We start from the raw sequence: 72,089 nt of genomic DNA on the forward strand, positions 1-72,089 counted from the left end.
CTGTTGCCTGTGCCATTGAAATCATATCCAAGAAATCACTGCCAATTTCAATGTTGTGAGGTTTTATGACCCAGATTTTCTTCTAAAAGTTTATAGTCTTAAGATTTATATTTAGGTCTTTTATCTATTTTGAGTTAATATTTGTATATGGGATTAGGTAAGGGTCCAATTTTATTCTTTTCCATGTAAGTATTATTTTTCAACAATATTTAGTTAAAAGATTATTATTTCCACCACCAAATGTTCGTGGAAACCTTGTCAAAAATAAATTGACAATATAGGGAAGAATTTAGCTCTAGGCTTTTATTTAACTCCAATGGTTTATATATCTGCCTTTAGAACAGTACTACACTGTTTCAATTATTGTAGCTTTATATGGTTTGAAATCAGAAAATATATATCTTCTAGCTTTGTTCTTTTTCAAGATCGTTTTGGGTATCTAGACTCCATATTCCATATTAGGATAGAGTTTTTTTCTGAAAAATAAATATATAAATATATGATAGTTTCACCTAAAAAAAATAGAAAAAAAATTTTCTGGTAAGAAAGAAAGCAAAAAGAAATATTGAAATGTTATCTTTAAGTCATCAAAAGCTTGGTATCAGACAAATAAAACTGTTATGTGAGATTATCATTTTTAATTTTGGATAAATTGCTATAATATTAGATGTCAACGACTAAGCCAAGCATGGGAAGGAGGGATGGGGAGAGAATGGGGTGGGGATCGGGTGGGGGCTGACTGGGCGATGTGTGCATGTATGTCTACAAAAGTTTGTATCCCACTATGATGTATGAATACAATGCACCAATAAAAAAAAAGATTCTCTGCTTGGCTTCCACATTGGTCATTTTGATAATTATGTGGCGTGGGGATCCTCTTCTCTGATCCTGTCTAAAGGGAGTTCTATAAGTTTCCTGGACCTGTGTATCGACCTCTTGCTCTACGTTTGGAAACTTTTCTGCTATTACTTCCTTGAAGAGATTGTTGATCCCTTTAGTTTCACCTTCTTTTCCCTCCTCTATTCCAATTATTCTTAGGTTAGCTCTCTTAAAATGGGCCCATATTTCTTCAATGTCAGATTCCTGCTGTCGGATTTTTTTTTCTAAATTAGAAACTATGCGTTCATTTTTTGAATGATCATCTTCTAAGAGCGAGATTCTATTCTCCATGTGGTCTAATTGGTTGTTTGTACTTTGAATTGAGGCCTTTACTTCATTGATTACATCTTTTATCTCTTTTTGGCTCTCTCTGATTTCTTTTCGAAACACTTCTATTATTTCTACAGTTATTTTCCTGATTTGATCTTCTAGAAATCTCTGAATTTCTGTTTTATCAGGTTCTGATGTTGTGGGGTTGTGGGCATTCACTGATCTATTGTTATTCCTATTTCCCATGATTTTGGAAGTTTGTGCCTTCTCTGGGTTCTTCCCTGGGTCACTACGACTTCACTTAAGGTGCTCTGGATCTCGAGTCTGTGGTATCTCAGTCACCACTACTCCTTTACTGGGTTGTATCGTAGAGTCTCAGACCCTGGGCGTCAATCAAAGCTGCTTTACACCATGGGGGGATGCCAGGTTGGGCATTCTCCTATGGTGTGATATCCCTTCTACCACCACTCCCCCACTGGGTCAAGTCCCTGGGAGTACAGTACTGGGATTTCTCCTCTAGGGGCCGCAATTTGACTCACTGTTGTTGAGTGCGCAGATGGAGCTGTAGTGGACTTGGTGAATTCGCTGCTGCCGCCATCGGTGGCAATATGGCCCCGCTGCCACGCCCTCGGCCATGAGGCTGGAGTATTTCTTCTCTGGTTTTGAGCTCTGCTCTGAGTCCCTGCAGGGTGTGCTGAGCCCAGCCTCTGGGAGCTTTAGATGCTCCCTGCACCGAGAAATCTGTCGAATTCCACCCGGCTGTTCCACAGTGGCTCACCTCATCTCGCTGTCCGCCGCTTCTCTCTGGAGCCTGGTGGGCTGTTGAGTTCGTTGGTCTGGTGCCGTCTAGTGAGCTAGCCGCTGCCACCAGCAGTAGGGTGCTGCTGCCACGTCCTCAGGCATGAGGTTGGCGTATCTCCTCTGTGGCTCTGAGCTCTGTTCTGAGTTCTCCTCCTCTCTGGAGCCTGGTGCTGCGAGGGAAAATGGCACCCGCTGCTTCGCGCCACGGCTCCGGCTGCAGCACTGTGGTCTGGTTTCTTTCTAGTGTCTCGATTTTCTAGCCCTCTTTTTTCTGTCCCTTGTAATTACATTTTTTTGTTTCTCTGCTGATCGTGTTTTCTGGCTATGAAAGGCGCTGATTTTGTGGTAATAGAGATTGGTTGTTAGCAGGGCTTGTAATCCCGCGTTTCTCTGTTGCCATCTTCTTGGAAGTCAAGAAACACATTTCTAAGTTTTATTACTTTCTGGATTCCCCAAGGTTGACCCAGCATGAGTCCTGGAGAAACATGGATGAGAGGGTAAAGTGTTCTATCCCCAGTCTCTGTGCTCTGAGCAGCAGCTCCAGCATTAGCCATGTGGCCTTGACACCCCTAATCAGTGTGTTTCCCTTTTTTCTGAGCTCCATGGGCAGCCCCTCCTATGGTTTTATCTGTTGCTATATGCTCTCAGATTTGATCTGGACTCTGTAAAGATGATTTCCTCCACAGTCCTCCAGCTTAGATTTGGTACAACTTCCTCTGATCCTTTTTTTTTTCTGTTTATTTCTTCAGCTCTTCTATCAGATATGGAGCCAGTTCTCTGAATTACATATCCTTTGAGATAGCTAGGCTGGTAGCTGTTTTCCTTACTGGAATCTTGACTGATATAAATATATATTTCCAAAATGTTGCTGTTGCTCAAAATGTTTTAGGACTCTTTTTTAAGGTAATCAAACATTACTTATGAACTATTCTTTCTTGATGATGATATAACCAAATATCACAGCTTAGGTAATTTATGAATGAAATAAATTTATTTCATATTCTGGAGGCAGAAAGCCCAAGATCAAGGCATTGGTGGGCTTGATGTCTGCTGAGGGCCTGGTCTCTGCTCCCAAGATCTTGCCTAGTTTTTTGTGTCCCTCCCATAGCAGAAGGCAGAGGGCCAGACAAAAAAGTTCCAAGTCTATTTCCCTTTCTTTTATAAAGCATGAATCAATTTCTGAGGGTCTAGTCCCCATAATTTGATCACTCCTCCACAAGACCACCGCAAAAGGGATTAAATTTCAGTATGAGCCGGGCGTGGTGGCGCACGCTTGTAATCCCCGCGCTTGGGAGGCAGAAACAGGAGGATCGCGCAGGTTCTAAGCCAGCCGCGAGTGCTGGATTAGGAGACCCTGTTTCCAAATAAAAAAAAATGTAAAAATAGGTCTGGGAGTGTAGCCCGGAGGTAGAAGGGCTTCCAGGAACCCCAGTACCACCAAAAAAAAAAAAAAAAAAATTCAGTATGAATTTTGGAGGACATAGAATATTCAAAACAATATCTAAATAAACTTTCAGTACAAGTCTAAACGTGACATTTGGCTATTTCAAATACCAAAAAGAAACTTAAATTAAAACATAGTTTTATATGTGCTAAAGTTCCTGAATGAAATTTTAAAATGGATGTCCTAAGTTGTTGTGTTATTAAATGAGAAATAAAATTATTGTTGATATAAGCATAATACAAATAACTTTTCCTTTCTTTTCTTTGTGGAATTACATTAAGATTGTAAAAAATCATTTTTTCTCAATGATCCAAAAAATTAATCTGCAATTATATATTGGCATATATATGATATAAAATGTCAATTTAGCAGTAATTTTAGCAGGAAGGAAGATAGGAAATATTGATATCACCCTATAAAATCTCCATAGTCAGCTCGGTGTGGTGGTGCATGCTTGAAATCCCAGTATTTTGAAGGCTGAGACAGGAGGATGGAGATTTTTGGAGAGTCTTAGCTACTTAGTAAGGCTCTTTGTAACTCAGTGAGACCATGTTTTAAAATAAAGAATTTTTAAAAATAGGGCTGGGGGTATAGCTTGGAGGTTGAATGCCCTTGGGTTTCATTCCCAGTATCGCAAAAACAAAACAAACAAAAAACTCCATACTCACCATATTTTTACTTGTCAGAATCCAACTTCGTATCTTTTTTTTTTATTCTGTCATATGGAATTAATTATGTACAAGACAATATCTTCTCCAAAACAAGCAAAAGTTTTAGAAGTTTTGCATTTTTAAAGGGAAATCTAAAATTAATCCGTAACTAAATGTATTTTTCTGCCAGGAAGAAAAGATAAGAGATAAGAAATTTTTGCTTATGCTGGGTGTAGTGGAGCATGTCTGTAATCCCAGTACATGGGAAGCTGAAACATGAGGATTGCAGGTTCAAGGACATCCTCAGCAAGCTAGCAAGATTCTCAGAAAATTAGAACTTGTTTCAAAACAAAAATGAAAAAGGACTGGTACTATAACTTGGAGGTAAAAGGTAAAATGCACCTGTATCCAATCCCCAATACAAGAAGCAAAGAACGATAAAAGTCATTTGAATCCCCAAAGGTACTGGTGCCAGTTTCTGTATCCAAGCCTTCTTCAAGGAAATGTGTGTTTCATCACAGAGAATTTTGGAGGGAAAGGGAAGTCCTACTGAAACACTTGTTGAAAATATTACTTTATAGGCCTTACAATTAGATTTAAATTTGGGTGTAACAGAATAGTTCCTTACACACACACACACACACACACACACACACACACACACACCAGTTTAGACATCAGACCAAAATTCAAAGTAGTAGTTATAATTTCTACAAAAATGTAAAGCAAGCAATTGCTGATTTGGCTTCTTACCTATCCATTCAGCATATGATGCAATCAAGCTAAACACCATTTGTTGTCTTCTGAGGTAAAAGATGCTATTATGTGGAGGAAGTCCTGGATTTTTATCTTAAATTTTTTTTCAAATTCTGTCATCTGGGAAAGTTAAAAAATAGCACTATTCATCTTATCACAGGAGCAAATACATATTTTCTTAACAAGATGACTAATATAATTGTATCCTATTGAAATTATGAATATAACCACTTCAGCTTTATAAATATCACTGTAGACTGTATTGTGTTGAATTCTTATGTTGAGATCCCAGCCCTCAGTATGACTGTATTCAGAGACAGGATCTCTGTCAGGGTAATTAAAAATAAATAGGGTCATAAGAGTGGTGTAGTAATCCAATAAGACTGTGGTCCTAAGAAAAAAGGGAAGAGATACCAGAGCTCCCTCTCTTCACACACACAAGAAAAGGCCATACAAGTATACAGTGAGAAGGTGATCAACTGAGAACAAGGGAGAAATGCCACACCAGAACGGTCATGCTGCCACCTTGATCTTGGACTTCCAGACTCCACAACTGGAAGAAAATAAATATCTTTTTAAAGCTACCTGGTCTATGACACTTTGCTATGATAGCTTAAGCAGACAAATATAAGCAGAAACATTATAAATATCAGAAGCACTAAAAAAAATGAAGAAAAGATAGCAGCTGTAATGAAAGGTTATAATATAAAGCCAAACAAAAATCCTACAAAACCCAAATAACTGAATTCTAAATAATAGAATAAATCCAAGTGTATCTGTGAAAGCAATAAATGAAAATGGGCTTAATTCACCTATGAATGGAAAAATATTTTCAAATTGAGTTAAAGAGAAAATCTCAGTTCTGTGCTATCTATAAAATATTGCTAAATTTATTCAGAAAAGTTGCAAACAGCATGCAGAAGAATTACACTAGAATGTAAACAAAAAGAAAAAAGGTACAGTGATATTCCTACATGTGAAAAATTGAACTGTTAAATCAGTTTCATAAATCAGTCTACCCAGTATCAGACTTTAGCAGTAACTTCCAAATGGAAGGTACAATGGAGAGGTATCTAAGACATTCAGCACAGTCCTCAGGTAGCTTCTTCTTGCACTGGATATGTCCTCTGTCCTAACTCATAAGATAGTATTTCTATGTGGGTGTGTGGTAATCTTACTTTAAGTTATGAAACACTTCAATTTTACCTGAAATTTATATAATTTATGTGCTATATTTCAGGAATATATGATTCACATATCCAGAGATTCTCTAGTGTCTATCACAAACAATAATAGTGTAGGAATATCCTGATAAAACCATTCAGTAGATAGAGACTCTCCTCCCGCCTATCCATTCATTATTTGTCTGAGACATCTGTTACAGCAGTTTAGAAAGTGATTAGACTGAGTCACATGACTCTTCTATTTTCCAGGAGTATCCTTCAAGACGGATAGGTAACTTGTGATTGAACCCAGGAGTATTCTACCTTTGAGCACTTCAAGCCTTTTTTATTTTTTCTTTTGAAAAATTTCTAACTACATTGCTGAGGGTGACATTAAGTTGCTGAGGCTGGCCTTGAACCTGTGATCCTCCTGTCTCAACCTCCCAAGTTCTTGGATTACAGGTGTGTGCCACCATGACCAGCTCTTCAACCCTTATAATTGAAGAGACATGAACTTCAGGCCCACTGCTTAACTCCTAATCCTCAGATTCTAAAATCTGACAAGATGGAATATAGGCCAAAAAGAGATTAGTGTTAATAAGTAAAATTTGCAAAAAACATTTCACCTATGAATAGCAATGCATTAAAATATGGCAGTAACATTCATGAGACAGAAATTACAGAGAACACACAAAAAGAAACCCATTTGTGATAAGGAAATTTAATTCACTTTTTTCTAATATAATATATCATATGAACAGTAAGTAAGGATATAAAAACTAAAATGAAATGAGTAATGAAGTGCATTGCATGGACATTACCAAACTGTCTTTAAATTGGAGAAAATACCTTCTTGTTTAAAAGCTCACAGAGGCCAAGCATGGTGGTGCCTGCTTATAATCCCAGCATTTGGGAGGTTAGACTTGAGGATGACATTTCGCAGGCAGCCTTAGATAATATTTAGTGAGGCCCTCTGCAACTCAGTGAGACCCTGTTTCAAAATAAAGAATAAAAAATAGGGCTGAGGGTGTAACTTGGAGGTAGTATGCCCCTTGGTTCCATCCCCAGTGTCGCAAAAAACTAAACAAAAAACAAAAATAAGCTCACGGGATATCCATATTTAGTAAGCCACAGAGGTAAGTTTAAGATACTTTAAAGTTTAACATAGTTCAAAAAAGGAGAAATAGAAAAAAGCAAAAATTTGTGTATTTGATCACACCATAGGAGCAGAAATGTTTTAAAATCAAGAAAACATAAAGATTCTTCTTACAGACATTTGTAAAAAGAATCTAATTTAAACAGCATTTGAACCAGGAGCCCCCACTTTTCCTCTTTCTGTAAGTGGCCTGAGGTGATCTGTTAAAATGGTTCACTACTCTCTTGACCCAAAAAACCCCACAAAATCATGCAAATCTACAAGTTCTTTTTTTTTTTTTTTTTTTCAGTACTGAGGATGGAAGCCAGGGACATTCTACCTCTGAGCTACATCCCCAGTCTCACTGAGTTGCCAAGGGCCTAAGTAGCTGAGGATGCCTGCAAACCACAATCCTCCTGTCTCAGCCTCCCAAATGCTGGGTTTACAAGCCTGGGCCACCACGCCTGGCTTTACATGTTAATTTTAAGAACACCCGTGAAACTGCCCAGGCCATCAAGGGCATGTATATCCAAAAGCTACCGAGTATGTGAAAGATGTTACTTTAAAAATCAGTGTGTGCTATTCTGGCATTACAACGATAGAGTTGGTAGGTATACCCAGGCCAAAGAGTAGGGTTGGACATGAGGTCTGTGGCCCAAAAGAGTGCTAAATTTTTGCTGCACATGCTTAAAAACACAGAAAGCAGTGTTGAACTTAGGGGCTTACATGTTGATTCTCTGGTCATCAAACACATCCTGGTAAACAAAGCCCCTAAGATGCACCACCATACGTACAGAGCTCATGATTAAATTAACGCATACATGATCTCCCCCTGCCACATTGAGACGATCCTCACTGAGAAGGAGCAAATTGTTCCTAAACAAGAAAAGGAGGTTTCACAGAAGATAAGGATATCCCAGAAAAAACTGAAGAAACAAAAACTCATGGCAGGGAAATAAATTCAGCATAAAATAAATGCAATAAAAGTACAAAAACAGTATTTGGATCAAAGATTAGAGAATCTACTAAAAGCAAGATAATGAAAATATTGTGTGTTAAGAAGCTGTGGAATAAAATAAAATGAGAACTCAGAAGGAAAATTTATAATTGTAAATACTTTTATCTATTTTAAAAGAATAAGCAAGCCAGCCATAGTGGTGTACATCTGTAATCCCAGAAGCTGGGAGGCTGAGACAGGAGGACCACAGGTAGAAGATTAGCTTCAGCAATTTGGCAAGACCCTATTTCGAAACAAAAAATAAACAGGGCTGGCTGGCTGTGTATCTTAGATGTAGAGTGAGCCTAGGTTCAATTCCTAGTACTACAAAAAACAAAAAAGAGAGAAAAACTTAACTTTTCCTACAAATGGAAAATTTGGAAGAAAACCAAAAGATTACCCCTCTCCAAAAAAAATTAAATGTTTCTAAAATAACAAGAATAAATAATTCAATAGGCAAAACACTAGCTAACTTATTTTCCGATAGGGAAAATTAAATATAAAAATTTAATAGTCATTAAAAATGGAACATGAAATTACAGAAAGGTATAGTTTACTAAAACCAACACTAGAAAATGTTTTCAAATTTTCCATTTTTCTTTTCTTGATTTTTCCCAATTTTGTTCTGGTTAGAATGAAAGATTCTAAAAATCCCTCCAACTCCATGCAGAGGGCATGAGCTCCAAGACATGGATTACAGTTAAACAAAGTAAAATAATAGGAATTCTCTGATTTGAGTATGTATTACCTTTACTTATCATTTTTTCAATTAAATTTTATATAAATGTAAATGTTAGTAGTATTTATTTATTTATTTATTTATTTATTTATTTATTTGGTGGTATTGGGGTTTCTGAAAACCCTTCTACCTCCGGGCTACACTCCCAGACCAATTTAATACTTTTATTTGGAAACAGGATCTCGTAAGCCAGCATGGCTGGCTTCGAACCTGCGCGATCCTCCTGTCTCTGCCTCCCAAGCGCGGGGATTACAAGCGTGCGCCACCATGCCCGGCCATGTAGTGTCCATTTTTAACAACTAGGTCAAAGGATACTCCAAAGTTTAACATCTAATTCCAGAACACCTCTTTCTCTACTTTTTGTTCAATCAGCCCACCTCTGGAAATTTATTTTAAAAGACAGGTTTGCACTTGTGCACAATGACATAGTCACACAACTGCAGCGTTTTTTGTGATAGCAGGAGACAGAAACAATGCAAGTCTTTATTTGTGAAGGACTAGTCATATAGTATGGTATATCTACATAAGGAAAGGCTCTGATAAAGTTAAAATTTAAAAAATGGAATGGCATGAAAAAACGGCACCATGTTGTAGAAATATCTCCATTCTATACAACTAGCTACATGTAAACCATATTATGTGGAACAATGGATACTTTTTTATATGTGCAGAAAGTAAATTGATAATATTTTATAAAGAAGCATATTATACATAAAACTCAAAAAGTAGTCCACTTACATGGGATGGGAGTGCAATAGGAGTCTGAGTATAAAATACTAGGACAAAACCTCTCAATACTTTTGCATGCAGTGTAACTTGTGGTTCATGGGAGGATACTACCAAAACAAATTGACAACCTTTGTGTGTGTGTGTGTGGTACTGGGGATAGAACCCAGGGGCATTCTACCTCCAAGCTACACCCACTGCCCTTTTTATTCTTTTATTTTGAAACAGGGTCTCACTAAGTTGTGGAGGACCTCACTAAATTGCTGTAGCTGTCTTTGAACTGTGATCTTTCTGTCTCAGCCTCCCAAGTACTGGGATTACAAGTGTGTGCCACCACTCTTGGATTAAAAGAAATATTTTTAAACCAATAAAAAGAAAACATTGCTTATTTTGGACTAGCAATGACATTTTCTTAATATTTACTATCTAAACATGTATTATGTGAAATATATGTACTTCAAAATGTTTGTATTTGTACAAATCAATGTTAAATCAGTAAATTGTACTATAAATTGATAAATGGTACTATATTTGATAAATTGTATTATTAATAAATTGTACTATATTTATAATTTTAAGTGTGACATTCACATGTGCCATATGATCTTGTCCATATCAATTATTATTATTGTTGCAGACCATTAAGGGTTTCTTTGTTAATCAGGGACTATCTTAGCAGAGCACAGGGTGAACTGTTGGGAGAAGCATGTTTGCATGCAAACATGTCGCTAAGGTCCTGTGATACTGGATAATAAGAAATGAGCCTAGATGGAACCTTCTCCTTGTTATGGTGAAATATGTTTGGTGTTCCCATCCTTGAGGCAGTTTGTCTCTCTTTAGAAATGTAAAAAGGCCCTTTTCCCTGGCTCCTGACTTTCTTTACTTCTCTCCAAAAATGTAAAAAGGCCCTTCTCCTGACACTCCTGGCTTTCTTTATTACAAACGATATGTTTTCAAAATTGGAAATCTTTCCCAATACTGGTACATTAATACATTTTGAAACCTCTTCCCAATACTAGTACACTCCTCTTACTGCTTTTTGTCCTTTATGTATGCTGAGAATTGCCCTTTGCTCTAGATTACAGTTTCTATGTATCCTGGGTTTAGCATTAACAGATGTTTTGTTTAAACTTTTCAATAAAAAAGGATTCTGAGAGGATACTTGCAGAAGAAGATCTCTGCTCTTCTCCCCAGCTGTCCCTAAAGGATTTCAGTTGTTGACTGTGAGTCTTTCATGCCAGGACACAATAAAGCCTGAAGTATTTATGGCAAAAAGTGTCTGCAACGTTGTTATGGTTGTTGTTACTGTTGTTGTTGTTGTTAAGATTAAGTACAGGAACATTCTACCACAGTGCTATGGCTCCAGCCCTTTTTTATTTTTTATTTTGAAACAGAATCTCACTAGGTTACTGAGAATCTCACTAAGTTGCTAAGGCTGGTCTTGAACTTGAAATTCTCCTGTCTCAGCCACCCAAGGACTGGTTTTATTAAGTGTACACCACTAGACCTGCTAATTATTTTTCCCAAATAACATATTTACAGTATTTACTTATTCAGTGTCTTTCTTTTAATTGTCTGAAATTGATGAGTCATCTCTTTTACTTAAATTGTCTAAATATACCCTTTTATTGAGAAGCTTAACGTACCCTGCTAAAATCAATGCAGTTTTTCAAAATAATTTTCATTATTGTGACCATTTGTCTCTGTTTCATAAAATACATTAGCTGACTCTTGCATGAGGAAGATAATGAGTCCATAGTTCATGCTTCAGCATTAAAATGAATACCTGGCATTCTTCTTACATTTTAATTTTACTTTTATGACTCATCTCTACTTTCATTTAAATTTTAAAAATTGTGCAATTGGGAAGGTGAAAAGATCACAAGACAGCGGGCGTGGTGGCGCAAGCTTGTAATCCCTGCACTGGTTCGAAGTCAGCCTTGCTGGCTTAAGAGACCCTGTTTCCAATTTAAAAATATAAAAACTGGGTCTGGGAGTGTAGCCCAGAGGTAGAAGGGTTTCCAGGAACCCCAGTACCACCAAAAAATGAAAAAAAAATTAACATGACATATTTAAAAGAATGATTTAACTCCTACTTCCTCAGTATATGTGTGTGTGTTTGTGTGTGTTCAGTCATTCATTTTTTGCTTACTTATTTATTTATTCAAACATTCAATATTTTTGTGGTACTGAGGAGAGCCCAGGGACTTTCTACCTCTGAGATATACCTTCTGGCCCTTTTATATATATTGTTTGCTAGGTTGCTGAGTCTTGCTGTGTTGTGATGGCTGTCCTTGAATCCTACTGTCTTCCTCCATTTATTAAACTGTCATGGTTAGGAGGCTTTACTTCTTTATAAAACAGAGATATGTAAGATTTTTCTGTGTAAAGTTTTTAGTATTACTGAAAGTACTTATATCATTTCTATTTTTGTTTACTTTTATCTCTTTACTGAAATTATTATTTTATGGAATCTACTCCCTCTACTGTTCATAGGTCCTTCTTTTTACATTCTGTTAAACTGGGATAAAAAAAAAACAGAAATAAAATCAAACAGAATTCATGTCTGTGTCACCTGAAATATGCATGCAATTATCTTTTTCTTAGGGCAGAGTATTAAAACATTCTTTATTTTTTTCTAGTAGTTTTTTAAACTATGCTTTGATCTTTTAAGGTATCACTCTTAGGTGCAGTCTGAAGATTTTAATTTTAATGGCACATTGGCAAATGCTAGCTGTTGGAGGAGACTTTCTTTTTCTCATAAGACAAAGGAGTCACTGGAGATAGTAACATTGCACAGTCTTAAGGAACTGTAATTCCCCTGTCAAAGATTTCCAGACCCTGAAGGCTAACTGAATGATTGTGCAATTTATTGCAAAATACATAATATTTTGGGCAAGCACTGCCTTTAGATACAGAGCTTTCTTTGAGTCTGATACCTCTGGAGTCCTGAGCTCCTAAGTTTTGTTAAGCTCAGTGAATCTATTGATCTTAATAAAGGTGCACAGTGCTCTATAGGACTCAAAGTAATTTACCAACTTGTTTTCTCTAGACTTACTATCCCTTGAGTTCTGTCACTTTGGTCATAATTTGGCTTTAATATGCATGTAAGAAAAAGAAAGAAAACTCAGTCAAAGTTAATAAATCAAATGTGAGCACTGTCTCAGTGTCACGGCATATTTCAAACACATGCTGGCCCTCTATCAGCATGGTTTCTGGGCCCAGGCCCAGACACCCTTTTGCATCTTCTCTGTGAAATGTGACTAATAATTTGACATTCTCAATTCACTCAGCCAATATATGCTTATAGATGTCAGAGAGTGCATTGGGGATGTAAATAATCATATTGGCATGAATATGGATGAAGTAAAAAGGCTTTTCTTAGTCTTTGCATACGAGTCATGTCTGAGCCTTGTCTGAGTACTGAGTGGGGAGGGCGGCTTGGTGCCTGTGGGCTGCCCAGGGTATCCTCTTGTCCTCTTGGGGTTCTGCACGGCCTCTCTGAGCTATTTAAGGCCAAGATAGAAAGCGTCACTCAGAGACTGAGGAGTTCCTCAGTTCTAGGTAAAACAGTTATCCTTCCAACCAGCAGTCAGTCACACCCTCAATTGGCAATACTTCTGTCTGGCTTCCCCCAAATGACCTTTCTTGGTGCACTGTGCATTAGTAATTATGGCATTTCTTAAAGAATAAAAGCTTCTGTTCTTGTTGTCCTCTGGCATTCATGGCTTGATACATAAAATGACATCCTATGATGTTTATATGAAGAATGAGCAACACTTTAAAACATATGGTTGTGCATTTTAAATGTCTTCTTTTTTGTACTTTTATTGGTGCATTAAAGTCTCCCATCATAATGCAGTTCACAGTGGTAGTGAAACACATGTACACAGCACTTAGTGGGCTCCCTCCTCACTCTCCCCTCACATAGGGTATTGATATTGACATTGGTATTTCATGTATGTATATAATGTGGATGGAAATGCCTTTTCTGATTCAGTTTTGAGAGCCTGAGGAACTGAAAGATTTGTAGCTATGCTCCAATATTTTCAATGAGTGAGGGCAGCAGTACAGGTTGTGGTGGAAGGTTACCTACCTGTCCGCTAGAGCCATTTGGAGTTGGTTACATCAGGACTGGACAATGTCTTCAGACAACGTGTGTGAAAAAGACTCCAAGAGGGTCCCCTTCTTCCTATATTGCCTCTTCTAAGGCAAACAAAAAGCATGCACACTGGGAAAGAATTCAGAATTCTCAGAAACACCCTTAGTAGTAATTAACATAAGGTATTATTTGAGGTTTAGGATAGTGCCAGAGAGAAAAAATGGTGAAAGAATCCCTTGGAGATCTACTATGTCTTTATAAAAAATGTCAATAAGTAAAATGATTTGAAATATGATATCACTGGGAAACTCACGAAAAATTTCAACTTTCTGCAAACAATGCCCATAAAGTCTAATCATCTGCCGGGCGTGGTGGGACATGCTTGTAATCCCCGGGCTTGGGAGCAGAGACAGGAGCATTGAACAGGTTCAAAGCCAGCTGCCCGTGCTGGCTTAGGAGACCCTGTTTCCAAATAAAAATGTAAAAATAGGTCTGGTAGTGTAGCCCGGAGGTAGAAGGGCTTTCAGGAACCCCAGTACCACCAAAAAAAAAAAAAAAAAAAAAAAAAAAAAAAAAAAAACTCTAATCATCTGAGAATCAAAGGTTGACATGTATAAGCCCATGGCATGGTGGCATTGGATCAGCTGACAATCAGGAAACTTCTCTCCTCACAGTAGCAGGTGAGGTTGCCTTTTGGTTGATGTCCAGTCTAATGGTGACCCATGGAATGTAAAGCTGACTGTTTTAACCTCAAGAGAAGCACATTGAACTTTGATGATCAAAGGGAATAGTGAGCTTTTGCTTGGTGCTCTTCTGTACTGATGCTGTTCTTTTGTCACTAATAAATTATTTCATCAATTACAAGATAACTCAGAGACAAACTCTTCCCTAGAAAATGAATGCCTGACATGATACATGATAGCATCTCTTTTGGTTCAATCAAGGAATCTTGGAAGACATGGGATAAAGCCTGAAAATTTCTCTTTTGAAATGAGCTTAGAGAAAACCTCCATCAATTTCCAAGTCTACAAACATGGGTTAATGCTGCCCAGAGCATATATGAGTTGCAATCCTGTCACCTCTCTCTGTGAAGCAAGGTGAGTACAGGACACAGATTTCAGGTGATCCAGAAAACACAAGTGCTGGGGAGACACAGGAGAGATCACCACCTAATGAAGCCCAGTAATTGAGGAAGTTTTAATGAAGAGACTCTAAGGCATGAGAAGAGCTTGGAGGAAATCAGGAAAGGATGAATTCAGTACTCCAGAGAGCGTAGGAGGGAGTTTTTACCACTCCTTGGCCTAAAGCAAAGACAAGAGAGGAATTCTTGGAGTTCTGAGAGAATAATAATACAAAGAGGGCAGGAGCTGAACCCTTCAGAGGATACAGAAGGTCTATCAAAGAGCCCTGGCAAGAGGGCACTGAGAGAAAAACACAACTTCTTTTTCCACTTGTCCTCTGATCTCTTACAGATTCCGCTTACTGCCTATAATTAACTAGAACCTTTCTGGTAAGCAGAAAATTATGGTTATTATGAGACAGGAAAAATGGTGCCCTCATGTGCTGGTGTTGATTCCTGGATGGCCAAATAGCATAGAAGTTGAGTCTGGAACTTGTGTGACAGAAGGGCATTCCCCTGCACTCCAGGGTGTGCAGATCTTCTGTGCTATGGCTGGCCTGGTGGATGAACTTCTGTCCTCATGGTTGTGGTATCAAGTCAAGAATGGACTCTGATCAAGATGGGGAGAGGCAGGTGTCTTCTCCACTGGCCACTGGGCACAGAGAACATGAAAGTTAAGGGGTTTCTTAACTTTCCATTCTGTCTTATTGTCTATTTATTTGTAGTCTAATGGTCATATACAAAACCTAATTTCAATTGTATATAGTGCTGAGGCCCTCAGAGACTTCTCTTTGTCAAATATCTTCTTTATCCTCTCTGTCCTTGAGACTCTGTTGATCACTCCATCCTTCATGAAATTCTCTCTTCTTTTGGCTCCTCTGACTCTGCTTCTTCCTCCTCCTTCAATTAAACCTCTTATTTTTTTATCTGTCTTCTTGGCTAGATCTTTGTGAACAGATGTGGTTTTCTAGCATCTTTTCCTCAGTGTGATGATCTTGCCATGCTCATTTTGGATGCCCTTATTCACTTCCATGGCTACACTTAATCTCCCTAATTTGAAGCTCCTACATCATGCACACACATAAACGCCTCCTCCTACCTCAAACTCAGCCTTCCAAAAGCAGAACTTATTATGTTCCACCAAAAGCTCACTGTGATTTCCCTGAGTTTTCTATTTCAGTTAATGATACTGTTGCTCACTTGGTCACCCAAGCATAATCCTAAAGCAATATCGGGTTCTTCCTCCTCTCTAACTTCCAAATTCATTCAAACTACAAGTCTTGCCAATTTAATTTCCTAAATGGTTCTCAAAACTATCAGCTCCCTGTTGTCTCAGCCATCAAGTTGTTGTAGTGTTGAGTCATCTCTACATAGACCATTAGGAAAGCGTTTTTAAGCTTTTGCCCTCTGTCCGTGCATTGGCCTTGCCTTTCCAAGGGTTGTCTACTCACTACCCATTGCAGCCTGCTGTTGCCACTAAGTCTGAGCATTCTGGTTCTTCTATTGCCCACTGCCCACTTCCAGTACCCCACTTCAGTCTCCCCCCAGCCCCCATCCCCGTGCTCACCTGGAGGGCCTGTGACACAAGCTGACTACAGCATGTCAGGCTCTCGTACCTCTGCACCTGTGATGCTCTGGTTTTGTTTCCCTGCTGATTTCTTGCTCATGTTTCTGTCCCCATCTCTGTGATCTCTTTTCTCCACTACTAGGTAATCCTGGCCATCCGTCCACTAATTTTGCGCAGATGTCTGACACGCCGTTCATTGCTTTGTGTTGCAGAGTTTTTCTCCCTCCTCCCTTGTGCCTGGCATGTGACTTTCAAGGAATTTTCACATTGGTGAAATTCAGTCAAGAATTTCAGATGAGAAGTTTCAGGTCTAAGTCAATGACCATAAGAAAGTTCATAAGAAAAGATGGCTTTTAGCCATGACACTGACCAATGCTGGTTCAATATGAAACCTCTACATCTCTAGCCCCTTCCAGTATATTCTCTAAGCTAAAAAAAAAAAAAAGAGATATTTAAAAATTCCAAAGCTGAGCATGTGCCTCTCTTGTCTGAGCTTCCTCAGTGCTTCTATGTTACTCTTTGACTACAGTTCAAAGGAGATGGTGAGCCAACAGGATCTGCCATTTCCCCCTATACCACAATGATCTTCACCGAGGCTGGGGCACCTTGGCCACAGTGCCACAGACATACCCCTCCTGCCCATGTAGCTCCTTCACATGTGCTGTTACCTGCTTAAAATGGTCCCTTATTCCTCTTCATTTAGGTAATGGCCACTATGTGTCAGCTGCCATGCTACTTCTTGAGAAGGGACAGCCTTGATGAGCTCTTACCAAGTATGGCTTCCTGGCCTCCTCTCTACATATGCAAGACTGTACACTAGCCAAGTTTGCATTAGCTCACAGAGAATGCTTTCACTTTAAATATTATATACTTGCAGTACTAGGGACTGAACATGGAGGCATTCTACCTCTGAGCAACACCCTCAGCCCTATTTTTTATTCTTTATTTTGAAACAGGGTCTCACTGAGTTGCAGAGGGCCTCACTAAGTAGCTGAGGTTGTCGGTGAACCATGATCCTCTGGTCTCAGCCTCCCAAATGCTGAGATTACAAGTGTAAGTTGTTTTTTTTTTTAAATTTAGTTTGTGGCTATTATAGCAAAGTGTACGTCCCCTAGAAAAAAGTGTCTTTGTTTTGGTTCTTGTTACACCTTCACGTGGGACCACTAGGGGAGAGTTAGCAATATGTATTGAGGGAAGCAAGCTAGGACTGACTGTCTCCTGGCTTAGTGGACTGTGGTAGCTGCACCGGGGTCTTAGGCAGAGCTGCCTCTTTCAGCCCACACATTGCTGGTTTATATCTGTTGTTAAAGTCACAATCAAGCAACTTAGCACAGTTGGATGGTAGGTTATCTAGTCTATCTGGCAGATATTTCAAAAATACTCACCACCCAATATACTTTCCTGAAATAACTAATAATAAAAAAACCTCAATGCTTTCTTCTTTACAAATGTTTCCTAATGGTTTTAAGTATATGCATGTTGAGTAGAATGCCAAATAGAAATACAATACTAGTAAGTTTAATCACATGGGCTTTATAAGAGTGTGTGATAGTGTACCACATTCTAGCAGTTTATTTTTCTGTCTATTTTGTGAGGTTTTAGCCAATATTATGATAAAATCATATACTCCTGAGAGCCTGACTCCACAGAAACAGCCACATTCAGCGAATTCAAGGACGGGCAGGTTCCCCTGGCAACCAGAGTCGCTGGAAAGCATATCAATGCTCTCCCCATCTCGACTTCATTTTATTTTGACCATTAATTTGGTTTAAAAAGAGGGTAATGGAGCTATGCAAATGAAACAGAATGACTTCTATTATAAATTGTATTATTTTTTGCTTCAGAAGACTACCTCAACTAGTAGAAGTTTCTCCTCACTGATTAAAATGAGAACATCATACTAACAGTTTAGATGTCTGGGGCGAGCTCTGCATTCTATTTTAATTATAGGAGTATATCCCAGAGAAACTCTGTCATACCCACTGCACAAAGTCTACCTTCTGCAGGGACGGGGCTCTGGATCAATAGGTGCAACTAACCATAAATTGAAAATACACATTTTTTAAAAACTGCATTTGTACTGAACATGAACAAACTTTTTTCTTGTCATTATCCTCTAAACAATAAAGTCCAAAAACCATGTTCATATAATCTGAATTATGCACAGTATTACAAATCATCTAGTGATGATTTAAAGTGTACAGGAGAACTCATAGTGTATACACAAATATTGCATCCCTTGATATATAAGACTTGTGCATTTGCAGAATTTGAGAGCCATGGAGATTTTGAAACCAATTTCTGGAAGATACAGAGGGATGACTATGTATCTGAGAAAGAGAGATCAAAAGTTTGAATTGTTGGAATTGTATCAACTTGTGCTTTTCTTTAGAACTTTTATGCCTTTAAATTTTTTCCTAATTTTTTTCAAGGAATACGTTTCCCTTTCTTCTTTTCTTGGCTAAATACCTCCCTCTTAAATTTGTTGTATGTTGGTGGGGGGGCACAGAGGAGTGGTCCTTTCTATATTTGTCTTCTTACATGGAATAGTTCTGTTCAACAGGTATATAACAAGAGCCACAATCACCTGTGTTTGAATCTAGATCTAGTTGCATAAACTACCTACATGCTAAATAAAGAAAACAACCAATGTGGAAAATGACCACAAAAGGAGGCTAGATAATATGGGTACACTTAGAGAGTGTGTAGCAAAAAAAGGCAAGCATATCTTTAACACACGAGGACATAGATAAGTAATAAATATATAAAAAAGATGAGGGTAATTTTGGACTTTCTCTTATTTTTGACAAAACTACTTTTACTTTCTATTCAACTTCAGTACTGCTCAGTTTTTGTAAATTTTAAGCAAAATATCTTTGTTGGGCTATTTGGTGGCGGCATGGAATCACCGTGGCAGGAAGTAAGACTCTAACCTCCTGGGGAAGATTCTGTTTTTCAGTTTCCTTATGAAGACAGCTGGTAGAAACACTGAGGTCCCAGCAGGGCCGATATTTTGCAAAAGCAGATACTACTTTCCAATAAGAATTCACTATCAGATTTAAAAGAGATGCGATTTGATAATTTTCAAAAGTCAGTGTTGAAGTGAACTGTTTGCCAAAAGGAAGCTTTTATTTTGCTGTTTGGATCACACTGCTGAAAAGAGTTGCACATTTCTAAGCCACAGGGAGACTTCAGTGGCCAAATTTCTTTTGGGGTCAAGATGTCTTGAAAGAATCAGGGACCTTCTTCTACCATCAGCAGATGGATGGAAGAGTTGTAACAGCCCTTACGGTGCTCAGGTATGGTCCTGAACATAAGCACTGGGGACTTGTGTTTGTCACTGAGACAAAAAAAACCTACTGGAGAAATTTGGTTTTCCTCCAGCCCTGCCTCCAGAACCCAATAAGAAAACAGGACTTTCCTACTTTCTTTTCAGATCTTTTCTTCAGTGAATGAGCCCTGGGACCCCACCTTTGTGCCTTTGTTCCTTTGTCCAAAAACCCCTTTCACCCAGCAGAACTTGACAACCATCCTGGACTGGCAAAGATTTGCAAAGAAATTGTGATGACTCGGTTTCTCCACAGAGGTTTGGATCCCCAGTGGTATGGTTCCAGAGGGGACTGTAAGACAGAAGAGAGGAGAATGTAATGCATGCTGGGACCCTTGTGAGGTAGAGATACTGTCACTCTCCTGTACCAGCAGTGAGCCTTGAGTAAGAGGAGTGCTTTGTCTTTGCAGGTAGTACCACACAACAGAGGCACTACCCATAAGGTGCTGTTTACGTGCAGCCTGCCATCCAGTTAGATCAGACTGAAAATAGCAAAATGCACAGAAATAGTCTACTTCTGCATCCTAAGTTCTTCATGTTTTATGACCTGGTCTTTTTCTAACTAGTTCATTTTGATGTTTTGTTGTTGTTTTATTTTTGTCCTGAGGTTTGAACCCAGCTACCTAGGAGTTATGCCTCCAGCCCTTTTTATTTCATTTTATTTTGAAACAGCGTCTCTCTAAGCTGCTGCTGGTCTGGCTAGGTTTCTGAGTCTGGCCTTGAACTTGTGATCCTCTTGCTTCAGCCTCCCAAGGACTAGGATTATAGGTGTGCATCACCACACCCGGCTCATTTTGCTACTTTATATGGATGACTCAAATGCATAAAACTCTAAGAAAATTACAGTGGCTTTTCTCTCCAACTGAAAAAAAAACTATGCAAGTAAGTTCTAAGGAATGGTCCAGATTCATAATAGCACTAAATCCACACGCCTTTTCCAATTACTAAATGCAAATTGCCCCATTAGGCCACTGGGAAGGCTGGGGGTCCTGGGGAACCCAGCGAGGTGCGGCTCTGGGCGTGGAGTCGCTGGCCCGGTGGGGGCTCAGCTCTGGAGGGCGGGGCGGGGCGGGGCACCGATGGGTGGGTCTTGCCAGCCCAGCTTTTAGCCTGGCAGTGCCCTGTGCCCCTGCCGCCTCCTACCTGCTCCCCGCCCGGTGGAGCCACCTCCAGTAGTGGGAGCTGTGCACTGAGCAGTGGGAAGAGTGCGGAGCAGTCGTCTGAGCGCCAGAGAGGCGGGTGGCAGGTGCGCTGCGACATTGAAAGCTGAGCAGGACCCTGGAGCGCGGGGCTCAGCAGCGACCACTTCGGCTATTTCCAGGAACCAGAGGTGAGCCTTGAGCTTTCCAGTCCTAGCTAGGGCTCTGTGCTCCGGATGGGTTTTTTATCCTTGGACGCTCAGATCAGCAGTCTGAGACAATTCCACTAGTGGACAGTGCCGAGGAATGGCGGGGGAGGGGGTTATGCATCTGAGAGCTGGGGCGGGGGTTCTCTCCACCCCTGCTCCGCACCCAGACAGGGATAAGCTGACCGGGAATGGCAAGGAAGGTCCGGGAATGTGCGGCGGACGGGGTGTCCAGGGCCGTAGCTCTTCAGCAAAGGCAAACTGCGCGCCGCCGGGCCCCATGCGGGCAAAGTTTGTCTCTCCAGGTCCAGCCTGTCCTTTTGCGCCCGCAGTCCCCCAGGTGCAGCTTCTCCTCGCCCTCTGGCTGCAGCCGCCGGGCCATGGAGCCCCCGGTCCAGATCTTCCGCGGAGAACCAGGCCCCACCTGCGCCCCGAGCGCCTGCCTGCGCCCCAACAGCAGCGCCTGGCTCTCCGGCAGGGCCGAGTCGGACAGCAACCGCAGCGCGGGCTCCGAGGACTTGCAGCTGGAGCCCGCGCACATCTCCCCCGCGATCCCGGTCATCATCACCGCGGTCTACTCCGTGGTGTTCGTCGTGGGCCTGGTGGGAAACTCGCTGGTCATGTTCGTGATCATCCGGTGAGCGCGGGGTCGCGGCTGGAGGCGGGGGCGGGCTGGGGAGGAAAGCAGCGCCCAGCCGGGGAGCAGCCCACCCACGTGGTGGGGGCTCCAGTTTTGAGGGTTCTGGAAATCCTCGCAGGGTGGCTTCTAAAAAGAGGTGAGGATTTCCTGGGAGAGCTTTTTGTGGGGGGTCGCACAAGAAGAATCTGAGAACTGGGGCCCCAGGAGATATTAAGAAGGCCCTGGGCCTCCTCAACCCCCTGCTGAAAACTATACTTGAAAATACCAGAGTTGCAACCACAAGGTCAGCTTCTCATGGTGAAGAAATTCACTCATTTGCCCGCCTCTTGCTCACCGCCTGCTCCAGTTTGGAGCACTTTCTTTTTTGACCTTTGTAAATATTTCTTCAGATAAATTTCAGGCCCACCGAATGTACTGAAAAACAGTTCAGAACTTTCTGTGAATCATCAGACTGGTGTAATAGCTTATGAAACAAATACCAGTATAGTATTTAGGGCTGTTGGTATCCATATAAAATGTCTTTTCATTTTTTTTTTTAGAGTATCAATGACTTTTGTAAATTAGCCAGCTAGTATTTACCCTCTGAACAGTGGGCTGTGGAGATGTTTTAAAAATTGCTTTGCTATTTTTGCTATTTTACCCCACCCAAACATTCCAAAATGGAAGGTTTTATTTTATTGTTTTTTAGGGCTTTTTTTCTCTTGAAATCAACTTCCAATAAGTTTCTAAATGTCCACATGTATGCTAACTTTCTGATAAGTAAAGAGATTCTTAATTTTTAAAAGACAGAAATAAAAGGAAGAAAACCCAACGTGGTTCCATATGCCACATACATTACTCTTTCTGGGAGACCTAATACTAAAGAAAATAGACCTTTGAGAATGAAAAAGAAGCTCATATTTCTTTGAGAAGTCCCTAAAAATAAAGATACAAGGTGCTGTGATTAGGGGACACTGAAAGAATAATTATTTCTTCTTTGTCATCATTGTCATTTTTCTTTTCTATCATCATCATTATAACTTTAGTTTTAAAACAAATCCTTAAGAATAAAAGTAATACACTAATTACACATTCAAATAATATATTTATATATTATATATATTGGCATAAGTTTTTCTCCTAGGAAGTAATAATTAAAAACACCTCTTTTTATTATTTTGGCTTTGAAATGTCAAGTCATTTATCTGTACTCTGAAGTTAAAAACTATCATTTAAGCCGGGCGTGGTGGCACACACTTGTAATCCCTACATTGGGGAGGCTGAGACAGGAGACCCAGTGAGACCCTGTTTCAAAATAAAGAATAAAAATTAGGACTGGGGTGTAGCTCGGAGGTAGAATGCCCCTGGGTTCCATGCCCAATGCTGCAAAACAAACAAACAAGCAAACAAAACAAAACAAAAAAACCTATCATTTAAGCCTTTGCATAAATATTATTAAGCTTATTTCACCGAGTGTCATAATTTTGCACTCTTGTTTTAATAAATGCATATTGTATTTCACAGTAATCTTCTTAGTAATAAATAAAGGCTACAGAAAGGGGAGCATGTTGAAGGCAAATTTTTTGTCCAAGTCATTAGTAATCTCAAGACTAGTCTCCATTAGATAGAAGATCAGACAAAATAAGGACATCTGTGTTCTAAATTGTAATGAAATTTTTAGAATATATTGATACAAAGGGCATTTAGGGTAATACAACATTATTATACAAAAAGAGAACTCTAACTTAAAAGATCAGGTCTTTTCCTACCCATGTCATATTCAGTGCCTAAGAAAAACAAATTTTCTTGCTGGTATTTGGATAAGCACCTGAAGTCTTGAATTTGAAAAGAGCTTCCTAGTTGCTCGGCTACTTAGTAAATGACTCTGCAGACTAGGATTGAAAAGAATGAAGAATTCCAAAATTATGTGCAAAGATAGACCCGTCAGATGGAAAAAAGAATTATTGTAGATAAACTAAGACTTTTAATGTTTATGTTTCCCAAAGATATCCAGAACTAACATGTGGGAAAAATCCAGCTAACAGTATTTTAAAAATTAAACATTTCACATAACAACATCATCTAGTTTACCTAAATCAATGGCTAAGACAGTAAAGGAGTGTTTAGAATTTGTTCACACTGAGAGATGGTTAAAGAATCGAAAAATAAAACCTCTGAAGAAGAGTTGGTGGGTTGGGCTTATTTATCTCAATACAATAGAATAAATATTCCAGAGAGGGCAGCAAGAAGAGTGTTAGGATATGCTTGTCAGAACTGGGGAAGCTCAGTGTGGAATTCACATGCAGCTCTTCTAAGGGAAGTTGGAGGGCTGGTCAACTTTGCTTGAAAAGATGGAGGATTTCTTTTAAGAAGGACACTATTTAAAAAAATTATACATGTAGCCAGGCAAGGTGGCGCATGCTTCTAATCCCAGTACTTGGGAGGCTGCAGCCAGCCTCAGCTACTTAGTATCTCCACAACTTAAAAGGACCCTGTTTCAAAATAAAGAATAAAAAAAATGGGGCTGGGGGTGTAGCTTGGAGGTAGAATGTCCCTGGATTCTATACCCAGTACCACAAAAATAAATAAATAAAATATTATACATAAAAAAGTCCTAGCAAAGTTCAATCTTTTATAGGACATCATTCTAGAGATGGCAAATAGATGCTCACATGGTGGGCAGGTGCAGTTCTAGGATTGCTAGTTCTTCTGGTTTGGAGAGAAAATTAGAGATGTGGAACAGAGCTATGAAAAGTAGAGGTGGTTGACTTTTTTTAGACTTGCCTTACGAATTTCTTTTCCTGTGGAGCCTTGTGGTACACACCTGTAATCCCAGTACTTGGTAGACTGAGAAAGGAAGATCACAGGTTTGAGGCCAGCCTCTGTACCTTAGCAAGACCCTGAGCATCTTGGCAAGACCCTGTTTTAATTAAAATTTTTTTAAGGAGCTGGGGGGTGTATCTGGAAGGTCGAATATTCCTGGGCTCAACCTTCAGCACCAAAACAAATACACATACACACACACACACACACACACACACACACACACACACACACACATCAAATATCTTTTCTCACTTTGAGCTCCTGACAATGTTGCCTAGAATCTTCTGAAGCTATGTAAAGTTTCAAGGGTTCTTATCATTTTTTATCTACCAGCTCTCATAGCCCTGTAATATGAGGTCATATCAATATTTCACTCTGAAGACCTTAAAATCCATGCATTCTAGCCTCCCTTCTACCTAATTTTGGGGATATGGGGGTCCTTGTGGTCACAGGTATGATGCTTAGAATCCTAATCCCATAGTCTCTTGACTTCCTCCTTTGCAGGTCACCCTAAATGAACAACATGACACACATCACATCTGTACCCTGGACCTTGACAGGCAGCTCCATGTCTGAGAGATTGAGTATCAACCTTCATGCTCCTACCACAACTGCCCACACTTACAGCTGTTTACTTCCTTAACAAGGATGCTTAAAAGTTAGCAAATGATTATTAATTGCCCCAAGGGAAAAGCTACCTACTTTGTGGAAATTATTTAATTTTAATAGCCATAGATGGGTTAAGATTAAAAAATGCCACTCTTTGCTTCCTCAGGAAGCTAGAATGATTCCCACACCCTGACTAGAGCCTATGCTTTTATCCACTGTGCTACTAATATTTCACCTGACCCCTTCTGCAAACATTTGGTACCTACATCCCAGGAGGATCTACATTTTGTTTTTAAAGGATCTTCGTTTTTATCTTGCTTTCTCTTTTTCTTTTACCCAGCCTAGATTTTTACAATACACTCTGCTGTCCTGCTGTTTGGTCCTACTGCCACTCTCTTGCACCAAGGCCTAATGCCCACTAAGCCTGCACTCTTCCTTCCTTGTTCCTATTCACAATTAGATGAAGACAGATGGATAAAAGCCACTTTATTTCTGTCAAGGCAAAGTCAATGCCTCTGAGTGTACCTGACCTCTGTACTGCCTGGAGGCTTCTCTGCATCCCTCTCCTATTTTCCAGCAAGAGTCAATTCCTTCTTCTACTTCCCATAAAAAATTCAAATCTGTACTGGTTCCAAAACTTTCCACCTGACCCCTTTTCACAAGCATGGTGACAGTGGCCTCCTTCATTCTGTTCCATCTCAGGGGAAGAGTCTCTATCCTCTTATTCCAGCTCCTGTCATCTCCTGGGATTTTGCTGTATCAGTTATTTCTTTTGCACTCTATCCAGAATCTCTTTTTGTCCACCACCACTGGCTTTGTCTATTCAGCAGTTCTACATGCTCACGTGCCTGACATCTTCTTCAGCAACTCAGTATCTACTACCTTTCCATTTTTCCTGAGTTCCCTTCACTAATATCTTTTTACTATGCTGTCCATTGCAGTTGGCTAAGATTCTTGGAGGAATTGTCCTTTCTCTTTGTTTCTCTTTCTCCCATTCCACCTAGGGGCTTTTAATCAAGTTCCTTGACCAAAGCCCTAATTCTTACATTTCAGAGTCTCATTAGAGGATGGCTATTGCCTGACTTCTGTGGAGGGTCTGGCATCCTTTGACCAGTCTGAAGTTCCACACTCACTAGACAGCACTCTGTCCTTGGTTTCCCTACACATCCTCTGAGCTCCTCTTCCTCTGATATTTCCTAAATGGTCCTGTTCTCCGGGGTCTTCTCAGCTCTCTTTTATCCTCACTTGACATGTTCTCTGTTAGTCAAGGTTGGAGAAGCAACAAAGAAACAGTAATAGAGGTACATGCTAAGAGATTTCTTGCAAGAAATTGGCTTATGTGGTTGTGAAAACAGCATGGGAAGTCTGAAACCCACAGTGCTGGGCAAGCTATTGGCCTCAAGTGGAAACTTTCCTTTCTGAGAAGTCTCAACTCTGTTCTTATAGCCTTTCCACTGATCAGTCAAGTCCACCTAGATAACCTAGAAGTATCTCCCTTGCTTAAAGTCAGCTGATGATGGCCTTAAGACATATCCACAAAACAGTTTCACAGCAACAGTTACATGAGAGTTTGAAGACCTGAGAGCTATAGCCTGGCCAGGTGACACATTGAACTGACCACTATACTCTTCCTTTCAGTGGCTTTATCTGTTCTCCTGGCCATGCCTGTCAGGTACATTCTGACAAATCCTAAATCTATACCTCTATCTCTCAGTTATCTATCCCTTTCTACAGACTCAACTACCTTTGTTCCTTCTGGATGGCTCTAAGTGCCTCAGGTTTCTGCAGCATCTGTGTGCGTTAGTCTGCTAGGAATGCCATGCATAACAAAGTTACCACAGATGGAGCAGCATAAACAATATAAGGGTAATTATCTCACATTTTTGGATGCCACAGTCTAAAGCTGGGCATGGTGGTGCACACTTGTAATCCCAGTGCTTGGGAGGCTGAGACAGGAGGATCGCACAGGTTCAAGCAAGTCTCAGCTACTTAGTGAGGCTCTCAGCAACTTAGTAAGACCCTGTTTCCAAATAAAGTATAAAATAGGTTTGTGAGTATAGCCTGGAGGTAGAAAAGCCCCTGGGTTCCACTCCCAGTAACACACACACACACACACACACACACACACACACACACACACACATAGAGAATAAAATCAAGGCGTCAGCTGGGTTGAACTTCTCTCAGGTCTCTCTCTCTCTCTCTCTCTCTCTCTCTCTCTCTCTCTCTCTCTCTCTCTTGCCTATAGATTTTTTTCTTCTCTCTGTCTCCTCTTTATGTATATAACATGTCCTAATCCTTTTTACCCAGATGACCTCATTTGACCTTAACTATCTCTTTGAAAGCCATCTCCAAATATAGTCACATTCTGGGGCTCTGGGGATTAGGACTTCAACACAGGAATTTGGGGAGTACACAGCTTGGCTCAAACACTACCCACCCACCCATCCTCTTCCTCTTCTTCAGAGAACACTGGTCAGGCATCAAATTTCATAATAATTATGTTTATATTTTCTTTTGCATAAATTAGAGAAACGATATACTTCTGCAAAGGTATAAATTAATTATAAGTAAAAATAAATTTAACTAAGAAAAAATTGTAAGGTTCTAAAAATTCCATTGGTTCTTAGTCTTTGAGTTTTTCCTTCTTCATTAGTTTTTAGTGGTTGCTTGCTGGGGTTCTTCTCCTGCCTTGTCTTGAAAGTAGAATTGTCTTTTCTTTCAGACTCATCATGTTGACATTTCTGTAAAGGAGTAATTTTATAAGAAGCTGAGAAGAAAAGTAAGCCACAAAAAATAAAATGAAAATTGATACATTTCCTAAATTCAAGTTTTTTCCTCCAAAAAAAGCTAATGCACCCAAGTTTGCTGGGCATGGAGCTTATCGCATGAAGAAATCCATGTTCTTACTAACAAATAGGAGGAAAGAATATGTTTTCCTCTTCTGGGGAAAGAAGTTAATGCTTCCCTCTGCTAATACCACCTTAAGTTTGCTGGAATGTACAGATTCACTCAGGTCAACACTGAGCTCCTTTGAGCACTGTGGTTGAACTGTGTCCAATGGTGTGACTGTCCTAGTGTTGGAGAAATGTGGGAAGAAATGGGGTGGGGACCAGCCTGAGTATCTGTCATGGTGACCACTTCTTCCATTCCAGGCTTCACATTTCCTGCCTTGAAATACTTGTAATCACTGCCATTGTTTGTACACACATTTCTCAGAGTCTCACATATATCAACATGTCCCACCTTAGATAACATTTCCAAAGCACAGGTAGAGATGTGTCACATACAGGTAAAGCTCTATAATTCACCATTAATTGCCCCCTAGTCAACATAAGCCTTGTCTTGAATTTTGGTTAAAATCGTATGTTCTGGGTTTTTTCTGAATCCTGTCTTGGAAGCAACATGAAACATTTTCTTTAACGTAAATGTGACAAAAATAACTTCAGAAATTAAGAGCCTGTCTTTCATTTCTCAAGGTGATTTGTATGTGTTTGACAACCTATTAAAATAGGGAATTATTTTCACCAAAAGTGCTTATTTGGATTATCTAAAATTGTTTTCTTTTTTTGTGGGTATATGATCACAGGTGAAGTCCAAAGCCTTGTGCAACCATTTCAATGATCATATACTGAACAGGTGAAGAGAAAGAGAGGGAAGAGGGGAGAGAGGAGAGGGGAGAGGGGAGAGGGGAAAGGGTAGAGAGAGAGAGAGAGAGAGAAAGAGAGAGAGAGAGAGAGAGAGAGAGAGAGAGAGAGAGAGAGAGAGAGAGAGAGAGAGGGAGAGGGGAGAGGGGAGAGGTGAGAGGAGAGAGGAGAGAGGAGAGAGGAGAGAGGAGAGAGGAGAGAAAAGAGAGAGAAAAGGGAAGAAAGGCAGACAGGCAGGTAGACCAGCCATTGGGATACTTAATATGGAGCTCTAAGCTTTAACAAACACAAACAAAATAGTAACTTTTAAAATTATTTCTTGAAGCCGGGCATGGTGGTACATGCTTGTAAGTCCAGCACTTGGGAGGCTGAGACAGAAGGATCACAGGCATTCAAAGCTAGCCTCAGCTACTTTTCCCAAATAGGTCTTGGAGTATAGCTCAGAGGGAGAAAATCCACTGGGTTCCACCCCCAGTACCATCAAAATAAATAAATAAATAAATAAATAAATAAATAAATAAATAAATAAAATTATTTTTGATTATGTTGACTTTACAGTTTTTCCTGGTGACTATCCTTCTGTTCATTAAGTGAGGAATTTATTTCTCTATAGAAGAGTTCCTCCCCATTAATCACAGCACTTGTAGCTCCTGAACAGCAATATCTTTCTGTGACTTATATGGCTGTCATCTTCATTCCAGGTTATCATTCAGATGTACTCAATTTTTGTTACAATGGGAGGCTCTGTGTTCTGTGAGGCAGCAGGGCAGTTTCCTTTCTAAGGTCTGGCTTATGTGGTTTCAGTGGACCAAGTTAGTACAGGCTTAGAAATTTGTTACAAGAGAGAATTTCAGAATAGCATTTATTTTTTCCTCATCAGAAAAATCACCTAGTATTCAATCTTTACTCCCTTTTAGAGAGGATACTGCTTTATGTCTTAGATAAGAATGACTTATAGAAAAAGAATGAATTTCAGGAAATGGGATTCTATTATAAAAGACTTGTGGGTTATTGTATGCTTGACATTGCCAATTGGCCAAGTAAATTGGAATTTCAGTAAAGGTAGGGAAAATGTGGTGAATCAAGATATCCCAAAGGAACTTGTCAGAAGCTGAACAGTGTGATCTTTACATTAGGAACAACTGGAGTGAGAAGCAGGTAAAGATTTTCTATAACAATAGTAACAGCTTTCTGAACTTATGTTGGATAGTAATCCATTTAAATAAACAACTAGCCTATTAAATGGGGGTTGTTAGAGCTTGTTTTCAGATGAAGATATAAAACTATAGAGGTTCAACAATCTAAGGAAAGATTGTTAAAATTTGAATCCAGTATCTTAGTCCAAGTCTGTATAACTCTAAGGCCCTCTCTACTTTCCACCTTGTTGAGTTGTTTCCCACACAGAGAAGGGCAGCTTCCTCTAACAGGGGACAGAGCACAGGGGGTAGTAACTGGGACTTTCTACTTGCCCACATTCAGTGGCTTGTCCCGAGCTGATTCAGATTTTTGTATAAAGACAAAAATAGGCAGGCATGGTTGTGAATGCCAATAATCCCAGTACTTGGGAGACTGAAACAGGAGGATTGCAGGTTTGAAACCAGTCTCAGTAACTTAGTGAAACACCATTTCAAAATAAAAAATAAAATAGGACTGGGGGCGGTGATGCTCAGAGTAGAATGCTCCTGGGTTCAGACCCTTGTACCAAAAAAAGACAAAAAAATTTAAAAATATCCACATACTTCTAAGGTACAGCTAGTTTTGTACTAGAAACAGCATGCCAGTCATTGGTGGTGTGCAGCTTTCTTTTGGATTCTAGCAGACACAATAAGCCCTCACCTTGCGTGTGCAGCTGGATGCACTAGAACTTTTGTTTGAACTTTGTTTGGGAGAGTGCATTTTGACTACTGATAGGAAGAAGTGAGCTCTTCCTAGGGCACTGGCTAATCCTCGAGCATTCCCCTTATTTCATGGGTACCATCCTGTGGGGATACTTGCTAGGGCACAATGTGGCTGTACATCGCTATCTGCATAACTGAAGTGCAGTGGCCCAGGAACTCATGCCCTTTCCATTTTATGCAGACAGCTTGTTCTCTGTGCATGTAGGGAGTGGTGCTGGAGAACCACAGTGCTGCCTATAGGCAGGTAGGGTGTGGCTGGAGTTAGGTCACGGAGGCATGCCTTAAGGGTCACATCTCTTCCTGCTCCTCCTTTTCCTTCTTCTCCTTCTTTCCTTCTCTCATTGCTTCTGGCTTCTCAGGGCATCTTTTCTTTGGCATGCTCTGCTACCATCATTTTTCTGCTTTGAAACTAGCCAACAATGGACAGAACCTCTAAAACAATAAGCCACATACAACTTTCCTGTCCTAACATTTTTGTCAGATATTTTGGCCACAGCAACAAAACAAGCTAAGGGCCTGACTCTTATGTGACTATGACTCCTTTAGAACATTTTAGATTGATTAAGGAGACATAAATATTAAATCACTTGAGAAACAACCAAGTGATTATTTTCTTTCTCTTTTAAATCAAGCTGGGTTTCCTTTCTTTTTAAAATGAATAAACCACTGCCATTTAGTAAAGAACCATAATTTCAATAGAAAGCAATCCAGAAAGATATTTAGCGAATTAATTTCATTGAGACAAACTGAAGATATCTGGGGAATTTGATGAAACAAACTCATTATGTTTTCAAATAATTCTGCTGAGAAGTCACATCAGGACAATTGTCATTATTTCAGATCATTTTATTTTTATTAAAATTTTTGAAGCTTCTCCTCTAAAAGGGAGTTTTAGTTTCACAGCAAAATCTAATGAAAAGCATAGATTTCCATAAATCCCTGCCTTTCACATACACAGCCTTTGCCATATCAATATCCCCATCACAGTGGGACATTGATCACAATTGATGAACCTGTACCCCTGGCACCGTACTACCACCCAAAGCCCACAATTTACATTAAGGTTACTTCCCCACCCAACCTCTACAGAGGTATCATTGACAAATAAATGTGTATGTGTTCATGGTGTATAATGTGACAGTTTGTGCTATAGTTTGGATCTTGGGTTTCCCCCAAAGTCCCATGTATTGAAGGCTTGGTCCCCAGCCTGTCCTGTTAATGGCAGGTGGTGGAGGCTTCAGGAGGTGAGGCCTACTGGAAAGATGTCAGGTCACTGGGGCTGCGTCCTTGAGTAGGATGCTGTGATCCTGGCCCTGGCCTTTCTCTGCTTTCTAGCAGCCATGTGGTAAACAGGCCTCCTCTTACATGTATTCTTGCTGAGGAATACTTCCTGGCAACAAGACTCCCCAATAATGAGTCAACCATCTATGAACTGAAACCTCCAAAACTGTCAGCCAAATTAGCCTTTCCTTCTTCTAAGTCTATTCTTTCAAGTATTTTCTTATAGTGAAAGGAAGCTAACACAGTTTGATATATGTATAGATTGTGAAGTGTTTAACACAGTCAAGATACATAAAAACAATGTTGTGCATGTGTGTGTGTGTGTGTGTGCGTGTGCGTGCGTGCATGCGTGCGTGCGTGTGTGTGTGTGTGTGTGTGTGTGTGTGTGTCTGGTGAGGAAACAAAAGATCAAGTCATATACTTCAAGATTATAATACAGTGTTAGTAACACAGTCAGCATGCTGTACATTCAATTCCCAGAATTTATTCATCTTATAACTGAAGGGTTATTTTGACTGACACCTTCCCTTTTCCCCACCCTTGGGGGTCATTTTAAACATAGGATCTAGAATTCCTGCATTGGAAAAACATGCCAGCAAAGGGAATCGATGACACTTATTGGCAACATAAAGGAGAGTATTTAACACTTGTCTCTTACCTTCCCAGCCTCATAACATCTGCTAAAAAGGGCCACAGCTCCCTCATGTTGAGGAACTTTCCTCTTTCTGAGGTTGATCTTGGGCAGCTCCCTTGTTGTAGAATAGCTGCAGTGTGTTGGTAACATTGGATCATCCTCGTACATACTTTTATTGGTACATTATAACTATATAACATAGTGAGGTTCAAAGTGATGCTCACATGCACACAGCACTTAGTGAGTATCTCACCGCATATGACATCACTCCTCCCCAGCCACCCAATATACATTAGTGACATTGGTAGTGAGACTTTCATGTATGGAGAGACTTCTCTGAACTCTTTCCTTCATCAGCTCTCCTTTTTGCCCTCCCTACACTCCTCTAATCCCCTTCCACTATTCTATTGGCTTAATCACACTCAAATTTTCCACTAAAAGGCATCTGTTTAGATAACTTCTGTGGGCCTTTATATTAAAAGACTCCACTCAGAAAAATGGCCACTAAACTTTTTAATTTTTTTTTTTTTTACAGTTTTCAAAGTTTGACTTTCCATTAGCTCCCTACTTTGTGGTTTCAGGAAAGTTACCTAATTACTCTGAACTGTCTCCTTGCTCCCTAAAATGGGTTCAGATTGCTTCCTGTACCTGCTAGTTCCACATCCATGGACTGAACAAAATGTAGTTATGTCTATCATAGTTGCCTCTGTACTGAACACACACAGTCGTTTTAAAATTATTATTCCCTAAACGATGTAGTATAGCAACTAATTACATTGTGTTAGGTATTATAAGTAACCTAGAAATTAGAAAACGTGTATGGGATGATGTGCATAGGTCCTATGCAAACCCTGCACCACTTGAGCATCTGTGAGTTTTGGTGTAAATGCTATGTTTTCTCATGTTAAATGTCTTATGCCATGGTTCTGTAGACTTGGCCACACTAGTTATAATGCTTTTTAGGCTTTAGCTGCAAAACGTGGTAGAATTCAAAGAACCACATTATTTCTCTGATAAAATACCTGACTCCTTAACAATGTTTGAAATAAGATGACCCTGAGTTCTCTTTTACTTATTACATATGGATTCTGAGAATCTGAGGAACACAGAATATTTCTAAGACTTTTTATCTGCCTTATGGAAAGACAGTAGGAGCAATGGTAACTTACAAGACTGCATTATAGGTTGGTTGTTGGGACTGTGACAGATGATTAATGACAAGAGGAACAGGACGGCAGCAGCACAGCGTGGTGACAGTGGGAGCTGGCACCCACTGAGTGAGCATCAAGGACCAGGCCCATCGCTAAGTGATGTTATACATGTGACACTTAGTCATTGTGACAACCTTGTCAGATAATATGAAATTCCTGAAGTAGTATCTGATATGTAAGAAGTCACCCATAATGCTTACACTGATTTTGTCTTCCTGGAGTTTAAGGTCATTTGTGGACCAACATCAGTCTTTCCATTCATCCAGCCTCCCACCTCCCCAGTAGCATTCCTGGACCAAAATATCTCTTTCCTCATTGGCTTTTGTCTACGTTTTTCTCTGGCCAAGAGTGTTGGCACACATCTGTAATCCCAGTACTTGGGAGGCTGAGACAGGAGGATAGCAGGTTTGAGGCTAGCTGCAGCAATTTAGGGAGATTCTGAGCAACTTAGCAAGAATATATTTCAAAAATTAAAAAGGGTTGAGGATATAGCTCAGTGGTAAAAAAAAGAAAATCCTGAGTTCAATACCCAGTACCAACCAACCAACCAACAAAGAAAAATAAAACAAAAAACCTTGAGGTCCTTCCAAATCCTCTATTCTTTGAGCTTTTTTTCTGATTTCTCTGACATCACTGATCTCTCTGCTTTGTTACTTCACATTACAATTTATTCTCTTAGTTTAAAGATCTAGACCCAGTGTTTGTATATTGAATTTGTTTTTCAGTCATATGCAAATTTCAATATATTGAAATGCTTGTGGAATAGGCACTTAAAAAATGAAGGGATGAAAATCCAAAGTGTGTTGGAGATTGGTCATCAGGATTAAGAGTTTATTGTGCTACTTTTATGAAGGTGAAACGGGGTTGCTGTTGAGGAAGTATTACTGAAATTAAAAAACAAAACAAAAGCCAAACTAGTAAAACATCTTGGGTGAAGTACCTTTATAACAGAGGATGCCAAAAATCCACTAATGTTCTCTTCCCCTGTGTACTGTCTGAGTGCAGTAGGCACGTGGAAAGGACAAGAAGCTCTGAGATGGCCGAGGCACAGGATCGGAGACCTGCAGCTGCACCCTGTCTCTAGCACAGCAAGTGTCACATTCTCCTTGAAACTCTGTGCCCTGACTATCATGCACGTGCCTCAGTAAGCCATCTTCATGTGTCCTGCATTGTCTGTAACAATAACCCCACTAAGATGCTCTCAAGTCAAGTGTCCTGTGGAGCATTTCCAATTCTCTGAAGCTCTTCCTTAGAAGCGTACACCGCTGAGTTCCTTGCCCTGCCCCTTGCATGCCATCCATACCGTGCTTTTGATTACAGGTTTGTAACATTGCCAATTTAGCAAGAAGAGCCCCCAAACTTTGCTCTTTTAGTGCCATCTGCTCCTCTGGTGTATAAGCTAAAAAGGGCAGCTGCTATCTGCCAGCCTACCTCCAGCTTTTTTACCTAAGCCAGAACTTCCCACCTAGGTGGTACCATTTCTTTTTGAAATGCTTGAGAACTTGTGTAAAGCAATGTGGATAATAATTTCATCTCCTGTCATAGTAAGAAAACTCATTTGGCTTTTTTCATCATCGAGCATACCATGAATAGAAAGATTGACTGACATTTTTTTGTGGTTAAACCTAAATGTTGAACCCAGAACTCGACAGACTATCTCTGTGGGGATGATTCATGTGTTCACAGGATCCAGCTCACAAAATACCATCAGCAAATATTTATTGAACTCATTGTTTACTCATGACTTTTTTTTTGGCTGTACTGGGGATGGAAGCCAGGGGAATTCTACCTCCAAGTTATACCCCCAGCCCTATTTTTTATTCTTTATTTGGAAACATGGTCTCACTGAATTGCAAAGGACCTCACTAAGTAGCTGAGGCTGGCCACAAACCTCGATCCTCCTGTCTCAGCCTCCTGAATGCTGGAATTACAAGCATGTACCACAACACACAGCTTATTCATGACTTATTAACTACACCTCTAAATTCTCCCTTCCAGTGTTGTAGCTTCACAAGGATGTTTCTTCATAGCTCTGGAAGGGAGGCTCCCTCTTCCTGAGGCCCCATATCTGTTGACACTATACAAGTCATCACACTTACCTGCATCTAACTTTCTTTGGCTCCCTGAGGGAAAAGACATAAATCAGAAGTGGAAGGGCAATTGTTCTGAGAATAAATAAAAGACATGAAAATGGACATGGTAAAATTTGTAAATTAAAAAGTGCTGGATAAATAGGTAGAAGGATGCAGGAATTGGTATCATACTCCTTCGTTTGAGTTTCTGCTGAGCCTTTTAAACTATATCACTTTAAGAATTAGTTGCCTCGTTGTGGGAATAGGAGTAGTAACATCTATCACATGGAGTTACTATGAGGACTGAGAGAGAGTTCCTGGAATATACATAGAGTAATGGACATAGGGAGTTTTTTTTAAATAGGTGGCTATTTTACTGTTTTATTATTATTTTTTGCAATACTAGGAATTGAACTCAAGGGTACTTTACCTTCAAGCTATACCCACAGTCCTATATTTTATTCTTTATTTTGAAACAGGTTCTCAGCTGTGAAGGGCCTCACAAAGTAGCTGAGGATGGCCATGAATTTGCAATCCTCCTTTATCAGCCTCTCAAGTACTGGGATTATAAGCATGCACCACCACACCTGGCTAGCTCTTTTTTAAAAATACTTTTATTGATGCAATTATAGTGAAATTCAAGTGGTACAAACATGCTTTCATGTAGTACTGGTGTATCCCTACATAAGGGATTATCTTGATTACTATCCATGCTCTATCTCTTATTCTGAAATCTGATGGCAGAATTTAAAATTTTTCAATTCTGCATTTCATCTGTCTATTGCTTATAAATATCTGAAAAGCTAAAAGCAAGCTATCATTCAACATTTTATAACTATTTAAGGATACGTGTTATATTTTATGGTAATGAATTACTTTGATTTCCCTCCAGTGTATCATGTCTCAACCTTCTTTTTCTCCCCCTTATATTTTACATTCAAATTGAATTGGACAAATAGGATCATGAACACTATCTACAAACTACAGTTCTCTGTCTTCTGTGCTAACTGGTGAATTGTACCACATAAGAGGAGGAGTTGGAGAACATGAAACAAATTAGACGTGTTCTCTGGGTCAGGTGCCTTTCATTAATTACCTCTGGAACTCTATGAGATAAATATAGTATCTTCCATTTTGTACTTGGGAAACTGACACTCAAGGTGAGACCCCTTGCTGTAATTTGGATCTTAAATGGCCTGCAAAGGGCCATATGCTAAAGGCTTGGAATTAAAGATGGTGAAACTTGTATAATGTGGGGCCTCAAGAACACACACGAGTGGTGTGTTCTTGACAGGGTGGTGGGACTCCAGTCCCCATATCATACTTTTTTCTCCCAGTGATGAGAAAAGCAGTTTTACTTGCTATGTACTTCTGCCATGATGTGCTACCTACCACAGGCCAAAGCAAAGATCCAGCCAATTGTGGACTAGAACATTTTTGAGCTGAAATAAGCCCTTTATCTTTACAATCTGATTCACTCATGTGTTTTTTAAAGTAACTAACATACCCCTCTAAAGTCTACCTATAAGTTGGAGCTAAAAGTAAAGACTAAAATTAAGGTCAGCCTAACCTAATGAAGAAAAAAAAATGACATTTTAACTTTATAAAGATATAAGAGACCTGGGCAATGGTATATAACTGTAATCTCAGTACTTGGGAGGCTGGGACAAGATGATCGCAGATTCAAGGCCAGCCCCTGCAATTTGTTGAGAACCTTGGCAACTTAGCAAGACCCTCTTTCAAAATAAAAAGGGCTATGAAGTAAAATAAAATAAAATAAAATAAAATAAAATAAAATAAAATAAAAAATGTAGCTGGGAGGTAAAATGCCCCTAGGTTCAATTTCCAAGAAAGGAAGGAAGGAAAGAAGGAAAGATAGATAAGGGTCACAAAATATGAGCATAATTTTAAAAAGTCTCCCTGATGGAATCTTTGCTAACATCAGGAATTTGGGAGAAAAAGTTAAAAGAATAGAAGACAGGTTTGTAAGTTGTATTTTTTTCAAATGTAAAATCACATTTTTAAGAAGAGACTATCTGAATAGATCACATTTTGGTCTTTCTCATTAGGATCATTTGGATCTTTCTCAGTTACTATACTTACTTGTTTACCTGTGCTTTTAGGAAGCCTGTGTCACAGTCTCTTAGCCAGACATTTTTAATCACTTTCTAAAATGCATGGGTCATTTAACAATATGTGAGTAAAAGTCATAAAGGCAGAATGTAGTTTTAAACAAACTCATTTTACAGGTTCACTCCATTAGTAACAGAACATCAAAATGGAAACCAATAGATGTTGGCTATAGTACCAGTCTTTATGATGCCTTTTCATTCAACCTTGAATATATCAGTTTTATAACAAGAAGAGGTGAAAGGAGATTGTATGGAAGGAAGGACAGTAAACTCTGAGGGTAAAGTGTGATTCCATGTGTCGCATATGTTGATCCAGGCCATCTATTGCCCTCATCTCATATACTTCAAGCTAGGTTTTATTACCCTTTGTGAGCAGAAACTGAAACTTAAGAGGTCACATACTGAGATGAGACTCAGAATTGTCTAACTCCACATTAGACTAGACTGCCTTCCCAGGGGAGCAGGGCTGCTCTGACAAAGGATGTTAAAAGATGTTTCTCATGTGGAAATTTATGTCTTGAATGATGGATGAATTGATTGTCATAAGAATTACAAAGCTAAGGTGTGTAGAAAGTAATTAACATGTGGATTTCCCCTTTTTGCTCCAAAAAGCTTAATAGAATGAATAATAGGGGATGTTTAATGCTACCTCGATTTTTGAAGAAGTATTTCTAAGCAAAATAAAGCTTTTAATTTAGTTTTAGGTGAAAATTGAATTGCTCTAAACTTCATAATATAAATAATAATTTAGACTTAAAGACAATCTTTCTGACCTCTCTTGAAAATTACTGACCTCTCCACTGAAAGATGAGACAAATTATGTGCTTTAAATATCTCTCAGGATTATAGTAGAGACAGAATTATTTCTCCTCTGCTATGGAAGTGTCATCTTTGACATGTATGAGAGAAGAACTCAGCCTGCTCTATCTACATAATGCACTAATATGACAAGCCAGTGACATGCTGGCAAACAAAAATCAATAAGCCTAATTGTGTTTTAGCAATTGCAATTGGACATGTGTAAAATTGAAAATCATTTTGCATTTTCAAAGACATATAAATATAATGATTAATTTTTGTGGTACTGGGGATGGAACCCAGGGGCTTTCTACCTCTGGGCCACACTCTCAGACTTATTTTATATTTTGTTTGAAAACAGGGTCTCACTAAGCTTTGGAAAGCCACACAAAGTAGCTGAGGCTGGCTTCAAACCTGTGCCATCCTCCTGTCTCAGCCTCCCATGTACTGAGATTACAAGTGTGCACCACCACACCTGGATATGGTTAAATTTTTATTTCTGGTTTATTTGAGTAAAAGAAAACTAAATTATCTAAAAAAATTTTAAATCTCCACAACTATGGGTAGGATTAAAATGATTTTTCAGTCACATGCTCTATGCATGTCTGTTGAAAAAGTCTGGGTGTTTATCTATGCTATCTTTTTTATTAAATTATTTTCAAAAACACTAAAAAAACTCAAGTCAGAGAGCTTTGCCCATTTTTTAACTGTTTCTAGTGTCTAGAAATGTCCTTTTACATATTACACTCAATGAATAAACATGAAAAACTATGAATCCAAAGGCTGTCACAAATACACTCATCTCATGGATTTGACTTTGCAATATGGAAGGAAATGCCACTTTTTCTTATCTTTTAGATACACAAAAATGAAGACAGCCACCAACATCTACATATTTAACCTGGCTTTGGCAGATGCCTTGGTGACCACTACCATGCCCTTCCAGAGCACTGTGTATCTGATGAATTCCTGGCCATTTGGGGATGTGCTGTGCAAGATCGTCATTTCCATTGACTACTACAACATGTTCACCAGCATCTTTACCCTGACCATGATGAGCGTGGACCGCTACATTGCCGTGTGCCACCCTGTGAAGGCCTTGGACTTCCGCACACCCTTGAAGGCCAAGATAATAAACATCTGTATTTGGCTCCTGTCATCCTCTGTTGGCATATCTGCCATCGTTCTTGGAGGCACCAAAGTCAGGGAAGGTAAGAGCAGTCATTTCCATCCCATTTATAAAAACACAACTTACACAAACTTTTAATTTGGGAGTGTGTAGAATACATATCTAGTGGAAAAACAAAACAAATAAAAAAAAACCCATTGGAAATATAATGCCTAATTCCATGGAAAATTTTTCTATCTCTAAACAAAGAATGAGATAATGTCATTATTAGAACAAAGACACCAAGATCATTTCCTGTCCTGAAGTGCTATAAAAGTCAGGAGGGGTAAGATAAAGCAAAGAGCTATGGGCATATGGATTTTGAAGACACAACCTGGCATTTCTAGGGCACTCTTCTTTCCTTTTCTTTCTCTTTAACAAGAGACTAAATTGCTACAGACATTTGTGGCTCTCCTCTCTTTTCTCTTTCAAGGCTAATCTCCATATCACTTGGCTGTAGACCATTCAAATTAAGTTCACAGATGGCTTGTAGCTACGGATGAGTAAAACCATTAGAGTTTGCATATATTCATCCTTGCCCTGTTCAAGCTGATATTTTCTCTATTTCTCACTCTGGCCTTATATTGAAAATGCCTGTGTATTTTAGAATATATATAATAACCACACTATAGAAGCAACCTAAGTGTCCAACATTAGATGAATGTATGAATAAAATGTGGTGTATATACACACAATGGAATTTTACTAAGGTAAAATGAAGAACAAGATTATGTTTGCAGGAAAATTGATGAAAGTAAAGAATATCATGCTAAGTGATATCAGCCAGTCTCAGAGAGTCAGAGGCCAAATATTTTTTCTCATATGTGGAAGCTATGAAGAAAATAGGAAAGAAAAGGGATTTCACAAAAAAGTAGAGAGAAACTATAGAGTTAGTGAAAGGGGATAGGGGAGAAAAGGAGGAGAAAAGGTAAGTTTGAGGAAAGAAACAGATCAAATAATTATATGTCTATATATGAACAAATCACTACCAATCTTACTAACATGTAGGAGGGCGGGTGGAAGGGGGAAGCAGTATGAGATCCAGAGAAAAACACATCAAGTGATGTGTACATATATGAAAATATCATTATGTAACAAAACTCCCAGGTACCAATACAATTATAAAAATAACGTACTGCTGCCTGGGTCCCACCTCTGAAGGGTCTGGTGAACCAGATCCAGCATGTGAACTGGATATCAAGGTTTCTAAGATCTCCCAGGTGACTATGACCTGAGCCAAACAAAAACTACCATCTCAGGAATTTTGCTTTACTGGTAAAAGACAAAGTTACGGAATATATATCCAGTCTTTATAGATATTCACCAGGAAGAGGACAGCAGAACAATGACTTTGAACTTTGTAAATGCAACCTCAGGTTGCAGCACTTGTCTAAATGTTTCAGTTTATTAGAGATGGTTGTGATATCTCTGAAAACAGACAGTTGACTATGTGTAGCAAGAACATGCCAGAGCAGAGTAAATAGGTGCTAAGATAAAAGTTTCTCTTACATAGCAGCATAGCCTATCTTTGATTTTAGATTTTTTTTAAAAGGACGATTAGGTTCACAGAAAAATTGAATGACAAGTACAAAAAGTTTCCATTTAGTCCCCATCTCTCCCACATGTACAGCCTCCATTATAAACAGCACCCACCAGAATAGGATATTTGTTACAGCACTGAAAGCCCTACACAGACACATCATTGCCACCTAAAGTCCACAGTTGACATTGGGTTCACTTTTGGTGTTGTAGCCTCTGTGGTTTGGACAAATGGATAATGACAGGTTCCCACTGTTTTATTAACAAAATATGATTTTTACTGAAACGATAAGATAAATTTTCAGCATAGCCAAAAGAAGTGATAAGCTATAATACATGGCAGGTCTTAAGGTATGCCCAACTTTCTCTGTCAAGAAAGCACTTTAAATTACAGTTAATCACATGCAGGGTTTTATTTCTTCATGCCTACAGCAAATGGAAAAATATTACAGAAGCCTCTTGTGAGGCTTGGATGTTGGCATCATGAGCCCAACTCAGGAGCAGACACTGCCAACACACTGTGAAGCTGAGGGGAGTGGGCTAAGTCATAAAGGAACGTAGATGATTTTCCCAGGACCAATAACAAACTAACTTTTATATTTCATGTTACGATTATAAATTTAACCACTCTATTCCTTCTAATCTTTGTTGCAACGAAATCCTGGGAGAAATGGATTTCAATTATACTTTTAAAGAGGAAATGAAGATATATGCAGTTTTTCCAGGAAGGAGTTCCTGTAGATGAATGCATGCAGACGCAATAGGAGGAAAGATCCACCAATGTCAACAGGAGCATAATAAAGAAAATGGGAGAAAATTAGTCTTAAGGAATACTATGTATTCCTTTCTAAACATTTTCTCAAGTGGATTTTGTTTATGTGGGGAAAGGCTGGTTTCATTGTCTGAATTCATTTTTCAGTGTTGCCCCACATGACCAAGGGGCTGTTCCGGATCATCTCTCTGCACTGGATTAGGGCTGACTGGCACTGATGGGCCACAGTCTCATGGTTTGGAAAATTACCCCTGAAAGGAATCTGGTATCCACAGCTTTAGAATACACACACCTGGCCAGCATGGTCTCATGACCACTTCTGAACATATAGTATTTTTTCTTTTGTGTTAAGAGCACAGATTCTGGGTACCAACTGCCTTTGGTTGAACACTGATTTTCTATCAACAGGAAGTGTCCCTTTGGAGGTGGTATTTAGCCCCTTATACCTCAATTTCCTCATCTGCAAAATAAGGCTAATAATAGCTGGGCCTAATGGAGCATACTTGTAATTCCAGTACTTGGGGTGGCTGAGACAGGAGAATCAGAGGTTTGGGGCCTGCTTCTGCAACTTAATGAGACCCTCATCAACTTAGCAAGACTCTGTTTCAAAATAAAAATTAAATAAGATTGGGGGTGTGGCCTGGAGCTAGAATGCCCTTAAGTTCAATTATTCCATTCCCAGTACCACTGAAAAGAGAGGTGTAGGGGGGGAGAGAAAAAGAGAGGAGAGAGAGAGAGAGAGAGAGAGAGAGAGAGAGAGAGAGAGAGAGAGAGAGAATGAGAATGAGAGAAAGGCAGGCTAATAGTAGTGTCTCCCTCCTCTTTAAATTCACAGAAAGCTGAAGAGGTACCTGGTGTCTATTAGGCACTGAATAAAGGTCATTGTAGTCAGTGACTGCCATTGGTCCTGGCTAGATGCTTATGTTTATCAAGATTTATCAGATATTCACTCAACACTGAACACTCTTGTATATAACTATTTTTAATTTGTTGACATAACATGTTAAATCTGATGTTCTACATATTTTATGTGTGTACATTATTTTGAGAATTCATACTGCCTATTACTATTAACATAGCTAAGAATTAGTACAATAGCTACTAGCAGAAGTAAAGTTATTCTTTCTTTTCTTTTCTATCTTTTTTTTTTTTTTTTTTGGTGGTACTGGGGTTCCTAGAAGCCCTTCTACCCCCGGGCTCCACTCCCAGACCTATTTTTATATTTTTATTTGGAAACAGGTTCTCTTAAGCCAGTGCGGCTGGCTTCGAACCTGCGTGATCCTCCTGTCTCCACCTCCCACATGCAGGGATTACAAGTGTGCGCCACCATGCCTGACACCAAAGCTATTCTTAACAAAAATGGATACACACAAGCAAATATTTAGTTTGATTGATAGATATAACTCTGGAATTATGAAAGCCATAAAATGTTGGATCTCATGCTAGTGGACACTGTGAGCCTTTGGTATAAATATAAAGAGAAAAGAAAGATTACTTAATTTTTATTCACATGCAATAATCATATATTTTTATGGAATATAACATGATATTTCTTTTTTGTTTTTTAAGTTTCTGTTTTATTTTATAGAAGAATTTTTAAAAATTTAATTGCTGGACTTTAATTAACTAATTTTGATGCATTGTAACTATACAACTTAGTAAGGTTCAAAGTCATACAGCTATGTACACAGGGCTTGGTGTGTTTCCCTTTAGGTCCCACCTGCTGCCCCCTTTCCCATGCTTAACAGTAAGATGGATAGTGATGCCTTCAAATGTTTCATAGATATAACTTTTTGGAATGATCAAATTAGGGGAACCGGTCTACTCATTACCTCAAACATTGATCAGAAAGTAGCTCTAGCTATTTTTAAATATGCATTATTGTTAGCTATAGGCACTCTGCTGAGTAATAGAATACCAGAACTTACCTCTTCTAACTGTAACTTATACATAAACGACCTCTTCCAAGCCTACCACATCCTTATTCTCCCCAGCCTCTGGAAATTTCAACTCTCAATTTCTATGAGATCAACTTTTCTAGATTTCCACATAAGAGAGATCATCCAGTACTCAAAGAACTGTGTAAGTTGTAAAGATAATTCAACCTGCACATGGCCACTTACTCCAGAAATAGAATGTTTAATGACAATGGTGGGTTTAGACTAAAATTTTTTTATGAGAACCTCCTATTAATGATACCACTTTAACTTCATAAACATTTCTGGAGGCTATTTCCAATTCTATCATCAGATATTTTTTTCCTATATTCTTTTAAAATTGCTCTTGTTGATTATTTCACTATTCATCAAAAATGTATTGAGCTTCCATTACACATAAGACTGTTGAATAGTGAGCTGATCCTCAGAGTTAAATGATGTCTCCAAATGACACTTCATCTCTGTGTTGACCAATCAGCTCAGCAGGTGACTCCCCATATCAACTGCTGTGAATAGTACATACTAGGATTTACACAGGGTTTGGTAACCATGTGGAATACATTTGTTTGTTTATTTAACAATTTATTCTCTTCATGTACCACATGTTCTCTATACCACTCTAGTTCTAAGGGTGAAATGTTGAATAAGGCAGGCTGAGTCCCCATCCTAAAGCCATTTAGATCCCATATAGAGAGAAAGATGTTAGTAGGATAATACATAATTACAGATTGAAAGAGATTCAGTTTAGAAGATAGACAAGGTGAGAATAATATGTAGATTGAGCATAAAGTGTAGAGCAAAAGACAAAAGAGAGTGATTTGTATTTAAATGCCTCTAAAGAATAACAATAAGAGACAATGCAGAATCCCAAAAGCCAAGCAGAAAAACAGAAAAAAACACCCTGAAAACATACATTCTCACCTTAAAAAAAACTGTTTACCATATTCAATAGACGAATAAAAATCTAGTATAGGATATTTATACCAAACTCAGATTTTGTAATATGCCACTTATCAAAAGTTGTTTAATAGCTGTTTTCCTTTCTATGATAATGTTGATTTTTAAAACCAGTATTTTAAATCATTATCTTTTTTCATTTATATTATTTATATTATTTATTTATTTATTATTGGTGCAATGTATTCATACATCATAATGGTATAAAGAAAAAACTTTTGTAGAAATACATGCACACATCACCCAGTCAGCCCCTACCCAATCCCCACCCCATTCCCTCCCCATCCCTCCTTCCCATGCTTGGCTTAGTGGTTGACATCTAGTTTTATAGCAATTTATCCAATATTAACGATGATAATCTCACATAAAAGTTTCATTTGTCTGATACTAAGCTTTTGATGACTTAAAGATAACATTTCAATATTTCTTTTTGCTTTCTTTCTTAACAGAGAATATTTTTTTCTTTTTTTTTAGGTGAAACTATCATATATTTATTTATTATTTTTCAGAAAAAATCTATCCTGATATGGAATATGGACTCTAGATACCAAAAACAATCTCAAAGAAGAACAAAGCTAGAAGATGTATATTTTCTGATTTCAAACCATATAAAGCTACAATAATTGAAACAGTGTAGTACTGTTCTAAAGGCAGATATATAAACCATTGGAGTTAAATAAAAGCCTAGAGCTAAATTCTTCCCTATATTGTCAAGTTATTTTTGACAAGGTTTCCACGAACATTTGGTGGTAGAAATAATAATCTTTTAACTAAATATTGTTGAAAAATAATACTTACATGGAAAAGAATAAAATTGGACCCTTACCTAATCCCATATACAAATATTAACTCAAACTAGATAAAAGACCTAAATATAAATCTTAAGACTATAAACTTTTAGAAGAAAATCTGGGTCATAAAACCTCACAATATTGAAATTGGCAGTGATTTCTTGGATATGATTTCAATGGCACAGGCAACAGAAGAGTATACAAACTCCCTAAAAAATAAAAAAAATTTGTATATCCAAAGACAATGTAAACAGAGTTAAAAGTTACTAATAGAATTGGATAAAATATTTCCAAATGCTATATCTGAAGGTATATTAATATTCCAACTAGACATCCTAAAAATTAACAACAATAAAAGCAAACAATACAATTTAGAGATAGGTAAAAGACTAACATAAATAATGTATCTCCACAGATAACCAATCTTAGTTGTCTGTTGGATGGAAAATCTTGTTTCTCTGGTTCTGGTGTGTGTTACCTATTTCTTCTTTGTAGTTAATCTCTTTGAGTATTTTCTCTAGTGCTGGTTTTGAAGACATAAATTCCTTCAGTTTCTGTTTGTCATGGAAGCTTCTTATTTCTCCATCTAATTTGATAGAAAGTTTTGCTGGGTAGGAAATTTTTGGCTGGAAGTTGTTTTCTTTCAGAGTTTGGAATATGTTACTCCAAGCCCTCTGGCTCTCATGACTTGGTTTGGGAAGTCTGGAGTGATTCTAATTGGTTTGCCTCTGAATGTCACTTGGCCCTTTGTTTTTATTGCCTTTAAGAGTCTCTGCTTGGCTTCCACATTGGTCATTTTGACAATTATGTGGCATGGGGATCCTCTTCTCCGATCCTGTCTAAAGGGAGTTCTATAAGTTTCCTGGACCTGTGTATCAACCTCTTGCTCTATTTTTGGAAAATTTTCTGCTATTACTTCCTTGAAGAGATTGTTGATCCCTTTGGTTTCACTTTCTTTTCCCTCCTCTATTACAATTATTCTTAGGTTAGCTCTCTTAAAATGGGCCCATATTTCTTCAATGTCAGATTCCTGCTGTCGGATATTTTTTCTAGATTAGAAACTATGCATTCATTTTTGGAATGATCATCTTCTAAGAGCGAGATTCTGTTCTCCATGTGGTCTAATCGGATGTTTGTGCTTTGAATTGAGGCCTTTACTTCATTATCTGCATCCTTTATCTCTTTTTGGCTCTCTCTGAGTTCTTTTGGAAGCATCTCTATTATTTCTACAGTTATTTTCCTGATTTGATCTTCTAGAAATCTCTGATTTTCTGTTTTATCGGGTTCTGATGTTGTGGGGTTGTGGGCATTCATTGCTCCAGTATTATTCCTCTTTCCCATGATTTCGGAAGTTTGTGCCTTCTCTGGGTTCTTCCCTTGGGTCACTATGACTTCACTTAAGGTGTTCTGGATCTCGAGTCAGTAGTATCTCAGACCCCACTACTCCTTTGCTGGGTTGTATCACAGAGTCTCCGACCCAGAGAGTCGATAGAGGCTGCTTTAGCCTGTGGGGGGTGCCAGGTTGCACGTTCTCCTATGGTGTTATATCTCTGCCACCGCCCCTCCCCCACTGGGTCAAGTCCTAGGGAGTACAGTACTGGGATTTCTCCTCTGTGGCCCGCAATTTGACTCACTGTTCTTGAGTACGCAGATGTAGCTATACTGGATTCGGTGAATTCTCTGCTGCTGCTGCCGGTGGCAATATGGCGCCGCTGCCTCGCCCTCAGCTGTTAGGCTGGCGTATTTCTTCTTGGTTTTGATTTCCACTCTGAATCTCTGCAGCGTGTGCTGAGCTCAGCCACTGGGAGCTTTAGATTTTACCTGCGCCGAGAAATCCCGCCTGGCTGTTCCACAGCGGCTCACCTCAGCTTGCTGTAGCCGTCCCGTGAAGTCGCCGCTGCCACCGGCAGTATGGCGCTGCTGCCGCGTCCTTGGGCGTGAGGCCGGTTATCTCCTCTGTGGCTCTGAGCTCTGTTCTCAGTCCGCTTTCTCTCTGGAGCCTGGTGATTTTTTTGTTTCTCTGGTGATGGTGTTTTCTGGCAATGAAAGGCGCTAATTTTGTGGTAATGGAGACTGGTTGTTAGCAGGGCTCTTAAGCCCCACTTTTCTCGGTCGCCATCTTCCCGGACCTGGTGGGCTGTTGATTGTGTTGATCTGGTGCCATCCGGTGAGCTTGCCGCTGCCACTGGCAGTAAGTCGCTGCTGTCGCGTCCTCGGGCGTGAGGCCTGCGTATCTCCTCTGTGGCTCTGAGCTCCGTTATGAGTTCCCTTCCTCTCTGGAGCCTGGTGCTGCAAGGGAAAATGGCGTCCGCCGCTTTGTGCCATGGCTCCGGCTGCATCACTGCGATCTGGTTTCTGGTGTCTCGTTTTTCCAGCCCTTTTTTTCTCTGTCCCTTGAAATTACATTTTTTGTTTCTCTGCTGATGGTGTTTTCTGGCTATGAAAGGTGCTGATTTTGTGGTAATAGAGATTGGTTGTTAGCGGAGCTTGTAAGCCCCGCTTTTCTCCGTCGCCATTTTCCCGCAAGTCCTCATTTTCAAAAATACTAAAGTAAAAATTGAAATCAACACTTTTTAGTTTCTAATAGTCTTCATACTAATAGTACTTTGGTTAATGACTTTTTAGAAATCACAATTACAAGCTCCTCTGAGAGCTTTCAAAAGGTCAATCTGCTCTCCAATTGATAAAAGGAGCCTTTCTAAGATAGCCATGTTTATTAAGTGCACCAAATGATTATATCCTTCACATTTTATAGTAGGTCTAATTGAAATTCTAGTAAGATATATTTTGTTTTCCTAAAGGATATTGATTTGGAGCACCATAGAATGTTTTAGAAAGCATTATCAATGTAAGTGTTTCACTGTTCTAAAAAGTATATTTCTTGTGCTCTTTTTCAAAGCAGATTTTTTTTCTATGTCCAAAAAAAAATACTTTCTTTACAAAATTTACATCCATAGTGTTGCTCCTGACTCCCCTACCTGTGAGGAAAGACCAGGGCAAAGGAATTGCCTGCATTGTGCTCACTGGCTACTGGGAGGCAGGGGAATTGGGTCTGGCTGGGGCTCAGGAAATGAGAAGCCTGAGCGGAAATGAGTGGTATGAGTGAAAGTAGTTTAGAAGGCACTGATCCTGGATCCCTCCTCAATCCAGTGGAATGTTACCAGCAAATAGGAGTGGAGAAAATAAAATCATTGTCAAAAAATCATTATATATATATATATATATATATATATATATATATATATATATGTGTGTGTGTGTGTGTGTGTGTGTGTGTGTGTGTGTGTGTATACATATATATGTATATATATACTCAGTAATGTCAGTAAAGATAAAAAAAAATGCCCAATTTATTTAGAATTTCTTATGTTCATAAACAGGGTAATGATGATTCTACTCATATTTTTCCTTGTCTATTCTCTTTCTCCTTTCTTCTCTTCTCCTTAGTCTCTTCCAAAAACTTAGTTGTGTTTCAGTATTGTTCTTAGTTATAATGAGCATGCTGATTCCATTGAGTCATAATACCTAGAGCATATTTAGACAAATTTCATTTTCAATTTTTGTTGACCCACATAGCCCGTTGACTTTGTTAATCCAATACCTAGTTCTAAAGTGTTTAGTCACTTATTACAAATAGACATTAGCCTTAATTACAAGAGCTTTAGGTCTGGGAGAAGAGTTAATCTACAGATTAATGTATTATGTTAAATACTATAACAAGGTATGAAGGTGGTACTACCAATTTTACTAACATGTAGGGAGATGGAGGAGTGTGGAACAGGGTGGGATGTGGAGGGAAATACACCATGAGCTGTGTGCAGATATGTGTGGATCACACTGAACCTCACTAGGATGTGTATACACTAATAAAAATTTAAAATTTAAAATTTCCAAAGAAATATCCATGCTACAAATGAGCAATTTAGCTCTTCTTGCTGATGCTGTCATTTTTGTGAGTGTGTGGCACTGGGGGCATTCTACCTCTAAGTTACACCCCCAATCCAAATTTATTTTTATTTTGAAACAAGCTCTCACTAAGTTGCTGAGTGTCTCACTACTTTCTGAGGCTGTCCTCATACCTACAATCCTCCTGTCTCAGCCTTCCAAGTACTGAGAGTACAGGGTGCACCACCATGCCCTACTGCAATTTAGCTCTACTGAAAGTCATCAACATCCAAGCAGCTTTTGCAGACAGCTAAGTCATAAGGCTTGATAACCTTACATATCTATCCTACAGCATCTTGTACCAGTTAGGCAGCTTTCTAGCTTCTTTGTTTTATGCACGGTGACAGAACGGTAAGTATAAATGGCATCCATTCTTAATTCAACAACCTGCCAGAGATAGTATCATCCTACTGTAGTCATATTCTTACACTTAAAGGCATTAGAGTTCACAGGTAAAACATTTTGCACCCACAACAACATCAATAACTGGCTTCTCTGTGGTTTCTGTCGTCTCCTCCAGATGGGGACATCATCGAGTGCTCCTTGCAGTTTCCCGATGATGATTACTCCTGGTGGGACCTCTTCATGAAGATCTGCGTCTTCGTCTTTGCCTTTGTGATCCCCGTGCTCATCATTATCGTCTGCTACACTCTGATGATCCTTCGCCTGAAGAGCGTGCGGCTCCTTTCTGGCTCCAGGGAGAAGGATCGCAACCTGCGCCGCATCACCAGGCTGGTCTTGGTGGTGGTGGCGGTCTTCATTGTCTGCTGGACCCCCATTCACATTTTCATCCTCGTGGAGGCCCTCGGCAGCACCTCGCACAGCACGGCCGCCCTCTCCAGCTATTACTTTTGCATTGCCTTGGGTTACACCAACAGCAGCCTGAACCCCATTCTCTATGCCTTTCTTGATGAAAACTTCAAGCGCTGTTTTAGGGACTTCTGTTTTCCGATCAAGATGAGAATGGAGCGGCAGAGCACCAGTAGAGTCCGCAACACGGTGCAGGATCCTGCTTACATGAGGGATGTGGATGGGATGAATAAGCCCGTATGACTAGTCGTGGAGATGACGTCCTGCAGTTCTTCCGGAAGAGACGAGGTCAATGATCTCTGTTTAACCCAGATTACTACTGCACTCTGAGATGGAAGGATAGAGCTTTTGGTGAACTTCTAGCAACTTCAGTGTTGGAAGTCTTTAGGTGCAGGCTGCCTCAGTGGACCAGGTCAGTGGAAATGTCAAGACTGTAGGAATTCAGGCCAAAAGATTCAAGTAAAAAATTCGACTATTCTCTAGAGCCAGAAAGCGAGGCTGACTCTCTCAGTTACTTTGATGAAGAAATAGGTCTCTTTTTTCCCAGTTCCCTAGATTGAGTTAAGCCCCATCTTCTGTGGCCTTTCCATGTGATGTGGTTCAAGAGAAAAGAAAAGAAAAGAAAAGAAAAAAACTTTGGTTTCAGAGCTTCGTGGACATCTGACCCAAATGTTTAACACTACAGGGAAAATCTAAAGACTGAGAATCATTTCAGGATTCATGCCCAGGTCACTTTATGCTGGCTAGACAATTATTTCATGTGGCCATATGGAAAGAATTCTAGTCTTGGTAGGACTTGGATCCACACTTGAGACATCAGATGCTCACCTATGATAGAACATTATCTTGACATCTATGTGAACATATTTAAACTTGCAAACAGTGGCTTCCTGTTAGTATAGTCTACTGTCTTCAAAACTCTAGTTGCTTTTTTTTTGTTTTTGTTGTGTTTTGTTCAGCATGCGTTTGGGTAAACAATCTTCTAATGGAGCCTTTACTGATATCAAGGAGCCAAAGTGGTTTAATTGCCACGGAGAGTCTGTAGTGTAAGTCTATGTGCAAACCAGGAATAGGCCTTTCTATTTAAGGGATTTCCTGAGGCCACACTAATGAAGTTCCCTAACTTATTAAAAGTCAGTACTGGGATATTTGCTGCAACATAAGCTGCTCTCTGGTAATCAGTCACAGCTTGATTTCTTTCCAACTCCCAAACACCATTTAGTCCTTTAACAGTGCTCATAACTCATGTGTTAACGAATCCCCAAACCTGTAACTCACTTCCAGGCCATAGCCCTAGCAGAATCTCATTTATTTCTAGAATCTCTTTATGAATATATAGCTGCTACCAGATTATATTAATGAAGTGGAGAGTGTTTTGATTATGTAAATATCAAGATATTATTTTGTGCCTTTCAGCAAGAAATAGTGTTTTTAAAGGTGTGTGGCGTGAGAACATTGTGCCACTGTGGCACCTGGAACATCTACATGGTGTTCTGTGATGGGCATACCTTCTAATGATAATGCCAGGAGCCACCTGCCTAGGATAATTTGGCTGAACTTTATGGTTGTAGAGGTAATGGCTTTCTCCATAATTTTCCTTTGGAGAAGAAACAAATAATTTAGAAGTAATACCCATTATTAATTCTGTATCTTATTAGGGCAGCACCCTTCTGAATTTAACACAATAATTTAGTGTGTAGACCTATGCAACTGTAGACACCATTATATCTTTGAGTTCCAGCCACCCTGTGGCTTCTCTCTAGTGTATCATCTCCTTCTGGAAGCAAAGCCATGCACTGAGGATTTTACATGTGGCTTCAAAGTTTTTCTGTGGTCATATTTGTCTCTATTACAGATTTTCATGGCATCTAACATAGATGTAAGACATATGAAAGGGATTTTTGTCTACATAAAAGGAAGTGCTCTTTTGATTATTAAATTTCATTGAAATTCCTATGTGCCCTTGTATTTTATAATGAAACATACGTAAAAATTAGAATTGCTTAAATATCAGTTGAAAGTTAACAACTGTTAACCACAAAGGAGATATCTATACAGAGAATAGCTTTGAATCATACTTCACTGAAATAGGAAATAGAAAACCCTGTTTTTGAAACAGTAAAATACAAAAGATTCTCTTGGTGGATTCTTTCCCAGTAAAAAATATATATAATGGAGATTATGGAGTTAAATTAGGCTTTCTCTCTCCTCTCTCCTCTCTCCTCTCTCCTCTCTCCTCTCTCCTCTCTCCTCTCTCCTCTCTCCTCTCTCCTCTCTCCTCTCTCCTCTCTCCTCTCTCCTCTCTCCTCTCTCCTCTCTCCTCTCTCCTCTCTCTCTCTCTCTCTCTCTCTCTCTCTCTCTCTCTCTCTCTCGTCTCTCTGTCTCTCTCTCCCCTCTCTCTCTCCTCTCTCCCCTCTCTCTCTTTCTCCTCTCTCTCTCCCTCCCTCCCTCTTTCCCTTCTTCCCTCCTTCCCCTCCCTCTCTCCTGCTACAACCCCAGCCATTTTTATTATTTTTTAAATTTTTAAATAGAGTATTGCTAAATTGCTGATGTTTGAGGTAGCTGAGGCTAGCCGCAAACCTGAAATCTCTCTATTTCAGTCTCCCATGCACTAGAATTTCAGGCATGCACCACTGTGCCCCACTAAATGTTCTCTAAATGAGCATTCTCCATGCTCTCCTAGCATTCATGATCATTATTGGAGTCTGAAATTTTGATTCATTGTTCTTCATCTCTTTCTATGTACATTTGCAATTCAAGGAGATAGATAGTAGAGTTAATGCCCATGAGGGATGTTTTAAACTTCTTTATTATTATTAATACCCACTTTCTGAAACTGAAGGAAGAAAGATTTCAACATTATTTGTGGATACTGTTTGAAAGAAATGATAAAGGGATCACATATAATAGTAAAATTACCACTTACACAGATGTGTTTCTTTGTTGAAAGTGTGTGTGTGTGTATGTGTGTGTGTGTGTGTGTGTGTATGTGTTACACATGCTGCTACGAAGTGTGATCATACTGTCATTCTTCCATCATTACACACAATGCATTTGTCCAAGCCCCACTGGCTCTCAGATCTGTCCCTTCTTCTGATTTTCCTATTCCTCTGTCATAGTGAGGAGGGCATCACCAGCTGAGTCTCTCTAACACTACAACTACACACATCTAATCCTGAAACTGGCTGTTGGATGGATTCTGTCTTCCCAGTCTGGTGACAACTTCCAGAAGGCAGAACCTAATGAGGGGTCAGGGAAAGTATAGAGAAATGAACTAACCATGCAGGAGGCATCAGTAAGGCTGAAACCCCCAATTCCAACTAAGAAAGTGGAAATACTCTTAGTGCACCAGCCTGATTATAACCTAGGAGCATCCTTTATGCAAGTCTCCAGGCTTAGTGCTAAAATACATGCATTTGAAAACCTTGTTTGGAAAGAAATCAAGGATTTTCACAAATATCTTAAGAAAATGTTTCCATTCTATGAGATATTACTGAGAAATAAAAGTTATTAATTGATTAGACAATTAACAGATATTTCATCCAGCACTGCAACATAAGATGAATAATTGGAATAAATGGAAGCAATTGCCTGGTTTTAAATGAGAACATTTTAAACAAAACTGAATATTCCTGTTTGATGAGATTTATTTTCTAAGAAAAAGTTGTTTGGATGATTCAGCATAAATATGAAAGTTTCATCCCTAAAGAACAAAAACTGCTTTCTCTAAGACATTTTTCTTCTCTGAAAGAGTATATTCAGTATTCTTTACTATAATGTATAATATGTATATATTATACTTTTAGAAGATGATAATTATGCATTGTATATATTATTGTGTGCCTTGCAAATAAAGCAAAAATTTTACCTGCTAAAAATAGCAATAGTCAATTACTTGGTGAACCATTTATTCTTCAGTGACTTCAGTGACTCTGTACCCACCTCATCAAGAACAATGCTGTTTCTCAAAGCCATAAATGTGTCCTCAGGTGCCTGTGTGCAGTCACACATGTGTTAGTAGGGAAGTGTCAGGAAGGGTTAGCTTTGTTGAGCCTCATGGCTTAAATTTCCATTGGAAAGAAAGATTCTGTCACCAGAGAAGAAAAGAGGGGATGCTGGAAAGAGAAATGCAATGATAATCTATCATAGGCTTTACTGCGTCAAACTTTCATCCTTTCCTCAGTGGCTTTGTAGGAAAGAAGGGGAAGAATTTGATGGGAATAGAAAATGGGACAAAAAAATGGAGTCTTAAAAGGAATGTACAGGTACAAAGTAATTGCAGGTGGAGTGGAGAGTGAGCTGAAATGTGGGATGAGTGAAAATTGAGAACAACAGTATTGTTAGCAAGTGCTACCACAGAATGGGACCACATGGAGTTGTAGCTCCCCACCTACTTCTTTTTTTTGGTGGTGGTACTGGGGTTCCTGGAAGCCCGTCTACCTTCGGGCTACACTCCCAGACCTATTTTATAGGTTTTATTTGGAAACAGGGTCTCTTAAGCCAGTGTGGCTGGCTTCGAACCTGCGCGATCCTCCTGTCTCTGCCTCCCAAGCGCAGGGATTACAAGTGTGCGTCACCATGCCCGGCGCTCCCCACCTACTTTTCCCCTTCTGTTGTGGAAGCTGGGTTCCAGATTCACCAATTGCCCAGAAGAAAAGCCATATTAAAATTATTCATAATCCTGAGTATTAATTTTAAGTATCAATTAAAATCCAAATTTATATATTTTTATTAATAGGAGTAAAAAGGGTAATCTTAATATTGGTATGTAAAAGTTAACACATAAACTGCTTTTGAAGAGTTTAAACACTGACAGTATTTATAAATAATACATGGTGACATCTGTTAGAAATAAATGAGGATTTGTGGTTGTTGAAAAAAAACTCTAAAAATAGTACTACAAACACAAAACACTGTACAATTTCTTATCTCTGCTGAACAAAGGCCTGATTCACCTATAACTTCTCTAAAGATAGACTTTTAAAGCCATGGGACTTTGTCATATGATAGATATTTGTCCTGATGTTAATCCTATAATGATACTATTTTGAGAGGCCTAGATCCAGACATAGAGTTGACATGGACAAAAACTTATGGTGCAGAGAAGAGAAAAGGAGAAAAGACACAAAATAATGTATTTAGTTCTCATACAGAGAAAAGGATTTTTCTGTCCTTGTAACTACACATAAAACTGTGACATAGGCCAGCTGAAGCACACTTCAATTGGAGTGAAAATAAAGCATATTTGTACTCCGTGAGATAAAATAACAATACCAATAAATGCTGACTAGATTTGTTTTAGTGTTGATTTCTTTTGGTAAGCTAGCAATATGTTTCTGTAGGGCCCATTCTCATCTTGAAATTCTACTTTGATGAACACAGTATCATATCACGACTCTCTCCAGGTGCTTTGCCAGCTGTGACACTTTTCCTTCTAATTTATTTTCAAATGTAAAAATAGATCACAGCTTTCCTTTAAATCAAACTTTGAGATCATTACTATTATAGGTTTTATTTTGGATCTTAAGTGTTTTTAATGGCACATTAGCAAAAACCTTGGTTGCCAGCCTATGGCCCAAATGAGAAATGGTGGATCCTTTAAAAGGCAGGTCCTAATGGGAAGAAGTTAGGTTATGGGGGCATGCCCTTGAAGGGGATATTGGGACCCATTCTTCTTTACACTTCTTTTGTTTCCCAGATGCTATGAGGCAAGAAGCTTTGCTCAACCCCATACCTCATCATGTTTTGCCTTGCAAAATAGGTGCAAAACTATGGGGACAAGCAACCATGGGATGATAAAACCTCCAAAACCATGAGCCAAAACAAATTTTTTTCACTTCATAAGATATTTAACTCACGTATTTTGTCACAGCAATAAAAAGCTGACTAACACAATTGCTCTGTATATAAATATTTGCTTCTAAGATTTTCTTTTAAGAATGAATGGTATTTCCATTTATAACAACACTCAGGTAAAACTGATTTACTGAAAAATCTATTCAGATTATTTTATCCAAATATTAATTCAAATTTAATTAAAGACTTAAACAAGGCTTTTCTCTTTTGGAAAGCTTGCTCTTGGAATTGGTTACCATCTTATAAGCAAGCCCAAACAAGCCCTTATGGGGAGCTCATGTTTAACAGCCCATCCAGGGCCCCAGGAAATAGGCTGCATCAACTGCCAGATGAGTGAAGATATCTCCTCTGCTTCAGCTTCTACCCTGGCAGTCACTCTAGGTTTTGACTTCTTCCCATTAAGAACCCTGACATTTTAAAACACATCAAGCTATCTTTTCCATCCCCAAATTCCTTACTGATAGGATGAGTGGGCATAGTGAATGGAGAGAGACTAGCCTTCATAAAACGAGAACACTAATATTGCCATCTCATTGGTAGTATTGTCCAGTTGATAAACAACTGTCATGGTTAATATTAATACTGAAGCATTTTTCTCCTTGTTACTAGGGATTGAGCCCAGGGGCATTCTATATGTGAGATATACTCCCATTCTTATTACTTTTTTATTTTGAAACAGTCTCACTCAGTTGCTAAGTGACTCATTAATTTGCTGAGGCTTGCTTCAAACCTGCTATTCTCATGTCTCAGACTCCCAATTACAGGGATCACTGGTGTGCTGAGGCATTTATGGTCTTTCTATACCAACTGAGTCATTAGTGTTTGGAGTTCTTGTTCAGAATAAGATTTAGATGACAACTGATACTTAATAGCTTCAACTGAGAAATAAAATTCTCCAACTGGCATTGCTCAACTGAGGAGTGTTAGCCCAACTGGTCATTACCATACTTTGTGTCCTTAATGTTCCTGTGGTACCCTTATGTTTCATTCATTCAATGTTTGTATTTAACTCTCTTGTTTTAGACCCTCAGAAACATGTTCCACTCTCTTTTCCACTGGGCACCTTCATATATAATCATGAGTGCTCTGAGAATCCTATTCATAAATTTTAACTCCTCAGGGCCCAGTACAGTGCCTTGCCTATCTTAAAAAGGTAAAATATTTGGGATAGATGTATAAATGTTCCAATATTCTATTTACAACCTAAAATACTTTTAACAATATGGAGTGGTCTTTCCTTCAAATAATAAGTGGTGAAGAGGAACTCAGGGCTCAGCTCTGCCCTTCACTAGTTGTGCATCTTGTTCAGAACCTCCCAGTAAAGAATTCTTGAATTTTGCCTGTACAACCAGAGACATACGCACCCATTGTGCATATTATATTCTGTACAACCAGACGTATACATAATAGTTATGCATATTATATTCCATAAAACCAAAATCATACACAACCATCATGCATGTTATATTCTGTGCATAAGACTATTTTTACCTGTACCTTTATCTTCTCAGGTTTGCTATGGTCAAATTGAGGGCAGAGGCTGTCATGAGGTTTCTTTCTTGGAGATACCAGCTAATTCTTGTGATAGCAGGTATTTTTGTCACTTCATGGCTGCACTGTAAATGATATTGCAGGAAATGGTGTCACAGCTCTGATTGGGAGAGCTGCCTATGCTCCTGCTGGGTACCTCTGAGTACTTTTTGAAGTAAAAAAGTAAAAAAATTTCCTAAGAGTCTTACTTTTTATAAAGCTTTCTTGTTATATTACTAAAAAAAAAATCTCTTTAGTACTGATTTTTCTGCTCAGTTGTAAATTTTAAAATTGATAGTGAAAAGGTAAAGTGAATATATTAGGCTCAATTGTGTCCCCAAATTCTGTATTGAAGTCCTAAGCTCCATTACCTGAGAATATGATCTTATTTGGAGGTAGGGGCTTTCTTTAATGAAATAAATTAAAATGAGCTCATTTGGAATAAAATGGAAGATGGCAGCTGCCAAAAAGGACATGCATTCCTCAGAGAAGCCCTGGACACCAGATTTTGGTTTAATATCTGATTGGGACAGCTTAAGGAGACATTTCCAGTTGTGAATTCATAACTAGAATACAGAAGAGAGAGTGGATAACAGCGGAATTAGAAGCAAGATGACAAAGAGGTGCACACCATGCAAGAAAAGTGATTTTTAGAAGAACATCCCAGAAGAGATTTAAAAAAAGACTGCTTCAGCCATGCATGCTGGAGACTGTTAACAACATACCTTGCAAGAAAAATGATCCAGATGTAGTGGAGGGAGCCCAGCAGTGCATGGTGGTAAGCCAAGAATGCATCCCGGGGAGCTCAGTGCACCTGGCTGCCATGCTCCTCTGTGCTGTGCTGAGGTCCATGTTGCGCTCGGAACAGCAGATCCTGCTCTACATAGTAATGCTGTGGGCCTTCGCTCTTGAAGGGGAGATAAAATTCATTGCTACTAAGTGCTTGATCCCACAACCTCTTCAAAACACACATACTGTCTTCTCTTATTAAAAAATATAATGGAGAGAGGTCAAGATGATGGCTGTGGCAGCCAGGATTCAGGAGATGCAGACAAATCCTATCCAATTCACCTGGAACTTTTGGGAAAAAATCCCCATGAAGGGGGACTGCTCCTGCCGCACATGCTTAACTGGAATCATATCATGTAAGAAAGGAGCTCAGCGGAGAACCAGGAGGAAGTCGGTGGTGGCAGCAGTGGTGGCAGTGGCAGTGGAGGCTAGTATTTGGGAGAGGCAGAGATCTGATTCAACCCACAATGATCTTCTGAAGAAATTGCCCCAAAGGTAGAATGCTACTGCTGCACATGCTCAGGAATTCTGGACAACATGCAGTGTGGGAAAAGTGTTTGGGAGAGAATTGAGATGGTGGAGGGGACAGCAATGGCAGCAGCCAGTATTCAGGAGAGGCAGAGATATGATTCGATCCATCTAATCTTTTGAAGAAATTACCCCAAAGGTAGAATGCTACCACTGCGCATGCTTGGGAATTTGGGACAACATGCTGTGTGAATAAGGTGCTCCGAAGAGAGCTGAGATGACTGTGGCAGCAGCAGCAGTGGTCAGTATTTGGTAGAGGCAGAGATTCAATACAATCCACCTCATAATTTTAAAGAAATATCCTCAAAGGTATACTGCTACTGCCGCACATGCTCAGGAATTCTGGAAAACAAACTGTGTGGGAAAGGTGTTCAGGAGAGAACAGAGATGGCAGTGGTGGCAGTGGTGGTGGTGGTGACCAGAATTTGGAGGGGCAGATAGATCCAGTCCAGTCTACCTTGAACTTTTAAGGAAATCTCCCCAAAAGTAGACTGCTCCTGCCACACATGCTCAGGAATTCTGGACAACATGCTAAGTGGTAAAAGGGTTTGGGGGGTTTCAGAGGGATCCCCGCATAGCCTGGATGGGATGCCACGCTGCATGTTCTGGGAGTCATCAGCTCTCATGGCCACTGCACTCCTCTGCACAGAGTGGGAGGCCAGGGTGCACGTGGAGCTGCAGAGCCTGCTCTCGGAAGTGAAGCTGTGGACCTCTGCCTTTGGAAGGAAGACAAAATTTATTGCCACTAGGTATTTGGTGTCCCAGCTTTCACAAAAGACATGTACTGCTCTTTCATATTAAAAAAAAAAAATCAAAGAACACCAGGTGTGGTGGTCCACGCTTGTCATGTAATCCCCATGCTTGGGAGGTGGAGACAGGAGGATCTCTCAGGTTCAGGGCCAGCTTCACTGACTTAAGAGACCCTGTTTCCAAATAAAAATATATAAAAAATAGGTCTCCGGGAGTGTAGCCCAGAGATAGAAGGGTTCCAGGAACCCCAGTATCACCAAAAAAAAGGAAGTAAAAGGGAACATCTGTACACGACCTGTTTATAGTGACAGAGACCAGAGCTCAATGCACAGCAAGGCTGGTGCTGGGGCCTCTGAGGCCAGGATAGGAGTCTGCTGGGCGGCTAGGCCAGTGCCAAGGCCAGCAAGGTCGGGATTAGAACCTTCCATCAGAGGCCAGAATCAGAGCCTGCTGAGGGGTGAGGCTGGTGTCGGGGCCAGGTAAGCCAGGATCAGAAGCTGCCATGGAGCAAGGTCTGTGCTGGGCCTCCAAGGCTGGGATCGGAGCCTGCCTAGGGGTGAGGCCAGTGTTGGGGCCTGCTGAGGGGTGAGGCCAGTGCTGGGGCCAATGAGGTCAGGATTAGAGCATGCTGGGAAGCAAGGCCGGTGCTGGGACCTTGGAGGCTGAGATCAGATTCTGCTGTGAGGCAAGGCTGATGCTGAGGCCTTGGAGGCCAAGATCAGAGCCTGACAATGGCTGAGGCTGGCGCTGGGGCCAGCGAGGCTGGGATCGGAGTCTGCCATGAGGCAAGGCCAGTGCTGGGGCCTCCAAGGCCAGGATCAGAGCCTGCCAAGGAGTGAGGCCGGTGCCAGGGCCAATGAGGCCTGGATTGACCGGAGCCTGCCTGAGGCAAGGCCGATGCTGGGGCCTAGGAGTCTGGGATCAGAGCCGGCCAAGGGGTGAGGCCAGTGCTGGGGCCTTGGAGGCCGAGGTTGGAGCCTGCTGAGGGTTGAAGCTGGTGCCGGCACCAGCGAGGCCAGGATCAGGGCCTGCCATGAGGCAAGTCAGTGCTGTGGCCTTGGAGGCCGGGATCGGAGCCTGCCAAGGGGTGAAGCCGGGGCCGGGGCCAGCGAGGCCGGGATCAGTGCCTGTCATGTGGAGAGGCAATAGCTAGAGCCAGCAAGGTTGTAATAGGAGCTTGCCTTAAGGCAAGGCAAGTGCTGGGGCCTCCAAGGCCAGGATCAGAGCCTGCCATGAGGCAAGGCCAGTGCTGGAGTCAGTGAGGCCGGGATCAGAGTCTGCTGTGTGGCCAGGCCAGTGCTGGGGCCTTCAAGAGTGGGATCGGAACTTGCAATGCAGCATACACAGAAGGCTATCACAGAAAAAAAAAAAAAAAAAAAAAAACAGATGTTTTTCCGAATACACAAAAACTAGGAGGAAATGGGTAATAGAAGGAAATCTAGTTGAAGAAAGTGCCCTATGGAGGATCAATTAAGGTGACCAATCAGAGGGGATGGGATGGAGGAAGATGGAATCTCTTTAAAACACATGATGTACATAAATAAATATATCAAAGTTAATCACTAAATCAAGCATGTGTTTGAGGGAGGGGGAGGGAGTGGATGAAGGCTACTTGGATGATGTGTGCTTGGATATCTTCACAAGTCTTCTTTTCCATTGTGATATTTGACTACAATGTACCAATAAAAATATATTAAAAATGAGTTCATTTGAATGGTTTCTCATCCAAAATGACCAGAATATTTATTAAAAGAAGATAATAGAAGACAAATACACCCAGATGAAATATCATGGGAAGAAGACTATCTACAAGTAAGAAGAGAAGACTCAGAAGAATCTAACTCTGCTGACATAGTAGAGACTTCTAACCTGTAGAATTATGAGAAAACAAATATGTGTTGTTAAAGCTACCCAGCATGTGGGGCTTTGCTATTATAGCTGGAGTAAAGTAATAGAGCATGTAATGAAGCTCAACAATTTAATATGTGGAAAACTTTATTTAACAGCAATCTAAATAAGACTATGCAAGCTAAGAGATTTTTTAGAAAATTCTAAATTTCATCAGTTTTTTTACACCCCAACAAAATTTCTCAATTTTAAGAGTCAGTTTGCATTTTGCCAGGGTTCATAAACCCCTGCACTGAAGTTACATGATTATACACCATTGCAATTTCTGATATTAATACCTCTCACTGAGTGCAAGAGAAAAAACAATGAACATTCCCCAAACACTAAAAATGATTTCATGACTCTTAGCATGAAACACAATGATGTATTGGAGATCTCTCAATGGCATACAGATTGCATTAGTTGTTAATTGCAAATGAGCTGGTAAAAATGAAGTATTAAATCCTAGGTGTGGGCCAGCATTAAATCTGGGTGTGGTGCATGACTATAATCCCAGTACTTGAGAGGCTGAGATTAGGAGAATTATAGATTTGAAGTCAGCTTCAGCAACTCAGTGAGTCTCACAGCAACTTAAATCCTGTTTCCAAATAAAAATGAAATAGGTCTGGGAAAATAGTTCAGAGATAGAATGCCCCTGGTTTCAATCCCCAGCACCACACACACACACACACACACACACACACACACACACACACCCTAGGAGAAGAATGGTGCAGATATGGTCTTCCTCTATACATTCTATATGTATTATTTTATTTTATCATTGTTAACAATTGCTATAGAATTCAGCACTTGCTATCTTCTGGTATGGTCATAAAACATTGGTTTGAAAGTAATTTTTTAAAATTCCTTTTCTTTCTGATAAATATGAACATGGTATTAGCATGCAACCCAGGAACTGTGTTCCCAGGTCTTTATTCAATTCAATTGAAAACATATTTCTACACAAAAACTGGCACAAAGATGTTCACAACATATTTATGCATACATAGTCAATTTATTTACACTTGATAGAAACTAGAAGCACCCAATATCTCTTTCAATAAATAAATGAATAAACCATGGTATATCCATGTAATGTAATCTTATTCAGTGACAACAAGAAAGCTACAAAATTCCAAAAAGTCATGGATGAAATTTAAATTCAATAATATTATGTCTGTGCATGAATGTATCACTACAATATCACTAACATTACTGTAATTTAAAATTGTTTCTAAGTTTTTACTAAGAGATCTTTATCTATATCTATATAGAACAAGAAAGTGAAAGAAAAAGTTTTCTTATAATGGACAAGTGATATTTTGTTAGTTATTGCTACTTTATAAAGTGTTTATAAATCTGTGGAAGCTACTTGTGGGGAAAACATCAGGGCTTTTACCAGCAAGATAGTGCCTATACACACTTATATATCCACACCTGGGTTTACTCAATCTGTTGAAAGAATTTGAGGAAAAAGTTTTAGTAAAATGTCTCTCATGCTATGATAATCTTTATATCAAACTTTTCCTTGAGAAAAGAGGTTTCCAAATCTTTGTGCAACATATCAGCAATAAAAAATAGAGCACCTACTGAATTTTGAGTACTAAACAGTTTTCAGCTGTGAGCAATACTACATAAACTTTGGACTTTAATCGATTGAATCTAAAGGTCAGAGTCATAATTATAGTCACCATTGTGAGAACTGCTGTCCAGCATTTAGCCTTCTTCTGGGACTGGCATTTGGGACTGGCAGAGAAAATAACAAGTCTCACTGACTAGGGGCTTTTGCGTGCTGCTATTGTTCTAAGTGATTCACATTTTAACTTATTTTATTATCAAAATAATCCTATGTGGTAGGCATGACCATTGTTCCCATTTGACAGAAGATGAAATTAAGGATTCAGAAGATGAAATGAAGCCCAGTGTGGTGGCGCAGGCTTATAATCCCAGTACTTAGAGAGCTGAGACAGGAGGATCACAGGTTTGCAGCCAGTCTCAGCTACTTAGTGAGGCCTTCTGCAACTTAGTGAGATCCTGTTTCAAAAAGACAGAAAGAAAAATAGGGCTGGGTTGTAGCTTGGAGATAGAATGCTCCTGGGTTCAATTCCCAGTACCAAAAAAAAAAAAGTGAAATCAGCTGTGCCAGCTCATAAATATGGCAATTAACAGGCTCTTGAGCTCTACAATCCTGTACTAAACATATTTGTAAAGAGATTCCTCTATTCTCTGAGACTTTAATCAATGGAGGTGAGCTCATATATACTCTGACAGACACCATCTGAGAAGACAGTAATGGTTACTGCTGTGGATAAAATATTTGTCCCATGGAGTGTGTGTTGGAAGGGTAATCCCTGTGCAACATGGGAGGGGGCCAAATGGAAGGTGTTTAGGTTATGAGAGCTCCACCCTCATTGGATTAATGCTGATTATAAATGAACTTTAGCTCAGTAGTGATGCATGCTCATAATCTCAGTGCTCCAGGGGCTTAGACAAGATCAAAGGTTCAAGATCAGCTTCAACATCTTAGCAAGACCCTCAACAACTTAGTGAGAACTTGTTTCAAAACAAAAAGTAAAAAGGTATGATTATGTAGCTCAGATAGAGTGCACTTGGGTTCAATCCCTAATACTTACCTTCTCCTCCCCCAGTAAAAAGAGGGACTTGAATCTGTGAACTCAATATCTCGCTCTTTCTCACCATGTCTAGGCTCTTCTGCCATAGGACAGTGCAGCAGGAAGACTCTGGGATGACAGTTACTTAGACTTCCAGGCTTTGGAAACATAAGCCAACACATTTATGTTTATTACAATTTAAAACAAATAGTCTCAAGTGTTATGCTATAGTAGCAAAAATAGACTAAGACAGTACCACTGGAAAAAGCAGCCATGGTAATCCCCCACCCTCGGTGCTCTGGTAATACTCTGTAGCTGCTCTTTACCATCAAGAAACTTCTGTTTCTTAAGACATAATAATGAACAATGGCAGCTGAGTCACTAATCATCTGAGATGACACCTGTAATCCCAGTACTGGGGAGGATGAGACAGAAGGAGTACAAGGTCAATGCTCAGCAACTTAGGGGGACCCTTTTTCAAAATAAAATAGGACTAGGGTTATATTTTCAGAGTTAGACTGACCCTGGGTTTAATATCCCAGTGAAATAAAAAGAAAGATGAAAAGGAAAGAGGAGAGAGAGAGAGAGAGAGAGAGAGAGAGAGAGAGAGAGAGAGAGAGAGAGAGAGAGAGATAGTTTGTAGTGATATGAGTATCTGTGCCTATGGTTCAGATGAAATTCCTATTCCTTTTTCTGTTTAGGAGGATGTCTAGAAAGCAAAAAGAAAATTTTATCCTGCATTTTACATTGATCTGATTTCAAAAGTTTAGTAATGAATCTTTAACTCCACTGTCTTTTTAATGCTCCCTGTATTATCTTCCCATGACTGCCATAACACAGTACCACCAAATGCTCAACTTAAGACAACAGAAATTCTTTTCTCAGAGGTGTGAGGCTGGATGTCTGAAATTGTGGATTGGCAGGGCCACTCTCCCTACAAAGGTGCTAGAGAAGGTGTCTTCCTTTTCTTCGCCTAGCTTGCAGAGGTTGCTAGTGGTCCTGCTGTGCCCTGAATTGTAGTCACAGCACACTGGCCTCTGACTCTGTTGTTGCATTGTGCATCTAATCTGTCTTTACTTCCTTACAAGCACATAAGACATGTTGGGTATAGAGCACCACTCTCTAAGTCACTGTTGAACCTGGACTGCAGAGCCAGATATGGCTGTTTGATTAAAACATACTTTTTGTGTGTGTGGCACTGGGGATGGAACCCAGGGAATTTTATCTCCAAGCTAAAACCCCAGCCCTATTTTTACTCCTTTTATTTTTTTTAATTTTTTTTTTACTGGTGCATTGTAGTCATACATCTTAATGGGATAAAAGACATCTTAATGGGATAAAAGACTTGTGGAGACATACATGCACACATTATCCGATTAGCCCATATTGTATTTCCACCCCCTTCCCTCCCCATCCCTTCTTCCCATTCTTGGCTTAGTGATTAACTTTGATATGTTTATTTAAGTACATCATGTGCTTTAGAGAGTTTCCCTAGTTTCCCTTCCCATCATCTCAGTTAAGTAGCCTTAATTACTCCTCTATAGGATCTCATTCTTCATCTAGAGTTCCTCCTGTTACCCATTTCTCCCTAGCTTTCCCATATTAGAAAAAGCATCTGATTTCTTGTGACTAATGTCACTTAGCATAATGTCCTCCAGTTCCATTTATTTCCCTGTAAATGATGTAATTGTGTTTTTCTTTATGGCTGAGTAAAATTCCACTGTGTACATATCCCACAGTTTTGTAGTCCATTCATCTGTTTATGGACATCTTGGCTGGTTCCATAGTTTGGCTATGATGAATTGTGCAACTATGAACATAGATACAAATGCATTAGTTTGGTGGTTTGGTTTCCTATCTTTTGGGTAGATACCCAGAAGTGGTATTGCTGGATCAAATGGTAGATTTGTTCCCATTCTTCTGAGGATTCTCCATACTGTTTTCCAAAGTGGTTTTGCACTAATTTGCAATCCTACCAACAATGTCTTAGAGTTCCCTCTTCTCCACATCCTTGCCAGCCTCTGTTGTTGTTTGTGTTTTGAATGATTGCCATTCTAGTTGGAGTTAGGTGAAATCTCAGACTAGTTTTGATTTGCATCTCTCTGATTGCCAGTGATGTTGAGCATTTTTTCATGCATTTATTGGCCATTTTAATTTTTTCTTTTGTGAAGTGTCTATTTAGTTCATTTGCCCATTTTGTTACTGGATGCTTTGTTTTCTTAGTGTTGAGTTTCTTGAGTTCTCTGTATATTTTAGATTATTAGTCCTCTATCAGTGGTGTAGGTGACAAAAATCTTCTCCCATTCTGTTGGCTCTAGATTGATGTTCTTGACAGTTTCCTTTGCTGTACAGAAGCTCTTCAGTTTCATTCAATCCCACATATCGATTCAACTTTTAGTTTCTTGTGCCTTTGGGGTCTTGTTGAGAAAGTGTTTATCTGTGCCTATGTGTTGCAGTTTTGTGTCTATGTCCTCTGCAAAGAGCCTCTGGTCTAATTTCCAAGTGTTTGATCCATCTTAAAGTGACTCTTGTGTAGGGTGAGAAAGGTGAGAAAGTGGGATTTATTTTCATTTATCTGCATATCATTAACAATTTTTTTCAACACCATTTGTTGAACAGCTTATCTTTTTTTCCAGTGCTTTTTGGCCCCTTTGTCAAATATCAGTTGGCTGTAAGTGTGTGGATTTGTTTCTGAGTCTTCTACTCTGCTCCATTGGTCTGTGTATCTGTTTTTGTGCCAGTACCATGCTGTTCTTATTATAGTGGCTTTGTAGTATAGTTTAAAGTCAGGTATTGTGATTCCTCCTGCATGGTTTTTATTATTGAGAATAACTTTGGCTATTCTGGGATTTTGTTGTTTCAAATGAACTTAAAGACTTAAAGACTGATTTTTCTATGTCTTGAATAATTATCCAGGTAATTTAATGGGAATTGTGTTGAATCTGTAGATCACTTTTGGAAGTATGCCCCTATTTATTCTGCCAATCCATGAACATGGAAGATCTTTCCATCTTGTAAGAACTTCTTCAATTTCTTTTTTCAATGTTTTATAATTTTCTTTGTAGAGGTTTTTTTTACCCCTTTGATTAAGTTTATTCCTAAGTATTTTATTTATTGTGGGAAATCCTGAATGTAAGTGTTTTCTGAATTTCCATTTCAGTGGATTCATGTTTGTTAATGTTTGGTGTACAGAAAACCTTCTTTTACTTTTTTTTTGGTGGTACTGAGGATAAAATCCAGAGGTCTTCTACCTCCGGGCTACACTCCCAGACCTATTTTATATTTTATTTGGAAACAGGAACTCACTAAGTTGCTGAGAGCCTCACTAAGTATCTGAGGCTGGCACAATCCTCCTATCTCAGCTTCTCAAGCATGGGGATTAAAAGTGTGCACCACCATTCCTGGCAATAAGCTTCTAATTTTTTATTTTTTATATTTTGGTGGTACTGTGGTTCTTGGAAACCCTTCTACCTCCAGGCTACACTCCCAGAAACCAATTTTTTATATTTTTATTTGGAAACAGGGTCTCTTAAACCAGTGCGACTGGCTTTGAACCTGCACAATCCTCCTGTCTCCACCTCCCAAGCACGGGCATTACAAGCGTGTGCCACCATGCCCAGCAAGATTCTGATTTTTTAAGATTAATTTTGTATCCAGACACTTTGTTGAATTTGTTTCTCTTTACATGGATTGATTTTCATATGTTGATCCAGGCTTGCATCCCTGGGATGAACCCTACCTGATCATGTTCTATGATTTTCTTTATGTGGTTTTGAATGCGTGTTTGTAGTATTTTGTTTAGCAGTTTTGCATCTAAGTTCATCAAAGATATAGGCCTGTAATTTTCCTTCCTTGAACTGTCTTTATTTGCTTTTGGTATTAATGTGGTGTTGGCTTCATAGAATGTATTTGAGAGCGTTCCTTCTTTTCTATTTCACTAAATAGATTGAGGAGTATCAGAATTAGCTCTTCTATAAAGGTTTTATAGAATTCACTTGGGAAACCATCTGGTCTTGGGCTCTTTATTGCTGTTTCAATATCTTTGATTGCTATTGGTTGGTTTAAATTTTCTTTATATTCTTGACTGAGTTTAGGCAGGTTGTATTTATCTAGAAAGTTGTCAATATCCTCCAGATTTTCCATTTTGTTGGAGTATAGTTTTTCATAGCAGTTTTGATAATACAGTGGATTTCTACACTGTCAGTAGTAATATCTCCTTTTTATCTCTTATTTTTGAAATTTGGGTTGATTCTTTTTTTTAGTTAGGTTGGCTAGTTGTTTATCTATCTTGTTAATTATTTTGAGAAACCAGCTTTTTGTTTTGTTAATTGTCTGTATTGTTTTAAAATTCTCTACTTTACTGATTTTTCTTCTGATTTCAATAACTTCTCATCTTCTTCTGGCTTGGGGTTAGATAGTTCCTGTCTTTCCAAGGGCTTTGAGATGTGTTATTAGGTTATTTATTTGATGATTTTCTGTTTTTCTTATGTAAGCACTCAGTGCTATAAATTTTCCTTTTAATACTGCCTTCAAAGTGTGGAAAAGGTTTTGATATGTTGTATCTCTATTTTTATTTGTTTCTAGAAATTTCTTGATTTTATCCTTTACTTTTTCTATAACCCATTCTATATTTAGAAGTGTGGTGTTCAGTCTCCACATGTTTATGTGGTTTCTCTGCATCGTCTTATAGTTGATTTCTAATTTCATTCCATTATGGTCTGAAAAGATACAGGAAAGTATTTTACATTTTTTGAATATGCTGGTGCTCAATTTGTGGCCCAGGTTATGATCTATTTTGGAGAATATTCCATGAGTAACTGAGAAAAATGCAAACTTTGTTGTAGTTGGGTAAAATATTCTATATGTATTTAACAGGTCTATTTGATTAATGGTGCTTTTTAGGTCTGAGTCATCTTTACCAACCTTTTGACTAGAAGATCAGTCTAATGGTGTGAGAGAGGTGTTGAATTCTCCCAGTATTATTTTATTGTGATTTATGTGTGACTTAAGGTCACAAAGAGTTTTTTTTTTTATGAAAGTAGATATACCTATGTTTGGGGCATAAATGTTGATTATTGTTATTTTCTCTTGCTGGATTGTTCCTTTTACCAGTGAAAAATGACCTTCTTTGTCTCTTCTAATAAGCTTGAGCTTGAAGTCTAACTTGGCTGTTACATAGTTGGTGTTGCTGCTTGTCTTTGAGTTTTGTTGGCATGGATTACCTTGCTCCACCCCTTTATCTTAAGTTTTTTTTTTTTTTACTATCTTTACTCATAAGGTGTTTTTCTTGCAAGCAGAAGATTGATGGGTTTTGGTTTTTAATCCATTTTGCCACTTTATGTATTTTTATTGGGAGTTGAGGCCATTTACATTCAGTGTGATAACTGAGAGATGATTTTTAATTCTTAACATGTTGAGATTTTACTTCTGTTTGAAATAGTGTTTTTTCTCTTTGCTTAGTTGTCTGCTGGATGGAAAGTCTTGTTTCTCTGATTCTGGTGTGTATTATTTATTTATTTTTTTTTTAGTTAATCTTTTTGAGTATTTTCTCTAGTGCTGGTTTTGAAGACATAAATTCCTTCAACTTTTTTTGTTGTGGAAGATTACTTCCCTATATAATTTGAAAGATAATTTTGCTGGGTAGGAAGTTTTTGGCTGGAAGTTGTTTTTTTTTTTTCAGAGTTTGAAAAATATTACTCCAGGCTCTTCTGGCTTTCATGACTTGGTTTGGGAAGTCTGGAGTAATTCTAATTGGTTTGCCTCTCAATGTCACTTGGCCTTTTATTTTTGTTGCTTTTAAGATTCACTCCTTGGCTTCTACATTGGTCATTTTGACTATTATGTGGCATGGGGAATCTTTTCTCTGATCTTGTCTAAAGGGAGTTCTATAAGTTTCCTGAACCTGTGTATTGACCTCTTGCTCTATGTTTGGAAAAATTTCTGCTATTACTTCTTTGAAGAGATTGTTGATCCCTTTTGTTTCACCTTCTTTTCCTTCCTCTATGCCAATTATTCTTAGGTTAGCTCTCTTAAGATAGACCCATATGTTTTCAATGTCCAATTCCTGTTGTTTAATTGTTTTCTCAAAGTTACAAACTCTGTGTTTGTTTTTGGAGTGATCATCTTCTAGGAGCAAGATTCTATTATCCATGTGGCCTAATTGATTGTTTATAGTTTGAATTGATGCCATTCTGCCAAAAGTGATCTATAGATTCAATGAAATTCTTATTAAAATACCAACAACATTTCTCATAGACCTGAAAAAATCAGTTATGAATTTTGTATGGAGAAAGAAAAGACCCAGAATAGCCAAAGCAATTCTCAGCAATAAGAAACAGGCAGGAGGCATCACAATCCCAGACTTCAAATTATACTATAGAACAATAGTAGTAAAAAAAAAAAAGTATGGTATTGGCACAATAGGCAGACTGACCAGTGGAATAAAATAGAAGATACAGAAACAAACCCACACATCTGTAGTCAATTGATCTTTAACAAATGGGCCAAAATCATACGCTGGAGAAAAGACAGCCTTTTCAACAAATGGTGCTGGGAGAACTGGCTATCCATTTGTAGAAAGTTGATCTCAATCCTTACTTCTCACCATGCACAGGAACCAACTTGAGTTGGATCAAAGAAATTAGACAAGATACTGTGAAGTTACTAAAGAAAGGCATAGGATCAACACTCCAACATATAGGCACATGCAGTAACTTTCTCAGTAAGACTTCCAAAGCACAGAAAATTAAAGCAAGAATTAATAAGTGGGATCTCATCAAACTAAAAAGTTTCTTCTCATAAGTATGTACAAATATTATGTGCTACCAAAAAATAAAAGTAAATAATGAAAATAATAAAGTAGGAAAAATATTTCCATTGGCAGAGAAAATTTACACCATTTCATTGCCAACATTTTTCTGACTTGAAAATAGAACTCTATATAAAATATAAAGTACCTATATGGATCTATTTTTGTAGTTACCTGATAGAGCATACAAACATGGAAACAGAATGTACAAGGCTAGATTTTATTGGATTTTGCATTTGATTCACAGTCCTATGTGTTGTTATTGTGTCTCTTACTCTTCTCTTTAACTGTGAATTTGGAAGTTGATAATTTCCTAAATGTAATTTAAAGCTGCATGGCATCTGGTGATTAAGAGCCTGATGGTTAACACAAGTTCCAGAGATACCATGGCAATAGGTCTATATATAAATGTTTCTATTTTCTGCATTTGCATATTGGAGAAGTGAATGATGTAGTTTAGATGCATTTCTCTAGGTTGTGGTAAATTAATCAACACTGAGTTCAGCAAAATAGCAGAGGTTCTTTTGTGGCCTCTCTTGTTTGCATTTTGGGGCTTGAATGCATGCACCCACTTCATTATCAGGAATTCAGTAAATTTATGCACATGGCTTGTTTAAAAAATCAATATGAGGCAAATAGGCTTCTTTTTCTGCTATTA

The 72,089-nt window shown here is 39.1% G+C and overlaps 1 protein-coding gene and 1 pseudogene across 2 annotated transcripts; both read left to right on the forward strand.

Moving 5' to 3' along the window:
- The first annotated feature begins 7,327 nt into the window (after positions 1-7,327).
- Positions 7,328-8,057, forward strand: LOC308262343 (large ribosomal subunit protein uL22-like; annotated as a pseudogene). The gene is made up of 2 exons: positions 7,328-7,382; positions 7,561-8,057. The product of its transcript is annotated as a large ribosomal subunit protein uL22-like (transcript).
- Positions 8,058-21,395: 13,338 nt separating this feature from the next.
- OPRK1 (opioid receptor kappa 1) lies at positions 21,396-50,911 on the forward strand (the record flags this gene model as incomplete). Its single annotated transcript, XM_080693756.1, has 3 exons — positions 21,396-21,659; positions 39,608-39,960; positions 50,379-50,911. Exons 1-3 carry the CDS (start codon positions 21,403-21,405, stop codon positions 50,909-50,911), a joined length of 1,143 nt encoding a protein of 380 aa, XP_080549882.1. The 5' UTR covers positions 21,396-21,402.
- Positions 50,912-72,089: the final 21,178 nt, after the last annotated feature.

This window comes from Muscardinus avellanarius (assembly GCF_963383645.1).
Source record: "Muscardinus avellanarius genome assembly, chromosome: 4".
In the NCBI taxonomy this organism is placed as follows: domain Eukaryota; kingdom Metazoa; phylum Chordata; class Mammalia; order Rodentia; family Gliridae; genus Muscardinus; species Muscardinus avellanarius.